The 71,727-nt window shown below is 40.1% G+C and overlaps 5 protein-coding genes across 5 annotated transcripts in view; 2 read left to right on the top strand and 3 right to left on the bottom strand.

Annotated features, from left to right (window-relative positions):
- The first annotated feature begins 7,868 nt into the window (after window positions 1–7,868).
- LOC144026521 (homeobox protein Dlx4b-like) lies at window positions 7,869–16,311 on the top strand. Its single transcript, XM_077533223.1, has 3 exons — window positions 7,869–8,247; window positions 9,073–9,269; window positions 14,860–16,311. The coding sequence occupies exons 1-3, from the start codon at window positions 7,929–7,931 to the stop codon at window positions 15,100–15,102; spliced, it is 759 nt and encodes a 252-aa protein (XP_077389349.1). The 5' UTR covers window positions 7,869–7,928; the 3' UTR covers window positions 15,103–16,311.
- Window positions 16,312–26,281: 9,970 nt separating this feature from the next.
- On the bottom strand, window positions 26,282–40,683 carry LOC144026576 (homeobox protein Dlx3b-like). Its single transcript, XM_077533354.1, has 3 exons — window positions 40,028–40,683; window positions 31,158–31,342; window positions 26,282–29,165 (listed from the first exon to the last, which is right to left on the bottom strand). Exons 1-3 carry the CDS (start codon window positions 40,353–40,355, stop codon window positions 28,737–28,739), a joined length of 942 nt encoding a protein of 313 aa, XP_077389480.1. The 5' UTR covers window positions 40,356–40,683; the 3' UTR covers window positions 26,282–28,736.
- A 2,621-nt stretch (window positions 40,684–43,304) lies between these two features.
- Window positions 43,305–55,972, bottom strand: LOC144027484 (26S proteasome non-ATPase regulatory subunit 11-like). Its single transcript, XM_077535044.1, has 13 exons — window positions 55,776–55,972; window positions 55,137–55,238; window positions 54,809–55,005; window positions 53,487–53,544; window positions 51,271–51,465; window positions 50,905–51,049; window positions 49,425–49,485; window positions 47,927–47,989; window positions 47,700–47,825; window positions 47,481–47,516; window positions 47,318–47,369; window positions 46,714–46,857; window positions 43,305–44,260 (listed from the first exon to the last, which is right to left on the bottom strand). The coding sequence occupies exons 1-12, from the start codon at window positions 55,864–55,866 to the stop codon at window positions 46,715–46,717; spliced, it is 1,269 nt and encodes a 422-aa protein (XP_077391170.1). The 5' UTR covers window positions 55,867–55,972; the 3' UTR covers window positions 43,305–44,260; window position 46,714.
- Window positions 55,973–57,059: 1,087 nt separating this feature from the next.
- On the bottom strand, window positions 57,060–63,787 carry rpain (RPA interacting protein). Its single transcript, XM_077535060.1, has 7 exons — window positions 63,611–63,787; window positions 63,325–63,516; window positions 63,155–63,227; window positions 60,751–60,862; window positions 60,600–60,663; window positions 58,360–58,500; window positions 57,060–57,322 (listed from the first exon to the last, which is right to left on the bottom strand). The coding sequence occupies exons 1-7, from the start codon at window positions 63,713–63,715 to the stop codon at window positions 57,293–57,295; spliced, it is 717 nt and encodes a 238-aa protein (XP_077391186.1). The 5' UTR covers window positions 63,716–63,787; the 3' UTR covers window positions 57,060–57,292.
- A 3,779-nt stretch (window positions 63,788–67,566) lies between these two features.
- LOC144027493 (cyclin-dependent kinase 5 activator 1-like) overlaps window positions 67,567–71,727 on the top strand; it is a 13,378-nt gene continuing 9,217 nt past the window's right edge. The window contains exon 1 of the mRNA XM_077535074.1: window positions 67,567–68,039. The gene's annotated coding sequence lies outside the window, so the exon portion shown is untranslated. The remainder of the gene's footprint in view (window positions 68,040–71,727) is intronic.

The following is a 71,727-nucleotide window of genomic DNA, read 5'->3' on the forward strand; positions in this document are numbered from 1 at the left end:
ACCACAAAACACTTTGTCAAGTCTGGACAGTAACTCATCCTGCATAACGGAAGACAAATTGCAGCTTGACAAATTAATGGGATTTGTCTATGAGCTACTTTTACTCTGCTGTCAGAATATTGTCTCGAATATTCCATGACTATTTAGAAAAAATGTTGCCCCTGATATGACACCTTGAGAATTAAACCCAATGGCAGTTGAAACTTTAATTAGGTGACGGATGACATTTGCAAATGTGTTGCATCACTCCACAGTCCTGCCAGCAGCATTTTTCACCTTTGCCCACTGAAAAAAGTGAGAAAAGAAAAGGCATGACTTTGCACCTCAATCCCAGCACTGACACAAGCAAGGAGGGCGTGTCCCAGCGTCAGTCAAAGGAATGTTGGAAGCAGATGAAAGCAAGAGCGCTGTCTTGGATGTGCAATCATTCGATGCATCAGAAGCAAAAGGCTGGAACAGCAAACGAGGAAGAAACTCTCCAAAACGTTTCGTTATTTCTGCTTTAAATGTGTCAAATCTATAGGCTATCGTTTTATTTTTATTGACAGTTCAAGAGTTGTGGGGCACCGTAGGTGCATGTTCATCAATTATACTAATTTAGCACCGCGAATTGGAAAGTATAGTGCATGTTTTCTTTTATATATTTGTGTTTTGTTTTCGTTTGCAGACAAACATACACATATTCGTTTAGGAGTTAGATAAGATGTTTGAAAAAAAACAAAACAAAACGATTTACGTAAAAAAAAAAAAAAAAAAGTGTTTCCAATAATTGATAGAATTAGTATTGAGCTAATGGGGGGTGCGCTTTTACATTTTTTTTTTTTTTTTTTTTTTTTACAGTCGTTTACACACTAAAATTAAAAAAATTCACACAATTGCTGATGTTTACACACAAGGAGCAAAACACTTGTCCAGAGTTGCACAACAATAGGCAAAGAGTCAGCTTCTCACTTCCAGCAGAAATAATGCAACAGGTTCCACGTAGAATGGTCAGAGAAGATAAACGCTTTTTTTTTTTCTTTTATTTATTTTTTTCTCCCAAACACAGTGCGGGTAAATGGAACATTAAGCAATAAAATGTCATTTGAACGCAAACTTTTAGAACAGTATTTTTATTTGTCTATTTTCTGGGTTTGTGATTGTCTGTCTTGATTGATTTTGGCTATATGAACTCAACTCAATTCGACTCAACTTTATTTATAAAGCACTTTAAAAATCAAGCATTGCTGTATACAAAGTGCTGTACATGGAACAGAAATCTGTCATGCAGGAAAGAATAAGATAAGTAAAACAAGAACAAAACGAACATTTTAGGTGAGAAAACTACCCCTAGCAAAAGGTATGGAATCACCTGTCTTTGACGAGCACTCACTCAGATGTTTTATTTTGAAGATCAAACTCAGATAAAAAGCATGAAACAGTCATAAGGTCATTCCAAAGTGCAACATCTTGGCTTTCAGAAAAAAGAAAGGAAGAAAAAACATTGTGCTGGTCAGTAAATGTTACTTTTATAGAGCAAGTGCAGGGAAATAAATATGGAATCACTCCATTCTGAGGAGAAAAAAAATATGTAATCACTCCATTTTGAGCAGAAAATAAAGGCACACCCAATCAATTTCCTTTCCTTAATTGGGCACCTGCCTCAAATGACATCTGCTCGTTAGTCAGTGTTAAAACAGTGCAGTCATCACACCTTGGATGGCTTCTGGACCAAGTGGATTGGCAAGAATCATGGCTCCAACAAGGGAAATGTCTCTTGAGACCAAAGACAGGATTATCAAACTTCTTATAGAAGGTAGCACTACATGTATGGTTGCCAAAAATGTGGGCTGTCCACAGTCAGCTGTATCGAAGATCTGGACCAAGTACAAACAGCACGGGAAGTTTGTTCAAGTCAAGCGTGCTGGTAGACCAAGGAAGACGTCTAACCGTCAAGACAAACAACTAAAGGCCATATGTCTTGAAAACAGAAAATGCACAACAAGACAAATGAAGAAGAAATGGGAGGAAGCAGTGATGAGTCACAAATCTGCATTAGACAAGGTGATGACGCTGGAACTTTTGTTTGGTGCCGATTTACAAAGAGGAGTGCCTAAAGAAAACATCCAAATTCCCACAGTCCTTGATGATATGGGGCTGCATGTCAGGCAAAGGCACTGGGGAGATGGCTGTGGTTAAATCTTCAATAAATGCACAAGTTTACATTGACATTTTGGACAACTTTCTTATCCCTTCAGTTGAAAAAAATGTTTGGGGATGATGAAATCATTTTCCAAGATGACAATGCATCATGCCACAGAGCAAAAACTGTGAAAGCATTCCTTGGAGAAAGACGCATGCAGTCAATGTCATGGCCTGCAAATAGCACAGATCTCAAACCAATTGAAAACCTGTGGTGGAAATTGAAAAAAATGGACCACAGCAAGGCTCCAACCTGCAAAGATAATCTAGCAACTGCAATCAAAGATAATTGGCACCAGATTGATGAAGATTACTGTTCATCACTCATTAAGTTCATACCTCAGAGACTGCAAGCTGTCATAAAAACCAGAGGTGGTGCAATTAAATACTAGTCATGTGTTTTGATTGTTTTTTTCTCTGTCTGTTTTTCATGATTCCATATTTATTTCCTCAGAATGGAGCGATTCCATATTTATTTCCCTGTACTTGCTCTATAAAAGTAACATTGACTGACCAGCACAATGTTTTTTCTTCATTTCTTTTAGTGTTTCTGAAAGCCAAGATGTTGCACTTTGGAATGACCTCACGACTGTTTCATGCTTTTTATCTGGGTTTGATCAACACAATAAAACGTCTGAGTGAGTGCGCTTCAAAGACTGGTGATTCCATGCTTGTTGCTAGGGGTTGTACAAGTAATATGAAGACAAATTAATCCTTTTTTCAATAGTGTGTAGCACTGATCTTGTGTTTGACTAAATTACCATTTTATGTATTTGTACTTTCCTTGTGTACTTCGCTTACTGTGACTGCTAAAATTTGATTAAGTAAAACATTGCAGTGTGTAACTGGTTCAAACACAGTTCAACCTTATGACACGTGTGTAGGTCATATGGGAACATACGATGGTTTATATATGTGTTTAGAGTTTTGACAAGAGTGATTCCTTTTGCACAGGATGTGAGATGTTTTGCATCTCGTGTGCATTGTTGTGCTAATTGCATGTAGGGTTTTGAAAATCCGAGCCCCGTTTTGTATTTCGTGCTTAAGCAATCCTAAAAAAAAACTGTTAAAAAAAACAACAAACAAAAACAACAAAAAACAGGTGCTTTGACAAGTCATTTTTTAACCTTACAAGAAAAACAAAATTTATTTCTGAAGAAAAAAAAAGTAGGGTTTTTTTTCTCATCTAAATTACCCCTTTCATAAAAATAAATGTCAAAAAGTGTAGCACATGCACTCACAGAAATATTTAACCCTAACATTTAAGATTTATGTAATTTTATTACATGACAAATTCCCATTTACTTTTTTTTACCTAATTTTAACACAAACCTATCAAATAAAACTTACGTGATACATATTCATTATTGTAATAAAGTCTATTTATTTGAAATGCATAATCCTCAGATTTATGTATTTGGTAATAATAAAGTATAATTACTTTAATTAAGTAATAATGAGAATATTTATTTAAAATACATAAAGTATATTGTTTGAATTGCATAATAATTAGGTTATCTATACAAGATGAATAACATATACTTGTTTGAATTACATTACATTTATCTTATGTAATACACCTAATTATATAAAAAAAAATACATGACATTTAATTATTTCCCATTCAGTACAAATGAACAATTAAACCACCTTGTTGATTAAACAGATTTATTCACACTTTTCAGACAATATTCAGACTTGGGATAGCCACTGTTAACCTTTAAATGACAGTAAAATAGTTTCATTTTCAATTGTAAAAAAATTAAATTTCGTTACAAAACATGACATTAGGCAAAAAAGTCAGCAAAATTTCTGAACTATAGAGCAAAATACAAATCTCAGTGCGATAACAGTGCAATAACTTGAACAGTGCACACACGCACCCACGCAAGCACTCACACAGACATGCACACGCACTAAACCAAATGATTGGTCAACAAAAGAAAGAACCTTTACAGATCAGAACATTTAACATATTCTGCTAGCACCCTTAAAAATTAGGAAGGGCTGTAAGTGTAAGCACTATGTGCTTTATTGCCAAAGCAATTTTAATTTTAGAGCCTGTACCTTTGGTGATAGCTTGCTTGAGTCAAGGTCCATCAGATTTTTCTGGTACACCTCGAATGTAGCCTTGAGGCTTTTTGGATACTTTAGGTTCAGCGCATAAATCAGTCCAAAAAGCATCATGCATGCGTGGGTCATACTCTTTAAGTTGTGGAGAACTTCGACCCCTTCTAGCACAACACCGACATCGACACGGTGTCCATCATCTAGACCATGGCTCTCTACTTGTACGCCGGAGATGCTCATGGTCTTCTCGGCAATGTCTGGTTCTCTGGAGTCAACGTCCTGAAATATAAAAGAACAGAGCAATGGGTTGTGTGTCCCTAACCTTAACCACCAAAATCGAAACAGCTCATCCTTAGGTCAACTGAGTGTTAATGTGAAGATACTTAAGGCATTATATGTATGTGTTCATGAGATTGAGATGGACACAAGTTCAAGCGAACAGTGACCTTAAGACCCTTTGTCACGTCGTAAAAGCCTGGGGGAAAAAAAACGAGATTTTACACAGCATACTCTCAAATTTTGCATTTATCAAGGTGGCAACAATTAAAAAGCTGCCAATTATCTCTTAAAAGTAGTAGTCTTGTTCTCAAAGGTTTATGGGTTAAACCTGGGTTAAATTTAAAAAATACATTCAAAATGTCCGATCCTTTTCAAAGTGCATAATGCACAATACCTGAAAAACAGACACTTGTATTGCTGTATTGTGTACTATTTTAACATCACATGAACCGTACTTTATATGAATAGTTGATATGAACTATGTGTACTGTACATCTTTTAATGTATACTTACAAAATCCTCGTTACAATAAGGAGTGGGGAACACAGAACCTGCGGAGAACAAGAAAATACACCAAAAGTTAGGTATCAGCATCTAACATTCTGTTATACAGGACTGTCTCAGAAAATTAGAATATTGTGGTAAAGTTCATTATTTTCTGTAATGCAATTAAATAAGCAAAATGCCATACATTCTGGAATCATTACATATCAACTGAAATATTGCAAGCCTTTTATTGTTCTAATATTGCTGATTATGGCATTTTCAGCCAAATATCTTATCTCAAAATATTAGAATACTTCCTCAGACCAAGTTAAAAAAAAAGCCATAATCAGCAATATTAAAACAATAAAATGCTTGCAATATTTCAGTTGATTTGTAATGATTCCAGAATGTATGGCATTTTTGCTTATTTAATTACATTACAGAAAATAATGGACTTTACCACAATATTCTAATTTTCTTATACAGTCCTGTATTCTCCAAGACAGTATTTCAGTATAGTACTCTATAAAGCCCGTATCTCACTGAGCAACGCAGGCTTGAGAGGGTCCACGCATGTAGCGATTGAGAGCCTACTTATTTCGAAATAAATAGGCTAATGATTGCCGACAAGGGGAATGCAATAACGCCATCTTAACTACTGATGTTACTAGTCGTCCTTTTATGATGATAACGGACTCAAAAGGGTTTAAGTTAGTCCATTATCAAGCTGTATTACCAAGATAGCCAAAATGCTATAACCAAAATGCTAGCTTTTTAGCTATGAAACTAGCGAGTGCCGGTATTGCGAAGTAGCTAGCTTTTTTGCTGAGATACTAGCGGGCCTGGATATTGTGAAATAACTAGCCTGTTAACTATAACGCTCGCGGGTATTGTGAAAAATGTAACTTGTTATACCTAATAAGATCGCTCACACGACATTGTGAAATAGCCACTAGCCAGCTTGTTAGCTATGCTATCGAGCGCCGAACGTCCGCAACGTGACCAAGATAGAATTGCTTAAAATAATCTCGAGCTACTTCAATTTGATTATAAGTGAACTGATATTGATGTGATGTGTTATAAAGTGCACGTAGAGGACACATTTGGGAGTGATTATACATGGATTGTCTCGGATTACTTACCTACATGTGTATGACTGCGTCTACCCACGAACGCCTGGAATCTTCTTCTTCTTCTTTAATTTCCGGCAGACCGCGCCTACATCATTTCCGGTTTCCTCATTTCACTTCTCATAACTTCTATGAAAACCAATCACATAAATTTTAAGCAACACAATCATGTTTGCTTCACCACTTTGATTATTTAAACCATGTTATTAAATATTAACTAATTACATTTAATAAATGTTAGAATTGAATAAATTACATAGATTGTATTTATTCTAAATGGCATTATTTTAAAAACTATGAGTTTTTAAATAAAATCAAATAGATTTAAATGCATAAAACTTAACTCTGTCATGAATCATTTTTGTGAGTAGTTCCTAAAATAGTTTTTTTGGTTGTTTTTTTTATACAAATGTGTATTATATTGATCACAGTAGTGTGTAACTGACTGCAATTACATCTCATCATTTCAGACTGTGTTTGTGAGATGACAAAAAAAACATTTTTGTATTTTTTTTTTTTTTTGAAATATGTGCATGCTTTTTTATATAATGTGACTGAAGTGTGGCATTTTGCAAACAGTGTATAGGAGTTATACAAATTTAGTGTGGTGTTTGGATAATTGTGCCAGTATTTTTGAAATAAAAAAAAAGAGCCCCGTTTTCAAAATTGTGAGTAAACAGTTGAAAAAAAAAAATTGTAACTTTGCTCCTTTTCCATGCACAAGGCGTTTGTTTTGATTCTCAAATGCTTGAAAAGTGCAATTTAAATAAATCTGATTATTCATTCATAAATTGCTTTATTATAATACAAATATGAGCGTGTACATTAGTGTCCATTGCGTGCGTGTGTGGTGTGAGTGTGTGTTAATTGGCCCAACAAAGTGGCACAGTAAAAATGTTTTCATACATTTTGGAAAGAAATGTGGAAATGTTTTATCACTTTAACAACAATGGTGGGCCCTAAATAATTTATTAATAAAGCAATGTTTTTAAATGTACAGGATAAACTAATTAACTGCCAAAAAAAAAAAAACCTCACGCACACGCACGCCCGCACACGCGAAAGAAAGAAAGGAAAAAAAAGAAAAATCTTACGGGGACTGTTAATTACGTGTCCATTTTGTTTTGTTTTGTTTTTTCATTCGCATAAAAAATTATTGTGGAATTTTCGTCCTAAAAAAAAGCGGCTCACATTTATTAATTGCATGATAGGATCGTTTATTGCGTTTACTGTCGTTTTGGTTATTGGGATTTTTTCCAAAGGCTTGTCGCGACAATTTGATTTTAAGTGGCGATTATTAGAGACAATTTCTGTGCCATGCACGAGCAAGCGCACACTTGTGCACTTTTGTATAATTGATGTTCCTGCACCTTCCTTGAGAGCCAATGAGCTTGCAATGTGGGAAGCGCTAAGTTGAGGAGCGCACCGAAAGCGCTCTGCAGACACACACTGACTTGAGCTTGACACGCGCACACACATGCGCGTGCAGCGGACCGGTGAAGAAAATAAAACAACCCGTGCGTCATTTCGGACAAAGAAGTCGACCGTTTTTTTTTCTTCTAAAATAGCATTTTAAAACGTGTTTTATTTATTTGTTTATTTTAGACTTATATTCTCGGGCTCAGCGTCGTTTGGACCGGTGCATATGTGTTGTGGTTCGTTACTGGTGGCGGAGGATACGTGCATCCTTTAATGCAGCATTTATTTATCCGATTTATTGAAATTTATTCCCCCCCTCGGTTTAATTAATATGACAAACCAATCCTTCTTAGCCGCATCCCAATGCTGACTATGAGTTCTATGGCGGACACGCTGATCTCCCCCGATCCTTCCAAATCGGCCTTTCTGGAATGCGGCGGCCACAGCTTCCCCGGACACCAGCAGGCCTCCCCGGGATTACCGCACAATTACCAGTTCCACAGTCTGCACGCAGCCGCGCAGCACGACAGCCCGTTCCAGTCGTCGGCGCCCTCCTACGGCCGCCCTCTCGGGTACTCGTCCTACCACAGCCCGGTGAGCGCGCACCAACCCGGATCGTACCTCTCGTACCCGCACGCGGGCCACGGCGGCGGCCTGGGCCACACCAGGCTGGAGGACAAAGGTGGGTTTACGTTTCATTCCACTTCGATTGGATTTTTACGACGTCAAATATGTTGATATTAATGCGAAGGTGATCCCAAATGCTGGGCTCATTTTATCCATGCAGATCAAACTAAAATGAACACGTATGAACATTTGCAATTGGAGCCACAGTCTGTTTGCCGCAGCCTCATTTGGGGTTGCGGAGGAATTGAGGCCTAATTTCTAGTCGACTTTCCACGAGCGTCTCTTTAAAAGTTTCCTTTTGTATGTCCAGTTTCGCCATCATCGATTCTTTCTTGCACATTTTTAATGTCCATTTGATTTGATGTAAAGATGTGAGAAATACACCTCAGAACATTTTCCATTCAAAGAATCAGTTGCCTGAGAAATAAATGTTTTTTTTTGTTTTTTTTTTAAAGAAATAAAATTTTGTTTTATTTGCTCCCGATCAATATCATGTCCTCCTTTACAATCTAACTTCCCCCAAAATTCAACGTTTTTATCATTTTAGTATCAAAACATTATTTGTTCATGTGATTGCGCGTTCATTTGCTCGTGGTCATCTTCAGAACTTCTGCATGTGTTGCATGAGCTTCTTGTGGGGCCACAGCTGTTCTTTCATGCCACTCCAGTGTCATAACAAAGAGCAGCCAAGTGAACATTAATCCTAATAGATGGGGAAAAGAAGAAAGAATCTTTTGGCAAGAATAAACAATTTACAAAATGTACATTCACTGAAACGAAATGTAGCCTATGTGGGAAACAAAATCCAACTGTGAAACTAAAATCAATTGTGTTGAGAACCTTCTGAGGCATTCTCTGCTCTGTCCCCTTCCTGAACCAGAACACGAGAAGCCCACCACGATATTAGAAAATGGAGAGCTACGGCTCAACGGGAACGGAAAGAAGATCCGGAAGCCTCGGACCATTTACTCCAGTCTGCAGCTCCAAGCCCTCAACCAGCGCTTCCAGCAAACCCAGTACTTGGCTCTGCCTGAGAGGGCCGACCTGGCTGCAAAACTGGGCTTGACGCAGACACAGGTAATGCGTACATGAAAAGTGGGCCAGCAGTCGACTCCCACATTTCACCAAAATAGCTCTGACTTTCCAGTGAACATTATAGTCTTTGTATTAGATGAAAAAAATCAATATTGGACATCCCACCCTTTTTTTTTTTTTTTAAATAATAAAATGCAGGCAGAAAATATACATGAAAACAGCACGAGTTTAAGGTGGGCCAGGGGTGTGTCTAGCCCATTTTTTGGAGAGCTAAAGCACCCCTAAAGTAGATCCAAGCACGTTCAAAATTTGAGAGATCATGAGATTTTATTTATTTATTTATTTATGTTATTTTTTTAAACATTCTAGAGAAATGTTAAAACCACACAGCAGAAAGGTCACCTGTTTATGATTAGTGTGAGTGAGCTGACATTTATTCAAGCTAGGAAACATTACATGCGGTCAGACTGTGCGTGTGGGTGAGTGCACATTTTTTTTTTAGCGATAAAATATGAAACTCACAACACTTCCCTCACTAATCCCCCCATATTGGATGCGCTGTCAGCGCCCCTAATTTTCTCACCCTAGTATGAGTCCCCTGGAGTGGACAACGACAGGGTGGACATTTTCAGCTAACGTTAGCATTTATTGAGCACATGGTGGATCTTCACTTTGCAAATGGATTCTGATTTACTCTTAAGATTGACAATATCCAAATACACATATGATGAAAATGACAAAACAATGCAAAATTAATTATTTTTGCAACCAGCTCCTATTTCAGCCTCCACTGAGGAAAGACAAAATGCTGGTTGTGATGTCACTGAGAACGTCAGCGGGTTTCTTCAGGGGCAGTTTGCCAATAATGGCTGCGTGGGCAGCAATTTCAGGGACACATTCAAACTGTTCAATATCATTATGAAAGATTGGATAAATATTACATCAAATAATAAATCTATCTATCTATCTACGAAATTACATCTTCTATAGCTAGCTAGCTAACTAGCTACGATATCTAATCAATTTACATTCTCTGATCTATTTAGTCATATAGCTAGCTATCTTTTTAACCTTTTTAACCCAGATTTTACTGGGGGCTATTTATTTATGCATTTATTTATTTATTTATTTAACAAATGCAGTGTTGCAGTTTGGTCATTGTAGCCGGATGCCAGTCTGCAGTAAGGATGGGATTTAAAAGTTTATTCTCATATGCGGGATGTGTGTTTGTGTGTGCGTGTGTTGTCATATGCACTCAATGATAATCCCGAACTACACTCATGTTTGCACTGCAAGCTGGAGATGAGACTTTTGTTTGCATTCCTCTTTTGTCGAGGCAATGTAGATACATGTGGTTGGCTGCAAGCAAAGTCACATTGGCAAGATGATCAAAGTAGAATTTGGCAATCTTACGCAAACTTCTTGGTAAGCTGTTTTGGAACTGAAAGATAATGCTTCAATGGATTTTTGACTTGACAATTTAAGGATAGGCCTACAGGTCCACGTTTTCATTAGGTTAAGGAATGCCGAGTGGGCGTTTATTTCGGTTTCTCTTTTTACACAAAAGTGAGACGGGTATATTATTGTTCTACTTCACCGGGCAAATATAACAGGCACTTTTATTAACAATCTTTTAGTTACATTAGTGTTGAACCTTTGTTATTAGCAAACGTAAACATTAAAAAATCTATTAAAAAACAAAACAAAACTGTAAATTTGTGTTAGAATATAAACGTTTGCACAAGCATACAGCTCTGAACAGCATCGCACCCGAGCAAATGAGTCTTCTCTTATGCTCCCATGTGTGTGTTTGATTTGAAGATGACATCTTTCTCCATCATCTTCAAGCCAGAAGGCCGCCAGCCAAACATTGACCACATTTCCTCTGATTCTCCGTGCAGCTGTGAAATTTACGGAATATTTTGGTTTTCCTTGAATTGTACCCTTTCTCGAACATTGTCAGTCTGTCCGTCACGTGCATACATACACACACACACAGGCTGCCAGAAAAGTTCAACTATTCATTTATTTGTCACTTACACTTTTTATTGAAAAAGCGTAAACATCAGCTTTATAAGAACACTCAAACAGTATTAGACACACACTATAGCATCTGGCATGCCACCGTCCTTCCCTCATGTTGGGGTCATTAGGCACATGCACGGACGGAGAAGCTGTCAACTGTTGGAATACGAAACCAGTAATTACAACCGAAATCCTCGTACTGAGGCCGTATTAACATGTCGATTATCTAGGCCAGGGGTGTCCAAACTTTTTCATTTGAGGGCCACATGCAGAAAATCAGAAGGACGCAAGGGCCACATAATGTTATGAAGAGAAATTGTGTTTAGTCCTCAAAATTTCTACAGTATATCAACCAATTTATTTGTAATATGGCAGTTGGGTTATTATAGTTTGGGAATTTTTCATTTTAGTTAGTTTTTTTTAGTTTTCAAGGTCGTTCTGTTAATTTTTATTAGTTTAGTTCTTTAAAAAATGTTTAGTTTTAGTTTAGTTTGTTAGTTTCAGTATTAGTATTAGTTTTTAAAAAGAAATGTGTATTACTTGTGCGCAATATTTAAAAAAAACACCATGGGAGCGACGTCATCTGAAGGTGCTTTTCTATTGGTTGCTGCTAGATGACGTCACTTCTGTGTGACATACTTTCAAAACGTCATTATTCCGGTTGATATCAAAATAAATCTACTAAAAATCACATTTAAAATCATCCCCAAAGGCTCATCCATTAAATTAATTACCAAAGACTAAAAAAAAGGACATGTTTGCTATAATTCTGGTTAGTTTTAGTTAGTTTTGTAAACATAAAATGTAGTATCAGTTAGTTTTCTTTTTTTTTAAATGTTCGTTTTTATTTTATTTCAGTAACAATATTGTTTTTTAAATTTTAGTTTTAGTTTATTCATTAGTTTTAGTTAACTAAAATAACCTTTAATGGCAGCAGTTTTTTGATACCCTCCCTTCTTACATTGACCGTCTCCAAACATTTTTGTTTTGTTTATTTTATTTGAACTGAGTCAAATGCCATTTTTAGCATATGTCGCAGGCCACTGAAAAATGGACGGCGGGCCGCAAATGGCCCCCAGGCCGTAGTTTGGATCTATTGAGTTGCCGTAGCTCTGCTCGTTCACTTAAGAGTTTCAACTGGCACTGCAGCGTTGTAGTTCAAGTGACTGCTCATCTCTGTTGCTGTCAAATTCCTGAAGAAATAGTTTATAAAAAGGGCTGAGAGAGAGCGAGAGAAGTGGGAGAAAGAGAACGCAAGAGCACTGTGCAGTGTGCATGTAAATAACAGAGATGGATTCGTGATTTCGATTATAAAAGCAAAATCCATGAAGTGAGTCAGCAAAGTTCCAGGGCTGTTGTCACAAGACGTGTTTCAAATCCAAACTGCAAGTTTTCCCTTTCAAAGTAATGAAAATGTAAGAAGGCATTTAAATGACAGTGAACATGTTTTTCATTTGGAATAACGTCTTACCCACAACCATCAAATATCGTTAGTTGACTTTACTTGTCTTTATTTGCTTTGCTTTGAGACACGTGGTTTCCCTGGCATTTCCAATCACTGTCCCTTACTTTGAAGGCAGTTAAAACCTGTTTGTCACGACTGTGTTCACTGACTCTGTAATTATTGATGATTCATATGTTCTTACTAATCGGATAGCTTGCCTGAGTCTGACGGACGTCTGTGTCATTTGCTCAATTTGCAAGCAAGTTGAAATCGACTACAAACAAATTAAAATCATAAATCATTCTTCTAACCGCACATAAAATAAAATAAAATAAAAAAAGATTACATGAGATTCAGCTCAATTTCGGACGTCGAAATAGTCTGTTAACTGTAAGGTATTATTTTCACCCAGAGAGATAATCTTCACTCCTTTAAAAGAACAAATTGTCAACAATTTAACATATAAAAAGATGCTATGGTGTGTCGTCAGACTAGTTTTCCTGACCTAACAGAACAACAAGACTAAAAAACAGCTTCTACCCACAAGCCATCGGCCTCCTGATCAAATCACATCACAATCTGTCAAGCGCACTGCGCAATATTTTTCTTTTGGAATGCTGCGCACCAAAACGTTTACATCAGTTGACCTTGTTGGAGGTACTGAACCAATTTTCTATGCACACTCACCAAGCCCCTCTTTATTGAAAACATAAAATATTATTTATTTATTTATTTTTTATTTTTTTATTTTTTTATTCGGGCTGGGAATCTTTGACTGTCTCAAGATTCGATTCGATTACGATTTTTGGGTCTACGATTCGATTCAAACGATTTTCGATTCAAAAATGATTTGACTGGCAAATGATTTCTGCTTCAATTTACAGATATGCGCAACATTGTCATGATCTATTCCAGTCTGCTTTGCAAGACAAAATGACAAATTAAAGTGTCTTTTTTTGTTTTGTTTTTGTTCAAACATTTATTCATTTTCTATAGTGCCTTTTTCCACAAAAACAGCACGTGGGCTACAACTGCCTTTTCCCCTTCTTCTTCATTTCTAATTTAAATAAAATCGATTTTTGGATATTAATATGGATTCGATTCTATTAACTCATTCACTCCCAGCCATTTTCATGTTCTATTGCTATCAAAGCATGGAACCTACCAAAAGAAAAATGTGTCTCTTCTTTCATCAGGGGGAAAAAAAAAAAATACAGTATTTTTTTTTTAATGTTTTGTAGCAATTAGCATTAGAATTAGCTAAGTTTCATCATTTTTCACAAAACCAGTTGAAAATACTGGGAAAAAGAGCTTGTTGCAACATGGACCTGGTTGATCTCTTATACTTTGCTGCCACCTGCTGGCCGTTTTTTTTTGTTTTGTTTGATTTTTTATTGTAATAAGTACCATCGCTTTAAGCGACCGCTTCAGGTCAGAAACTGCATCAAAACCTTCATACAAAAACTCTAGCATACAAAAACCTAAAAAAAAAACGTACAAATACGTTTTTGGGAGTGAATGAGTTAATAAATGAGAATCTCGATTCTTTTATGAATCGATTTTTTGACACACCCCTAGTATTTATTGTCCACTGGTGAACAGAATGAATAGTGAGAGTAGCCTTTTTCATTGAATCTGCCTCACTTTACATTGAATTCAGAAAGTGTTGTGTTCTTGTATTCCTCATCTCCATACAGCTTAAGGAAGTCTTTCTTTAATTTTCCTAGACAGCTAGTTGTGCCAGACTAGAGTTGCTCAACTTGAAATTGCAAATCATCCAGTCGCTGACTCACATCACACAACTCAATTCTATATTGAGAATGAACATTAAAAGAACCACCGTTGTGTTCTTAAGATGGAACCCAGGTGCAGCAGATAAAATGAAAACAGCAGAGGCCCCAGATTTGAACCCTGTGGAACACCGCACGTTCCGTTATGTGAATTCATATTGCACATCTAACGTCACATTTGAGTCGGGTGTGTTTCTTCACCTTTGTCGAACCCTTGAGACTGACTCACTGAACCCCTGGGGTTCGATCGAACCCTTGTTTAAGAAGGTTTACAGTGTACAATATATAACTCTGAAACCTGCAATTCTTGCACATGAGCTGTTGTGTGGCTCTTTTTTTCATTTTTTTTCTCTATTCTTGTTTTGGCATCCAGGTTAAAATATGGTTCCAAAACAAACGATCCAAGTACAAGAAGATATTGAAGACCGGCCCAGGCGGATCGGATGGAGAGTCCAGGCCCACCCCGCTCCAATCTTCCACTTCTCCATGCACCGTATGGGACATGAGCATGGCTCCTAAAGGCCCACAAGTGCACTCTGGTGGATACATGAACAATTTTGGCCACTGGTACCCAGGTCACCCGCAGGATGCCATGTCCAGGACTCAACTGATGTGACACAACTAGGACTGACGTCCCCCGCTCCCCCTTGAAAAAAAAAACAGCCACATATCCAACATTGTTTACAATCCAACATTGTTTGCAGTATGAGACACTGGAGGAAAAATTAAGTAAAGCTAAGTAGAAAAAAAAAGGGCACATCTAGCAGCTATAACAAAATTAAAGCGCAGACAAGTATTGTACATGAATTCTTTGGTGAATGGTATTGCTTTGAATTTACCTGGTTTCTTGGTGTCAGAGTAAAAAGATACAAAAACGATGTGCCCATAAATCAGTCACATTGTTGCAATAATGCACCCAATATTATGATCGCTTAATTGTATGGTTATTGGGATCTTTTACTAGATTGTAAAGCCATAGTTGATAAAATGGCAAACACAGAACCTGTTAGCTATTATTAGCTACAGAAGAACAACCTGTTCTCCCAAGTATAATATTAGCACCAGATGACACAGATGAAAAAACACACCAATGTCAAGATTGGATAAACGTGGGAACACTACAGAAACAATATGCACTGAAGTTAACCTCTTTAACTATGTTGCGAAGTATGGCAAATGCAGCGATGGAGCACTGTGCAGTCTGTCGGTCGCAGCAAGACTCGACTCGCCAACGTTGCTGCAAGGGAGGTTTGTGCCTTACGTCTGCATGCAGCGTTCACAGGCACGCAATGAAGGCGTTTCTACTAAAAGTAGAGCAACAACTTAGTACATCGTGCTAACACCCTGCAGATGGTGTAGCATCCATGATTCTAAACAATTATTTTCTTGAGAAATTAATATATATTTTTAATGGGATTATGTGGCACAAGCACATATGGAAAAGGGCTTTCTGTGAAGGTTTTCTATAGTTTGAAAGTCGGGTTTTGGTGAAGTTTAAAAAAACTGATCATATAACAGGACCAAAAAAAGAAGAAATGATTCTTTTGAGTGTTTTAAATGTACTGAAAGGTGCCATTATAATTTAATTATTTTATGAAGCCGTCCAAGGGAAGTATTGTGCACTGAATGCAACAGCTTTTCGAGAATAAGAATACCTTGTCACTCTTGAAAGACAAAAAAAAAAAAAAAAGTGGGGGCTGTGCGCTTTTGTCAATATTCCGACATATTGGTGAAAACCAATGAGCAGATGGACACTGTAACATGTGGCAGACTGGGATTTAAATAAGCAATACTGTACTGGAATAAAGATCTTTTTGGCATCGGATCAGTTTTATTCATTTCCTTTTGCTTGTCTGAGCTGAATGGTCGACTGTGTCCTAATGTTTCCATATCTGTTTTTTTGTGTGTTTTTTTTGCATTAATGATCATTTTCATCTGCGTATTTTCCTCTTTATTAATATTTTTGGCCAAACATCTGGGGGGAAAAAAATAATGAATGAATAAAATCTAATGAAACTGTTGAAAAAGTTTAAGGAAATGTAATTCATGTAATTATTGTCTGTGAGTGGTTCTGACGGGGAATTCATATGAGTGTTGAAGTCACCGATAATTGATATAAATTATGATCTAGGTGAGTCACTAAGTCAGCCACAAATTCAGGAAATCATCTAAACAGTCAAAGCACTGCAGTAGATAACTGCAAGATAAAATGACAACCTCAAAATGACAAGGCGAGGTAAGGTAGGACTCAGACGCAGGAGTAAGGTAGGCCACCAAGGCAACAGGTTTATTTCCGGCCAACAGCTGTCTCCTCTCAAACTGAGAGCAGAACGGGGAGTCAAAAAAGTGGAGAACTAAAAGCGCTCCACTGGGGAGGAAAAAGCACAAAAACAAGGCGAAAAGACAAGGCAACGTGAACAAGGTCATGAGGACTGTGGGACGCTTCCATGCACTGAACTGTGACACTTCGGCACTGAGGGGAGAATGCAGCTGGCTTTTATTGTGAGTCTTGATTGGTGGCAGGTGTTAGTAATCATGGGCGGGGACCGGTAATTATGGAGCGGCAGGAAGGGAAAGTGACCTGGGGTGAGAGGAGAGTTAGGATTTTCAAAATAACACGGGAAACATGGACACAAAAATAAAAGCCTGGACCGTCACGCCGGTGGCGGCGTGACAGTACCCCCCCCCCCCCCCCTCCCCTCAACGGCCGGCTTTCGACAGCCCAGGAATGTCAGGGTGCTCTGTGTAAAAGTCGTCAATGAGGGAGGGATCAACGAAGAACCGGGAGGGGACCCATTGTCTTTCCACGGGCCGTACCCCTCCCAGTCGACCAAGTACTGTCTCTCGCGGCCCCGATTACGAACATCTAAAAGCTTTCTGACCTTGTAAACGGGGCCGCCTTCAATCATCTCCGGGGGGGGGTGGGTCAGGTTCGGCGGGCACCAGTGAGCTTTCACGGACAGGTTTGACTTGGCTGACATGGAACATGGGATGGATTCTGAGGGATCTTGGTAGGCGAAGACGAAGTGCAGCAGGACCTATGGACTTGGTTACTGGAAAAGGCCCCACAAATCGCGGGGCCAGCTTTGGACATGGTACCTTGAGTCTGAGGTGTTTGGCTGATAGCCACACCCGCTGGCCTGGACGGTACTCGGGTGCCGGTCTCCTTTTCCGGCCGACCAGACTTTGTGGCACCGACGGATCATGGCCTGGACCGAGGGGACCGTTGCCTCCTCTTCCATTTCGGCAAAGAAAGGAGGATCGTAGCCATGGACGCATTTAAATGGGGTGAGACCTGTGGCAGACGTGGGCAAAGAGTTGTGTGCGAGCTCGACCCATACCAAGTACTTGCTCCAGGTAGTCGGGTTCTGGGAGACAAGGCATCGGAGACCGCTCTCAAGCTGTTGGTTCAGCCGTTCTGCCTGCCCATTGGCCTCAGGGTGGTATCCAGACGTCAGGTTGGCTTTGGCACCTAGGGCTTTACAAAACTGTGCCCAGAATCGGGAGACGAACTGTGGTCCACGGTCTGAGACGATGTGTAATGGAAAGCCATAGAACCGGAAAATGTGGTGGATCATGATATCTGCTGTGGTCTTGGCGGATGGGAGCTTGGTTAGTGGGATGAAGCGAACCATTTTAGAGAATCTGTCAACAACTGTGAGGATCGTGGTTTTACCGTGAGATGGGGGCAGTCCGGTTACGAAGTCTACTGATATTTCCGCCCATGGTCTGGATGGGATTGGTAGTGGCTGGAGTAGACCCATCCAGGACTGATTGGACGTCTTGTTGCGGGCACAGGTAGGACAGGCAGCTACGTAGTCCTTGATTGTGGTTTCCATTGCCGGCCACCAGAATCCCCGGGCGACAGCATACATGGTCCTGCGGACTCCAGGATGGAAAATAATCGTGAAGTGTGGGCCCAGTGTATTACCTGGGCCCTCAGTTCCTCAGGCACAAAGAGTCGACGTGGTGGGCATGACGTGGTGGGCATGACGTGGGGGGAGTGACGTTTCGCAGTGCCTCTTTGACATCGTCCTCAATTGGCCATCTCATGGCCCCGACTATGCAGTCCCGGGGCAGAATGGTCTCAGGCTCGGCTTCCAATGGCTCGGACTCGTTGACTCTTGACAAAGCGTCAGCCTTGACGTTGTTACTGCCGGGTCTGTAAGTCAGAGAGAATACGAAGCGGTTAAAAAATAAAGACCATCTGGCCTGTCGAGGGTTGAGTCTTTTGGCCTGGCGTAAGTATTCCAGATTTCGGTGGTCGGTCCAGATCACGAAGGGGAGTGACGTTTCGCAGTGCCTCTTTGACATCGTCCTCAATTGGCCATCTCATGGCCCCGACTATGCAGTCCCGGGGCAGAATGGTCTCAGGCTCGGCTTCCAATGGCTCGGACTCGTTGACTCTTGACAAAGCGTCAGCCTTGACGTTGTTACTGCCGGGTCTGTAAGTCAGAGAGAATACGAAGCGGTTAAAAAATAAAGACCATCTGGCCTGTCGAGGGTTGAGTCTTTTGGCCTGGCGTAAGTATTCCAGATTTCGGTGGTCGGTCCAGATCACGAAGGGGAGTTTGGCGCCTTCCAACCAGTGTCGCCACTCTTCGAGAGCCACTTTTACAGCGAGAAGCTCCCGATCTCCGACCGAGTAGTTGTGTCCAGCTTTAGATAATTTACGTGAGAGGAAGGCGCAATGTGTCTTGCCGTCCTCTTGACAACGCTGAGACAGTACTGCCCCAATTCCAATACTCGAGGCGTCCACCTCCACCACGAACTGGCGTTTGGGGTCAGGGACTCTGAGGATTGGGCATTAGTGAAGCAAGCTTTTAAGTCCTTGAATGCCCTTTCGGCTTCCACATAAATCAAACCTGTGGGGAGGTCAAGGCGTGCAGGGGGGCGGCAATGGTGCTGAAGTTTCTGATAAATCACCGGTAGAAATTGGCGAATCCGAGGAATTGCTGGACTTTCTTTCGTGAGTCCGGTGTGAGCCAATCTCGCACGGCGCTGACCTTGTCTGCCTCCATCTCCACTTTTCCAGGTGACACGACGAATCCCAAGAAGGAGATGGTGTTGACGTGAAACAGGCTCTTTTCTGCTTTTACGTAAAGCTGGTGGTTCAGCAGGCGTCGCAAGACTAGGCTCACGTGGTCTTGATGGCTTTCTAGGTCGGGAGAGTAGATTAGGATATCGTCGAGGTATACATATACAAAGTGGTCAATGAAATCTTTGAGGACTTCATTTATCACGGCCTGGAAGACGGCTGGAGTGTTCGTGAGGCCGAAAGGCATGACCAGGTACTCGTAATGTCCCCGGGGAGTGTTGAAGCCAGTCTTCCATTCATCTCCCTCGCGGATCCGAATGAGTTGATAGGCGTTCCGGAGATCGAGCTTGGTGAAGATCTTGGCTTGTTGCAGCTGATCGAACACCGAGGACATCAAGGGCAATGGGTACCGGTTCTTAACAGTGATGTCGTTCAAGGGACTGTAATCAATACAGGGGCGTAGGGATCCATCCTTTTCACTCACGAAGAAAAAACCTGCGCCAGCAGGTGAGGAAGACGGTCGGATGAGGCCGGCTTTCAAGGAGTCGTCAATGTAATTGTTCATGGCCTGGCATTCGGGTCCTGAGACCGAGTACAGTCTTCCCTTGGGGATGGTTGAACCGGGAATCAAATCGATCGGGCAGTCATACGGTCGGTGTGGAGGAAGAGTCATGGCCTTGGTTTTACTGAAGACCTCCCGCAGGTGGTGGTAGCAGGAGGGAACAGTGTGCAGGTTCGGGTATTCTTTTTGAGCAGGTGGGACGAGTCACCTGGTGAACCTGGGCTGTGGTGTTTCGGGGTGCGGGTTGTTGCACCCGTGAGAGTTGCATTCCTTTCCCCACTCCAGAATGGTTCCCGAGTTCCAGTCAATTCTGGGGTTATGTAGACGCAACCAAGGGTGACCCAGAACCAAAGTGGGGGATGAAGCCTGGAAAACGTGGAAGCGAAGAGTCTCGAAGTGCTGTCCGATTCGGACTTCCAGAGGTTCAGTGATGTGGGTGATCCTGAAGAGTTCCTTGCCGTTCAGCGCTCGAGCCTGGATGGTTGAGAGAAGTGGTTCGGTGGGGACTCGTATTTGCCTTACGAGCTCCCAGTCCATGAGGCTCTCGTCGGAGCCGGAGTCGATGAGGGTTGACAGATCTGTAGTGACATTGTGGTGGGTTATCTGAATTTGTGTGAGCCTGTGGTTCTTGGCGGGTCGGGGTGACGAGGAACTCACCGGTGAGCCGCCCTTCGTGGTGCAGGTTCCCACCAGGTGGCCAAGACCACCACAATAGAAGCATCGGCATTCTCGGCGGCGGCGCTGTCGCTCCTCGGACGTAAGCCGAGCCCTTCCAAGTTGCATGGGTTCCTCTCTGGCGAGACCCACATCTCTTGGTTCCGGTCGGGGAGGAAGGATGGGTTGTGGCCTCCCTGCCTCCGGTGGCCGTGACCAGGGGGTGGATTCCTCTCTCCTTCGGAGTCCGCCGATCTTAGCCAGTTCCTGGCGACGATGATCGTTGCGAATTGCGAGGGAAACCAAAGCGTCCAAGTCCGTGGGGAGTTCTACGGGAATCAGGAGTTCTTGAATGGCAGGTGAGAGTCCTTTCAAGAAATGATCGTGTAGTGCTATGGCATTCCAGCCACTGTTCGTTGCCAACGTTCGAAAGCGGATTGCGTTATCGCTGACAGGTTCTTTGCCTTGTTGAAGCCCGCTCAACGCTCGTGCCTTCTCTCGGTCATTGTTCTCGGGGTCGAAGACTTGGCGCAAGGCGGCTTGAAAGTCCTGTACGCTTTGACAGACCGAGGAACCCATGGCCCATTCCGCGGTTGCCCAGGTTTTGGCCCGTCCAGTCAGGTGTGACACCATGAAGGCCACTCGGGACCGGGCTGTGGGAAATGCCTGTGGTAGGTGTTCAAAATGTATATCACATTCCGTGAGGAAAGTCTGACAGCGCCCGGGTTCACCGTAGTATCGTTCTGGGGAGGCCAGTCTTAATCCTACCCCGGTGAATGGCGTGGTCGGGACGGAGAATTCAGGTTGAGGAAGTTGTCCGGTGGGGGCTGGCGCTCGACGCCGCGAGAGGCTCACCAGCTCGTGGACCTGGCTGGACAATTCCCCCAGCTGTGACATCATGGCTTGTTGGATCCGGTCCTGGTTGTCAAGTCGGGCCTCCTGGCTCTGCAGTGCAGCCTCGACCTTGCCTGCTGGGTCCATGCTGGCCGAAGTGTACTGACAAGGCGAGGTAAGGTAGGACTCAGACGCAGGAGTAAGGTAGGCCACCAAGGCAACAGGTTTATTTCCGGTCAGCAGCTGTCTCCTCTCAAACTGAGAGGAGAACGGGGAGTCAAAAAAGTGGAGAACTAAAAGCGTTCCACTCGGGAGGAAAAAACAGGCAAAAGGTACTGGGGCCAACGAAAAGCGCTCCGCTAGGGAGGAAAAAGGGCACAAGGCAAAAGGGGTAACTGAAGGCGCTCCACTGTGAAGGAAAAAGCACAAAAACAAGGCGAAAAGACAAGGCACCGTGAACAAGGTCATGAGGACTGTGGGACGCTTCCATGCACTGAACTGTGACACTTCGGCACTGAGGGGAGAATGCAGCTGGCTTTTATTGCGAGTCTTGATTGGTGGCAGGTGTTAGTAATCATGGGCGGGGACCGGTAATTATGGAGCGGCAGGAAGGGAAAGTGACCTGGGGTGAGAGGAGAGTTAGGATTTTCAAAATAACACGGGAAACATGGACACAAAAATAAAAGCCTGGACCGTCACGCCGGTGGCGGCGTGACACAAAAGTGCACTTTTATTTTTGGAAAATGCTATTTTTTTTTTTTTTTCCTAAATCATCTCCTTAGGTTGCAAAAGGTTATTTTTTTGTGTTTCCTGAACAATCTGACAGTAAAAAAAAAAAAAAGAGGTGATTATTTTTAGATGTCGTAATAAAAAATATATAAATAAATATAGTCCAAGTAGCACGCTGTATTGCCCATGCTGTTATTGTGCAAAATTTGAATATTTTGGAGTAAAGCCCAGCCAGAGCCCACTTATTGCCCATACTTAATTTCGCCCATCTACTGCCCAACATCAACAACGCCCGCTCCAAGCCCATGCCCAGCCAAATCCCAACTAGACCAAGTGGTGCTCATATGGGCCTGGCCCCAACTGTACGTGTTCTCTGGGTAGAACGCTAGACAGCCACCAATTAAGTGAGACGAATCTTCTAAACCTCTCATCATTGACTCTTGCAGACAACAGGCCACAAATAATTAATCAATGCCAACTCATCTTTCTGGCGAGATTACAAGTCCTTGCAGCGTTCCTCTCTGTAATCACTGACTGCCTCGTCCTCGCATTGTCAGGTTTTGTGGAGTGAGTGGTTGAGGGGAGATGGACCCAAAGGCGGAGAAACAAGGCAGGGAGACAGGAAGGGCAATGTAAGGAACTTTATTGACAACAAAGAGGGTGACGGACAGGACGGGACGGAACGTGAGCAGACTGGTTGCCATGACTGGACTGAACGTGGACAGACTTGGCATGACAGACTTGGCAGAATGTGGACAGACTTGGCAGGATAGACTTGGCAGGACATGGACAGACTTGGAAGGACGTGGACAGACTTGGCAGGACGTGGGCAGACTTGGCAGGACGTGGGCAGACTTGGCAGAACGTGGACAGACTTGGCAGGACAGACTTGGCAGAAAGTGGACAGACTTGGCAGGACGTGGAGAGACGTGGACAGACTTAGCAGGACATGGACAGACGCATTTGGCTTGGAAGACTTAGGGGAGACTTGGCATGGCAACGTGGATGGAGACCTGGCTTGGAGGTGAGAAAGAGAGAGACACTTGACCAGACGTGGAGAAACTTGACTTGATGGAAACCAACACAGCACAGCACACCATAACAGGACAAGAAACCAAAACATCACAAGTATCATTGCAGCTAACATGCAAAATGTAATCACAAGATCTAAATATACTATTTATGTCTTTTGTTCAAGCATAAAAAAAGGATGAAGGCGAACCAGAGGAGGAAAGCATGCGTGAGGACGAAAAAGTAAAAGAGTAATGCTGAAGGTCTGATGTCTCGCTACTGGGCAAAAAGCAGCATGCGACCATCTTAGGAAGGGCAAACCAGCAAGAGAGGAGGAGACAACGTGATTTTACACAAGACCCAAACAGCGGGTGTCATGTTTTATTTGCTTGTTAATTCATACCCATATGGTGTACAAATACAAACATGCTTAATTTGGAGTGCAACTGAGGTTCGACAGAGATGCATTCGTTCAAACCAGCATCTTCTTCTCAGTAAATCACAGACAAGTATAAAGGCCACTGATTTTGAAAAGTCATAGTGTTTTGAGAATAAAGTCATATGTTTACCAAGTGAAGCTCAAAGTGTCACAAAAAACTAAATTTCTTTCGGGACGAACGTCTTGCCACATATACATACATAGACATTGGACAATATCATTGAATATGTCAGTCAGCTACTGACACTGGACTTTCCTCATATGAGAACTGTTGATGGATGATTCTGTTCTCCTCCCATTTCTACCGATCTTAAATCATATTTTTTGATAGGACAACAATGAAGAAATGACAAAATGAAAAGTAATCAATGACAAAATGAAAAGTAATCAATGAACATCTTATAACACTGTATGTCAATGTTCCCTCAAAATAACTCAAAATACAATATTAATCGCTAAACATCTGGCAACAAAAGCGAGTGAAAATGTCCTAATTGAGGACACTCATCACATGAGGTGCAGAATTGGATCATAAACACAGAGAGTCTTTACTATACTATACTATACTTTTTTTCCCTTTTTTTTTTTAAACACAACAAATGGCAAACTATGTTGAAAATGCGGAAGTTCAACTGTGAACTGTGACAAGGCTTGTCAAGTTAAACGTATGAATCGTGGAGTCAAGCCATTTGAATCGTCCCCCGTCTCTGATCAGCAATATGACTAATTCCAAAATTAAATGCTGAAAACAATATTACAAGCTGAACTGCATTATTTACACACACAAATTTGTCATTGCATGTTTAGATGTCATAAGTAAACAATTCAATGCAACGCTGAGAATGCGCCCAATTGGAATATTCTCTTATTGGGATTGACAGGTAAATGCCGTGTTACGTTATTATACATCATTCAATAACAATTGCAGTATCTACTTAAACCAATTAAATCTTAATGATCATTTGTGGTAATTCTCTGTGATTATCCTTCTCTACTTGTCAAACTATTAACCATTGTTTTCAAGTTACACTGTGGTCATCAATTACCCTGTAACTTGACTCTCACTTTAACATCAGTTAGACGATTATAGTGACACTGCGCCAACAAGTATGGAACACAAACTAATCACGCTAATTACCAGGAGCTCAAAAGCTTGTCGCCCATTATCGTTGACATCGGCGAATCCAGGAAATCCACTTTTGCATTTGCAAGTGTGTGTGTGTGTTTCCCCCCCCAGTGATCCTATAACAGTCATAAAACCCATTTCCATATTGCTTATGTTTTATCCTTAAATCTGTATAGTTTAGTAGTTTTCAATGCTACATTGAAAATTTGTTTCATTGTGGCGAGTGTGAGAATGATTTCTTTTATTACACCTTTAATGACATTATATACTATTAATATTAAGAATTTATTATACATGTATGAACTAGCCAAGTGAGAAACAAAGTAAGCTGACATAAAAGTTTCCAGTACATTCCAAAATATGTATTAGCCCATGTGCGCTTTGTAGGTCGTAGCTGGAGGCAGGGAAAACAAAGTCTTCGCAGCCACTCTTGTAAAGTTGTCTTCGCTGTTGGCTTTTCCTCTCAACCGCTGATGACATCATCTTGTCTCATTCCTTTCTTGCAACCCCCACAAGTGTAAAACTTTAAGCTACCATAAAGCCTTCAACTTAAAATTGTACCCTCCTCTGTGACGCTACCAATTCAAGAAAAAAATAAATAAAAATCTTGTTTATCACACACTGTAAATGGCATTTTCATCTTGGGGTGTTGATTTTCTCAGTTGAATCATGATCAGTCATGGCTTTGGTAAAAACCACCATGCTTCCTGGGGCGAAGCATCCGCAGGTCACTACAAGTCCCAGTTGGCTCTCTTTGAGACGTTCACACAACATTCTTCGTTGTCACCTGGAAGCTGTGGGCTCAACGCAGGAAGGTAAATAAACATGGAAAGTGTCATCTGGGATTCACGGCCACTTCCGTTTGTTTTCCTGGGTTGACATGATGAACGTGATGTCACTCCTTCTGTATACTGACTTCTATTATTTCCTATGTGGAAAATGATTTCCAACAAATAGTCATTTCTTAACTTCTACTGAATTTAATTGTGAATGTCAATTCATGACATTTTAATGCAGTTTTAAAGATTAACCAAGCAGGGTTTGGTTTGTTGCAATCAAGAAAAAAAAGAAAAAAAAAAGTTTGTTTGTCCTCGTACACACCCATAGGCGATCGCACACACACGCAAACACGCACACACCTCCTCCCCTTTCCAACTGTGTACCACATGAAAGGAAATGTGCGCCTCTCTCTGTTCCGCTGGTGTGTTATTAGATTTGAAAGACTCCAGAGTGTCTGCTGTACTGTCACCTCCCAAAACCTTCCGTGTGCGTGTGCATGCATACAAAATACAGTTGACCATTTTCTGAATGACTTCAAGCACACAAGCCAATTAGTCAAGTTAAATGTTTTATTTCAAATATACAGACTGTTGTACCAAATTTGATTCGAAAATATAAATAAAATAACATACCAATAAAATATACTTTTTATCATTCAAATGTTTTAGCACCATTTGTCGTTTCCATCCATTTGAGTTGTCCACAAGTGGATACTTACTGTATCGCAAGGTTACCTTAGCGATTGTGACTTGATTCTATTTGATAAGTAGGCCAAGCAAGGCTAAGAATTGACTGTAGCAGTCCGGAAGCGCTCATTAAGAACAACTAAAGCACACAGTGTGACGGTGTTGACTTGAAGCCTCTCCTACTTTTAAAAATGGATGCCAAAACAACGACGGATATTTTGATGTGCTGTCATGGCAACTTGACAAACAACAATGCTAAACAACTCCCTAGATGATCCAAGTTTTTTAAAAAAAAATATGATTATTTGTCTTGTTCCATTAAAAGTAAAGCAGAAGGCTCATGGTCAGCGGTTTGGTCTGTAATGGTCTGACCTAGGAGGAAGAGAGAAGTGAAGCAAAACCAATTACAGTAGCATGGAGAGGCTGCCGGCACCTGTTGCGCCACTGAAAAGTTAATTACAAACTTGATACATCCTCATACCTAAATGACAAAATAATTGCCCCGTGAATGACACCACCTACAGAAGTCTTAATTGTCAAAGCGAGGGCTGAAATACTTTTGTAGGGTTTGGTAGAAGTTTTGACTTGGTTTTTACGTCAACAATACGCCACGCCTGGCTTTTTGTTTCCAACATAACTCCAAAAAGTTCAAAGAGCCAACAAATGAGCCAACGTGAGGTTGATCGACGACATACCTGCCAGGCACACAACCTCCGCCCACCCTCCTCATGCTTTCTCACACTAATTAGTCTTCACCTGACGAGTGTCATGAGCATCACGGTCACATGTCGTGCTTGTACGACGACTTTTAAATGACTCAACCTTCATCGACAAACAACACTTAAGAAAGAGGTATAATCATGACGCCCTCCAATTTGTTGGATTTTAAGTATCTTGTAGGGCTACTTGCTTTATTTCAACATCATCCGTACAGGATTTGAATCCTAGGCGGATTGAGGACTTTTTTTTTTTTTTTTTTTTTTAATATCGTTGCATGCCATCTTCTAACACAGACAAATATGATGCACTTTTACTATTTTCTTACCGGACCATTTACATACTAAAAACGCATGCGCCACTGATGCTACATGTCAGTAACATGGCAGAACAATGAAATGCTCTTCCACTAGATGGAATAAGGTACAATTACACGTGTAATTGTTCAATTAAACAGGCCAGATTGTACGCTAAGTCAATTTGTGAGTGAATCGAGAGGAGATTATCATTACTCTTTTTGTTTGATGAGTTGGCAAAGACTGCAATAGGGATGCTGCCCTGTCACGAACAGCAAAAACCTGCAAGTATGTAACACCCCCATTTGATAATAAATGCCACATGACAACAAAAGCAGTTTTCTTTGAAACAAGGCTATATGCATGGCCGACTACATTAAACTCCTCCCCTCACCTCAACGTACACCATAATCAATATTTTGATACTCCATATGGCTTTGAGCACAAAAACATGAATGAAATGTTTTTGTTTTTTGAACTTTTGATCTAGTCCCTGTCCGTCAGGGTGAGCACAGCGAGTAAAATTCACATAATATGCTTGGCATAGTTTATACCGGATGCCCTCCCTGGCATCATGGATGGGAAATGGCAACAAGCGTAAAAGGTCTTGCCGAGGGACCCAACTGTACGTTACCGTTCAACTTTGCTTCCCACTGAGCTTCAAACTGCCACTAATGAAAACACCAAACTCTTAGAGCAGGCATTCACACAAAGCCAGAAAAGCTCCATTTAGTGGCTGCTTCAAAGAGTGATAAAGATTCACCTGCACCAACCTCAGCTTGTTCAAAGGCTTCAAGTGAAGATTATGATACTAAACAAGTATACGGGTGAAGCTTTATCCCCATCAGCTTCACAAACTGGCAGGTAACAATTTTGCAAATGGGCAAGAGAATGACATGATTACAGAAACTGCAAGGCAGAAGTTGTCAAATGATGAGGACCTTGCGTTTGCCTGAATGACACCAGAAGATAAATAGAAAAAAAAGGGTTTTGGGTCACCCTGTATGGTGTGCAGGCAAGCAACACCATCAACAGTGAACAGTACCAAATCCCTGTTGGCATCAGACGCCACAGTCATATGTGGAAACTAGACTCAATTTTACACAGGCTGAGAGATATGCATAAAAGCTGATTTCTGTTCACTTAAAAAAAAAAAAAAAAAAAAAAAAAAAAAAAAGCTTGATTGGGAAGAGAATCAGTAGTCATCAGACTATAAAAGGCATTAGTAAGCAAATCAATGCATTTGGGTACTTTGGTCATGTTTTAAAATGTTGAGTATCAAAAGTACATTTTCATCCTGCTTCAGGTATTTCTGGAAGATCCAAAAACTTGCCTCCTGTTTCAGTTGAATGTGTCCATTGAATGTCTGATTTCGGACTCAATAAACGGCTCCAATAGGAGCGGTTGGTGCCGATGACGATGGGTGGTGGACCGTGGCGGCCGCCTGCAAACCTAAATGTGCGTCCTGTTGCTGGTACCAATTCTGGTGCGTGTACTCCTCCATGTAGACAGAGGAGGAATCAGCCGAGGGCTGATAGGATTCCTGCCCCCTGCTGGTAGCGTCCAGCATTGTACTATTCTTCAGGCTGCTGCTACTGTTTGTGTCGTTGCTGCTTGTGTTGTTGGTGGCGGTGCTTCCGCCGCCGCTGTTGTTGTTTTCCCAAGCAGCCGGAGACGGAGGAGAGTTGCACGCCATTGAATCACTCGCTTCCGGGCTGTGCTCCAGCGCAATGTCCCCCAGTGGAAACTCTCCATTCTTGTAGAGCTTCTTGAATTTGGAACGACGGTTCTGGAACCATATTTTCACCTGAAATTAAAAGTATCACGTGATAAACGGCAGATCAATTGCAGCACATTTGCAATTGGTGTGCGTATAATTTATCGTTGACTTATGAATCTTATCTCAGCAAGATGCTCACAAGTCATGCTCACATTTAAAGCGGACACATTATGGGAAATTCAACCACCAACCACTGAATACACCGTCTGAAATATAGATGTTTGATATTGTGATAAAATACATAATATTTCTGTTTTAAAAGTTGTTTATTTCAGCATTTAAAAACAACAGTTAACACAAAAAAACAATTAACTACTACTTCAAGAATGTCTCATCTCTGTGACCAGGATAATTTAATGTAGTTGTTGTATAGTATTGTTTTTATCGTATTTGTATTCTATAGGTAAAAGGGTGTTTGTGACAGTATCTTATTTAATATGTTGTTGACAATTATTCTACTTACATTTCAACATTTTGAACCACTTTCTCACTTCACTGTACATTCATCCAAGTTTTGCTGTCTGGTTGCAAGTGAAATGTTGATATCAACTTAGTTTGAATTAAAGCTATGCGACAATTAAAAAAAAATTGTAACAACAATAAAATATACATTTTTTTAAAATATATTTGCATGTTTAGATAAATTGCATGCAATTTCACTCCATCATGCAGCACGATAATTCAGTAAATTGATATGAAAAGCATAAGCGCATGCCAGGAAATGTTTGTATTGAAGCTGAGGCACTGTCATTGCTCATTTCGCCACTAGATGGCGTGCAAATTACTCAGCTGACAATATCATGAACGGCCACAGAAATCTCATATTGAGATATCATCTTGTGGAATACTGTCAATTAATGAGGATAAGAGGTATGCAAAATTGACAGATGGATATGCCAATAAAACTAAAATTTTAATAAAAAATAAAAAGTAAAAAATCCCCCAAAACACATTTTCTTAACGATAATATTCCTTGAAGCATAATGTGATGTGAGCTGCGATGTTCGGGACATGTTGTGATCTTTAACAGAAATGGAACGTTTTATTTAAAATACACGACAATATTATTCATGGCAAGCAAGGAGACTAAAACTGAGTGAGGACTGTGTCACATTATCCATGACTGAAGCCAGCTACGAGGTCTGGGCCTCAGTATTTCCCTGAAAGTCTCAACAGACTGGTCTTTAGAGACCTCAGTCAAAGCTTCAGTTTGGTTATAGGAAAAACAGGGTTAAATTTAAAACAAGATTATAACATAATTGTTTATCTCTTTTGTAAATATGATTTTCCCTCAATATTAACTACATTTCTCAAGAAAACCTGCTCTGTATTATACTTAGTGTGTTGACTAAATTAGGTGTAAAATGCAAAGTGGCCCTTGCATCCTTCCATTTTTCTTTATGCACCAGTCAAAGGAAAATGTTTGGACAACCTTGCTACAGAGTTTTGATTGTAGATCCATCTGAGGCACATGTGACTGATCATTTAACCACTAGGTGACATCCAACTACTATTTCTTCTCATTACTTGCCAGAGTCAATATATTAGCCACAGTTGTCAGAATGAAGCTGTGCACTTCTACACCAACTCGCTAACAATACAGGAGGTGTCAAAAAAAAGTTCCAGGACTGGTGTCACTAAAGATGTACTGTATTTCAAATCCAAATTACACGTTTTAACCCTTCCAAGTAATTCATCAGGTGTCTAACGCACTTTCCCAGTCTGCTGTGGCACGCCTTCATGCACTGCTGGAAGGGCTCTTCTGAGACGCTTGCAGCTCAGTATCACGGCCATCTAGTTGCAAAATGCTCACCTCTCCTCGCACACTGAACAAAGCAAACGCCGCGGGATCTCTTTGTTGACATGCTAGCGGGTTGTCTGGTCCAATTTTTAGTGTGAGGGGTTGTTTGTAGGCTGGCTTTGAAATCTACCTTTTGTAAAACCAGTCCTGGAACTTTTCTGACATACCAAGGGTTGTTGGCGAAACGGTCCTAACGCTGTCCTGCACTGGAGCCTCACCTGTGTCTGCGTCAGGCCCAACTGTGCGGCCAGCTCGGCCCTCTCTGGTAGGGCCAGGTACTGGGCCGACTGGAATCTCCTCTGTAGGACTGCCAGCTGGTAGCTGGAGTAAATTGTCCGCGGCTTGCGAACTTTCTTGGGTTTCCCGTTTACCATCCGAACCTCCATCTCGGGTTCTTCTTTCACTGTAGGAGGAGATACCGTATGTTAGGTTTTTCAAGTCGATTGCCAGCACATAAACATTTTACTATGAGAACGTTGTATTTTCGAATTCTGCATGTGTCTTCTCCACACGCATCATGCAATAAAAGCAGCTTAAACTTGGTCTCCACAAGGCAGAGATATAGCACAGAAATAGCCACGGCCGCTACAGCTCCTACGTTTCAAAGAAATTCCACCAGCACTCAAAACTTATAATTTTGGTCTGAGTGTCCCCTAGAGCCCCGGGCGGGAGATGGAGATTTATTGGCGCTTTTCATGTTGTCTGGAAGACTGCTTCTACACATACAGTACATTGCCTCCATTGCTCTTGCATCACTTTTTTTTTTTTTTTGTCCTTTTACAGTATTGAAGCCAACTGATGTAGATGAATGAATGATCAATAACATTGGGTGCATCGTTGTTAGCAAATAATGCAACATAAAAAGTTCATACTTAACTTTACAGAAGAAAACAACTGAATTATGGCCGTTTTAATTTTTGAAACATCATTTTCCATTCATGTGAAGAGATGATCTTTTTTTTTTTTGAGGGGGAGTCAAGCTCTGTTTTGAGTATGTCAATGTATACATATTTTAAAACTCTGTCTCTTGTTATATGAATTCATGAACTAAACATGTTTGTATTAATTCTCTTGGGGCGTGGCCACGGGCCTTGCGTGATAAGGAGCCGGTGTTGTTGGATGATTCAAAGGCCAAGGCTGACTGACATGTCGTGACACCTGATGTGCTTTGTGGCTGTGGGCCAAAGTGCCCTGGAGCCATTTTTAGCTAACTCACAACTGGAATGTCAAAAAAGTGCACCAGTCTGTCAACTTTGTGTTTCTTCAAGTTGTTCACACAAGTTGTTGTTTTGCCAGGTCAAACCGAGACGACAGGACAAGCTCACTTCAAATGCACAAAAGCCTTTTATTATAACAACAACATTGGTCATTAAATTTATATTATAGTCTTACCTGTAGAAAAAAGCCAATTTTAACTAATCATCATAGATCCATTTTCTATATCACTTGTCTAGTCGTGGGTTGATATTAAATTCTGACGGTATTATAACCATTTGCAAAAAATATCACAGTAGGCCTATTACAATTACAGCCCTTTTTTAATATTTAGGTTAATAAAAACAGCATTTTTTTCTCCATTGAACACAATCTGTTTAATTTGACACAAAACAGACTATTTAGGTACACCGTGTTAAGTTTAAATAAATAAATAGTCAAACAATATATGTTAATCTTCTGTTTTAGCTCTTCTTAGCAATTCACAGTGTCACTACTGAACTATTTTTAGAACCGACCAGTGCTACTAATGTTGTCCTTGGGGCTAACTACGCTCTAAAAACAGAATTGCTGAACCAACGTAAATAATTGCCTCAATTGGTAACACCATTAAGTTAATCAAAAGTTTAATGAACGGATCATTTGGATTAATTTATTCAATTGTGTGGTAACAATCGAAGCAATTATTTATTCAGTTATTAATTCATCATGAGCTCATTAGTTTAATGAACTGATATGAATTAAACTTAAATATTCACTAATTCACATTCACTCACTCGCATTCATGAAATATTTTTTGTTTTTGTTCTGTGTTTTCGGACAAATGTCATCCATGTATGAAACTGTTCTCTACCGTCTACCCTCCCTCCAACCCTGTCCCCCTCCTTCTCGCCCCTTTCCTCTCTGCTGACCAAGAAGGAGAAATTAAAAAGTTAATTGGAGACAATTAACTTCAAAGAGTCAGCTCATTTACTCAACTCTTCATTTTGTGTGCTGCTTAGAAATCCCCCTCAAAAATTATAATAGAGGAGATCATTACTAGTGACAGCCAGTATGAGTGGTCATTGAAACCTTGACCTTTTACAGTCCCCTCCCCCCAATTGCTAAAACACAATTTTGCAAGCCAGGCTGGTTTTATCCAAATACTTAACACAATTCACAAAACCACACACCTGAACTGTAAAATCCCTCACATATCCTGCAAAATGAAGCACTGCAACCAAAACTACATAAGACATTTACCAATATCAAACTTTTGTACGTCATTCACATTAGAATCAACTCAACTCAACTCAACTTTATTTATAAAGCGCTTTAAGAACAGGCATTGCTGTATACAAAGTGCTGTACATAAACATAAATATCAGTTTTGCAAGAACAAAGCAAACATTTTGAAGTGCAATACAAGTTTTTTTTCCCCAAGTAAATACATTTTACATCAGTAAATAAACAAAAAGTAGGCAAGTAAATAAATAGATAAATAAATACATAAATAGGTAGACTCTAATAAGGTTAGGCCGTATAGAAACTGGATGGTTGAAGTACCTGAAATGTACAGTTCTTCAAACACTGTGGAACCGTGAAAACAGCTCAGCAAACTGCTGTTCTCGCTGTAACTTTGACTTCACCACAGATTATTTTCTTTTATGCCCACAGACTGCATCCTGTGCCACTTTCCTCCAATTTGGGTTGAAAATGAATCCTCAGTGACACTCCGACGTGGAATACATGATCCTGCTGAAACAGTTCCAATATTCCTCTCAAGGCTTGTGACATCACTGTGATGATTGCATAAGCTGGCCCACTGACAATAAATGGTGCCCTGATTTGGGCGTTCGAGTTCCACGGAAACGATACTAGGGTTCTTTCATTAGATTAATCTCACTGTCGCCAATGGACTTACAGTATGTTGTATGTCTCCCTTTTGGTCTTTTTTCCCCTTTACAGCCACATCACCTCAGTTTGTTTTCAGCAATAGGAAAGCGAGTCAAAACAGGGCTGAGTCACGTTCAACAATAAAATTTTGGCCTGTGGCTTACAGCTGGCTATGATCATATGATGGGTTGGGAATGGTGCATGAAGCAAGTAGAGCAGAGGAGAATGAAATGGTCGGATCGGGGGAGCGAGACAAACAATGCTGTCAAGGTGCTCTTACAATTATGATTTCTACAAAGGATAACTGCAATAATCACCGTGTCCTCTTATTGTGTCCCGAAAGTGACAAAAGTCGTACGATGTTTAATTACAGGGATGGCAACTACCGGGCCGTGGGCCAGCACACTCTGAGTGGCCTACTCAATAATTCTGTGCACGCGTGCGTGTGCGTGTGTGTGCAAATAATGTTGGTTTTCTGTTCAGCAGTTTTGTGTTATTTTCAAAAACAAAATGTATTATACTAAAGACAGTGTGTCGAAATGTTTGCCATCTAGTGCTCAACTAATAGAATGCAATGACCTACTATAAGTTTGAAGCACAAGCTTTTTGAAGCACGTGCACTACGGTGCCAGAGAAACCACACTTCGCAAGGCTACCACCAATTACTACATTCGCTAAGTTTGTCACCTTCTGCCATCCGTAGCAGAAAGATGGCAGCCAAAAATGTCAGTCAGGCCCGACTAGTGTGACAGTAATTAACAATAACAAACAATAACTAGACCGACGATTAACTATATAAAAAAATGAACATTTTTTATAGAATGTATGTATACATATTGATAGAGCATAGTTTTACGCATATTATTTAAATTACGTTTTTTCTTTACTTTTTTTAAATGAATGAGCATTGAAAAATCTAAAATTTCTCCAAACTGTCCCTTTAAGAGCACATGTTTTTGCACTTACACACATATTTTGCCTAAACTTAAAATGGCATAATTGTCCATACATTTGGTTAGGAAGTGTGCGTGGTCTTAAGTTGCACCGCATTAGCAATGATGAACAATTGTGGCTCCTTCCATAATTTAAATTGCCTGTGAGACTGCTCTATGAGGTGCCTTGTACAAGGTCTGTGTAAACTTGGACGCTGTTCATTCATGAAACAGCCAAGTAAAAAATTGCTTTATGAAATGAGACACTGTAGTCCAATAATCAATCGAATGCAATACATTAGTGTAGACTGTACCTTGAGTGACAGATAGTGACTGGTATTATCTCACTATTTGTAACAAAGTATGTTATTTCGTTGCTAAATTCATCTGAAATCTGTATCCCTAGGTTCCAAATGACTTGCGTGTTTGTCTTTTTTTTTTTTTTGTACTGGCGCAAACAATTCACTTGGACTCAACAAATTTTGCTTTGTGGGTTGTATAGAAACTCTGAGGAATAAAAATTGTCTCCTGCTGTATATGTTTCCTCTGTAAATCCATCTAATGACCACATTCTTCCTTTCATTCCATTTTTTGGTCCTCGAAAAGTACTTTAGAAATGTATCACTTTGGAGCCCAAGGACTTTACTGTATATACCACCATGAGGAGAAAGTAAGGAAAAGTCCAAGTTAGAGTATTGTTTGTACAATAGTCTAATAAATTGTACATTGAAGGACAGATATTGATCACATCTGTAACCTTATCTCAAATAGCAAAACGTAAACTCTTCATTAATACTCTTAACTCTTTCAGCTCCAAAATATTTCAACCTTTTGGCCAAGGAAAAGGTGAGCACAGTTCACAAGTACTGTAAAACATTTAACCACATGGGGAACAGTAACCCTCACAAATTCATCAGTCAACATCACTGAGTTGCATTAAACAGTATTTTTTGACCGAGAACATCTACTTAGCACCAGAAGTTACTTTCTATATATACTTTCACCGAACTGAGTACAAGATCTCCCTGCTCACCCACCATGTATCCATGGCAACGCCCCTTCTCGCCTTAAAGAACTTCTCTGCCTTCAACCCTCTTCCTGCAACCTCCGTTCCACAAACACCTGCCTTCTCAAGCCGGCAACAACTAAATTACGCACCATGGGAGACCAAGCTTTTTGCTCTGTCGCCCCAGAACTTTGGAATTCTCTACCACTTCACTCAAGATTATCACAATCCGTTGAAGCATTTAAGAAAGGACTCAAAACCCATCTTTTTAGTCAAGCTTTTCCATAATCACACTGACTCGCATGCCTTTATGTCTTATTTTACTGATTTTATTTTTATTTTTTATTTTTTAAACTACATGCCTCTTTTTTTTAACCTTGTAGCACTTTGAGATGCGGATACATGTAAAGTGCACTATAAATTAAATCCATTATTATTATTATTATTATTATTATTATTATTATATAAGACCACAAAAAGTCACCAAGATTTCTTTAGGGTGGTTCTCAAAAATTATGGTTAGGAGTGTGACATGAGAGCCAAGAATCAAACCAGGTAAAAATAATATATGCTTTAAATCAAAACTTCCTACAAAGTGCTATGAATACATAAATATCATTCACTCATCCCTTTGTTGGCAAGAGATTATTGGATTTCGTTGTCTATCCCATTCTTTCATATTAGAGTGCTTGGTGCCTGGGAGCCAAACACTCAAGTAAAAAATATATTTTGAAATTAATAACTTGAATAGCTTCATCGCTTTCATTTAAAGATATTCAGTTAAAAAGCTGGTACAAATGACCAATTGTACATAGAAAATGATTTCTGAATGGTGAAACAATGGCCGCCATGCGTGGCTGTTAACTGACAAGGATAACGTGGACGCCACAACTTATTAGCTATCTGCAATACAAAATATGCCTGCAGCTGAACTAAGTGCCTTTCAAATCCTGCCGACTCACGTGCAAGAATTCATGAAGGAAATAATACATGCAACTTGTGTGAAAAAAAAAAAAAAAAAAAAAAGTATGTAATGTAAACTCTGATGGAACAGTGAACTTACTCCTGTGGGTTGAAATCAACATTTAACACCAAAGTTTTAACACTCATATTTTTTTGCTATGAATGTTTAAAATGTCTTAGATTCTCAAAACACAAAATGTACAACGTATAATCTATAACTTTGGACAGAAAATGAGCATAGATATTAAATTATCTGTCAAGGTTTTTATCTTATAGTTTTGAGAACAAAATGCCCACTTGAACATGTAATAAGTCTCCAATACTGTAACGTAATAAGGTATGTATTAATATCAGTAAAAATAGTTTTACAATATCGGTCAGGATTTTTATTACATTATTGGGTTTTATACCATTTTTGATCTAGTTCAGAGCAAATTGTATTACATTTTCAGATTATTTTTTTTACATTATAGCACTGGCTCTCAACCTCGGTCCTCAAGTACCCCTATCCAGCCTGTTTCCCATGTCTCCCACAGCCAACACAAGTGTTTCAAACAATTAGCTAATCAGCAAGCTCTGCATGATGCCTGATAATGATCCTCAGGCGTGTTGACACTTGGAGACACGGAAAATAGGCTGGATAGCGGGTTCTTGAGGACCAGGGCTGAGAAACAGTAGGGTGTAAAATGGAGTGATTTGAACCAGAATGTGACAGGTGGACTTTAATTGTGCTAAAATTACTCAAATGTATGCGTCTATTGTACTGCACAAAAGAGAAGAACAATTGTGTTTGGTGGATTATGTCTTTGTTGTAACAATAAATCTTACACTGTTGGAAATGCCTCTTTCAAATAGTGCCACATTTGTAAGAAATCATTTTGTGGGATGAGCAGCAGAGTGGAGTATGTGGGTTGGGACCATGAAAAAATTGCCACATCTTCCAAATCTGCCAATGTCTAACAGCTTATTTGGCTGTTTCCATTGACTATTGTTTGTATTGTTTGCTGTTTTGATGAAGTTTGAGGAAAGTTTGAAGAAATAAGACATTTGAAATGTTACAATGTATTCATTTCACAATGAGGAGCCTCAGTGGCCTCATGCTGCTCACCAACCTAGTCACACACTGCTGTGGGATGAGATCCCATTCTGCAACCAGCAACGTGGTTGTGTTGGTCACACTGGCACGAACAGAACGCCCAAGATGATCCCACAAGTGTTCAATGGGCTTGTGGTCAGGACGGCTAGCAGGTCATTCCATCCTCTCCGCTCCCAAATGAAACCCACTCCGTGGGGGACTGTCACTGGTCAGATAATGTCACCTCGATATCGCTCTGCACGGAGATGCCGCCACACACTCTCACAGTCTCCACCAAAAGATGTTACTTTATCTGTGCAGCAATCAGGATAGCGTTCTCTGTACCTTCATCTTTTACCCTACGATTAATCTGCCGTCGGCAGAATCTGGACTCATCGCTGAACATAATGTTCCTCTCCATGTTCTGGTTCCAGTGCACATGTTGCCCACACAAACAGACGGGGAAGGGCATCGTTGCAGGCCCCCTGGCAGCCTTTGGAGACTGGGAATTGGGTGCATGAAGTCTGCTCTAGATTGACCAGACAAGAGAGCCTTCGGCCACATCATCATGTTAGTGAACTCGGCCTTCAATTTGGAGATGGTGCTATAGGGCTCATTTCAAACAATGCTGCAACTCTGTTTTGTCAAACACCAACTTGAAGTTGAACCACAGACCCTATCCAGATCACTCCAATGTGGTGTGCTATTAGTAATTCTTGGAGGAGACACCCACTAAAAGTGCCATGCTCACAGGTGGTACCTGGAGGTACCAAAAGCACAAAACAAGGGTCAGTGGCAACAGCAAAATAAGATGTTGGCAGGGAAGGTTTGGCCACTTTTTCATGGGCACAACCCATATACTCTGCTCTGCTGCTTGTCCCACAAATGCACATTCCTTACAAATGTGTCAAAAATTTGACAGGGACATATAAAACATCTTCCTATAAGTAATAAAGAAATAAACTAAAAAACACAAATATCCTTTGTGTTAGTACTGTTATTTTAGCAAGAGGGTTTCACAGACATTTTATTAAAACCCGGCAGGGAACTGTTCTAAATTCTGTGTGTGTGTGGGTGTGCGGGTGTGAGTGTGTGCGGGTGTGTGTGTGTGTGTGTGTGTGTGTGTGTGTGTTGGGGACTGGGGGGGAAACAAACAAACACACAAACAAACAAACAAACAAAAAAAAACATTTATCTCACAAATGAGGATAGGTTCAAACTAATTAATTCAATAAATAAATAAATAAATAAATGAATACATAAATAAAGTGTTGTAAACCACCCAAACATTACTAAACATTTTCATAGGTATTATGTACTGTATGTACAATTTTTGGTCCAGGAAAAGTATCAAATATATCACTGGCATCGGGCTGAAAAATCATGTTCTCTTTAATGATGGAAAGTTAATGGTTGAACAAACATGTTTTTGGGGTCTCCTGAAAAGTCATGATTCTAAAGGTATATTTTGGCCCAACACCAGCAATATCGCTGATTTATTGGGATAGATTGTATGTAAGAAGAAAAAAAACTATACTGCACTGCATAGGTGTCAAACTTGAGACCCCGGGGGCCAGCCACCTCATTTCCTGCCTGCCACATCATTTTATGTGACCCGCTAAATCAAATCATTATCAACCCCTATTTAAAATAAAATAAACATTAGTTCAACAACATTTTTCTTTGACTTCATCAATTTGTTGTGTATATCAAGTATCCAACTGTGATATAATCGACATGAGGTACGTTTCTTCCAGTCATAACTACATTTGTATTTTATTTACATTTAAATGAGACAGTGTATTATTTTACACAAATACCAACTAACTACCTCACTGTATGTATTACACCTTACTATTTGTTTTATTTATGATGCACTCTTGAGAAAGTTTCTATTTGCACTGTATTTTTATTTTTTATTGCAAACTTGGACCACGGTATCCAATTTCGTTCGTAGCATTTAAGTGTTTTATTTGGGAGGACACTTCAATCCTATTGTATAGTAGGAGATGAGTTACTCACCACTGTCTGGTAGTGTTGACTGCGTCTCTCTGCTGAAGCCTCCGGGCTCTCTGTACGCCGAGTGCGGGTACGTGTAATCGGTTTTTCCACTTGGGAATGCACCACCGGGGACCACGCCGTTCAGGTTGTAGTGTGTGTACGCATATGGGCTCATGTGTTGAGTCGAGTACGACTGCTGCGCCGCCGCCGCGTAAAAATCCTGCGAGCCATGGAGAGCACCGTGGCCGCCGTAGAAGCTCATGTCGGCGGGTGAAGTCTCCGCCAGGCCCGGGGACGCGCGTAGGGTCGGTTTCTTGTCCTCGAACGCAGGTGATGGCTGCCCGTTCATTGTTGAGGATGTTGACGTTCCACCAAGTGTTCAGTAACACTAAAAGACAAAGAGACAAGAGTGTGGAGCTGGCGTTCCCAAGTTGTCCACGGTGGCGGCGCCCAGCCCACAGTGGAGCTCCTAATTACAGGGCGCGCCGAGCAAAGCCAAGCCGGGCAGGCGAGAAGGAGTGGATGTCTCCCTCTCATTGGCTCCCCCTCGCACTCCCAGCCTCTGCCCTGGGGCCAAGACGGCACTGCGTGTCGCCTGTCTGACTCCCTTCTTCTTCCCGCAGAAACCTCCAGAACCTCTCCCTTAAAAGCCTTAAGACACCAAGGCGCACTAGCAACCAAGCAATCCCAAAACAAACAGAAAACTCCACCACCTTTTAACCTCACCTGCCATATGCGACTAAGTACAACGTGGTACATCCCCGTAGTGGGCAGAGGTGGCTACTCCCACATTTATCCAAATGGAAGTACAGATACTTATTTAAAAAAATAAAATAAAATAAATAAAACAGGACTGGTAACAATAGCAGGCATATGCCTGCTACTGATGTGACCCCTTTTAACTGAACAATTCCAAACAATTCATTTACACAGTGAAAACAACTGCCCAATTAATCAATTAATCAACTTTTATTTGCATAGCACATTTAAAAATCCACAGGGGAACCAAAGTGCTGCACATAAAATAGGAAAATAAAACCAGATAAAAATATTAAAGAACATACTTAAAAATCACCTTTAGCCTGTGACTAGCATACAAACCAGGCATATTGTTGGTGTGAACCAACATTTCATCACATTTTGAAATCACTGCTCACTGTTTCACATTTCTGTGTCATTGTTGTCTTTGTTTATGCCTTATAAATCCCCAAAATGTCAGTTAAGATCTTCACCATGACTTTTTCACATCACCAGATCCACGGGGTTTGAAGAAAAGTAACATGCCTTTATTGTGTAAATTAAGCAGCAAAAATACAGATATCTTGTTATCAAGTGTTAAGGAAGTCAAATTGAGTATTACTCAAAAGTACCGATACCTGGAAAATCTACTGAATGGTGTAACAAGCATTTTTAACTTTGTTACTTCACCTCCTACTGACAGTGGGAATAAATATACACATTTAGCAAACCAGCTTGCATAATGGTGTTGTGATAAGGCATGTTTACGCATGAGCTTTTCTCCTATTCAAATGCAGATGTTGGCTGTAGACTTTACATTGAGAGTCATTGGCAGTCAATCAGGGTTTTGTTGCAATCACACTCTTCGCCTTTACTTGTGTTGACTTGAGCCTGTGCCTCCATCAGGCCCTTGGGGGGAGGTAGCCTTTACACAGTGGACCTACAATAAACTTAAACGCTTAGGTCACCAAAAAGTTTTATTGGGATACTAAAAGGACAACTAGGTTTCTCTAAAGTCCATCGGTTGGTTGAAAGAGCAAAGCTATCATCTAAATTAAATGTGTAACCATGCAGGACATAAAAGTTGGCCGCACGTGCTTTAAAGCTGATACCCAGTGTGACATGCTGGTAAAAAGTTGACAGTCATTGCACAGTGCTAAGTATGGAGTGGGGAATGGGAAATCACGCCCCTCCAGGTCCCACTGTCATTGCCCACGTGAGCGTTGAAGTCCCCCAGCAGGACGAGGGAGTCCCCAGGGGGAGCGCTCTCCAGCACACCCTCCAAGGATTCCAAAAAGGGTGGGTACTCTGAATTGCTGTTTGGTGCATATGCACAAACAACAGTCACAAGAATCACACATTTTCAATTGCATTAAAATCTGTGGATTGGGCTGGCCGCTCCATACTGCTAAACATATTGGTCTGGACCCAAGATGCCGATTGGTAACTGGTCTTTGGGCCCATTGTCTTTCAAAGTAATTTCTGACAATATGACCATGTGTTCAATGTGATCCCTGGTATGCAATAAAAAGGCAAAAATAAACACCGGTCTTTACATATGATGCACAGGCTAATACTTTTGCAGTATTTTTCTGCCCCATCCAGAGATGTTCAACCGGGTTCAAGTCTGGACTATAGTTGGGTGACTTGAGAACACTGAAAGATTTTCCCTGCAGCCATGCCCTTGACATCTTTTACGTGTGCTTAGGGACGGGTCATTGTCCAGCTGAAATATGAACGGCCGCATCAATCTGAGGTTTTTTAACTTCGTCTCCGATGGTCAGTGTCCTTCATGCGCCTTTGGGCAAACACTAGGTGGGCTGCCATGTGCCTTGGAGTGGCTTCAGTCTGGCTACGCTATCTTACACTGTCTAAGGAAGAGTGGCCTGTATGCAATGCCGTCTCAGGCCTGTGATTGGTATAGATTGCTGCACACATGGTTGTCCTTCAGGAAGGTTCTTCTCTTTCACAAACACCTGGAACTCATCACCTTCATAATAAAGAAGGCCAGTCAGCCAGGTAGGATGAATCATGTTGGCTCTGCCAATCGTGGATGATGGAGGCTCACTGGTCCCTTGAAAAGCAACAGAAATGCTTCTGTACCTTTCCCCAGATCGATGCCACCAGACAATTCCTTTGACGCCATGCAGGGTTTGTACTCTGAACACATTCTCAAATGTAGGATCTGACAAAGGTGCGTGTGTCACTCAACATCATAAATGTGGATAAAATGAAGTGCTGTGCTGTTATAACTTTCACTGTATTTATTATTATTATTATTTTTTACTCAAGCACAAGTTAGGCCTGTCTAAAGACAGAGAAAACTGAGGGGAAAACACCACGTCATTTTAAAGTCACACGCTTGAAATGATGTATCTTAGCCAATGTATCAAAGTAAGTGCTTCCAATAAAATGAATTAGTTGCACTTCAATTCGTTTGATATAGAATGTTAGTTGTTATCACACACTAACCACAAAGCATAATGGGGCGACGGGGAAAAGGGCCAAATACCGGTACCTTATCAAACTTTACAAATAAAAAAAGAAAAAAGAAAACAAATCCATTTACAAGGTTATGTTTTTATTTAGAACTTATTTTACATATGATAAACCCTCGGTCCTTGCAAAATTACATTTTCATGAATGTACAATATGATTTTCTCTGTAACCGTCTGTCTTTTTTTCCACAACCACCCTCAATAGCTCTGAATGTAAAGTTCCTCCTTTGCTCATACGCTGGAACGTTGAAAGCACTTTGTGCAACTGGCCATGCTCTCACTGGTGAGATTTACATGTTTCTTGCATCTTATAAAAATGCGACCTTATAATTACATGGGGAACTGGATGAACACCAGAGCTTGGCAATGTTCTGTACAAAGAGGAGGTTAGATGTGGGTGAGTGGCACAACAGTAACATGATGGTCTTCGTTTTGCGGCATGGTCTTAAAGGAACAGAGTATTATAATTCCAGAATACCTTGTGTGACTGATACTGCTAGGAGGGGGACAGGCTGAATTTTTTTTTTCCAAATACAAATAGGAAATGAGCAAACTTTAGGTCCGCAGTCTTAACCTTGATTTTATATTATGTGCAGTGTATGGATTTTATCTTACAAGATTCCCTGATGACCAGCGCAGACGGTAAGAGAAAACAGAAGGGAAAGAAGAAACCCATCTTATTTTACATACAGTACAAACAAACCATTAGTAGGAGATGTGGAAGCGCAGTGGCTCAAATTTTCCAGCGAGAGGAGCACTTCTGTGTCACATCAACCCTACCAGATTGGGATGAAGAGACAGACTCAGGAAGAAAGAACAGCAGAGTGTTGTGGGAGGAATATAAAAGGGCAGAGTTGATCCATCCCATCCATCTCTGCTGGAGTGTCTCCACAAGTTCATCAAGTGTTTTCAAAGTCTCCTTGGCCCCTTCAATCCTGGGTTTGAAGTGAAAGAGATTGATGGAGGTCGGACTGGCCCGCGACACTCCGCACTGGAGAACTGCTGGTTTTTACTCACTCTGTGGAGGGAAAGAAGCAGACAGAGAGTGAATACAGATACAGTATTCCAAGTCAGAATTTACCACATCCGCTTAATTACTGTCATTTTGGGGTTTCTTTCACAATTTGGCCTGTAACATATTGTTGAAAAAAAGAAGAAAAAAAAAGAAGAAGCCAGAAACAAGTCAGCTATGTGCTTCTGTAGATATGTGGTCATCAATCTTTGTCTATGTTGACAATCACTAATTGGTAATTCCGAGTATGGCTGTAAATCATTATTTAGAGGCTTGTGATTGTCGTGGATATTCATGAGAAAGTTGAAGTACACTGTAAATATGAAAATGCTTTAAAATGTAGCGGACGGTCAGTCAGGATGTGTGCAGTGTTCTGGCTAACACACTAAGGGCACCTGGACTCGGTGTAAAAATGGGTGCATATTAATTTTTGTGCTGGGGTTCAGAATGGTCATGAAAAGGATAGTTGAGGAAATTAAAATAGTTTTTGTAAGAACTTTTTTTTTTTTTTTTTAAACATGAAATGATGTTTGAAAAAAAAGTCTACATCAGTCCAACAACTGCTGTTTGTTTCTGTGTGGGACTGCAAAGGAAATAAAACAATGATTTTCATGCATTGGTGATGATGCAAGAATGGAGCATGAGCCAAACATTGTGGGCCATTTCTGGATCACTGGACATTTCCGACAACAATACATGTTTTTGATATGTTATAATGCTAGAAATACATCCAGATGTACACGGTGGGTTCTGTGGCTCTTGGCAGGTCTTGAGACTGCCTTCTAATTGCTGTTGTGTCTTGTCTCTGTTTAGAAGCTTGAGTGTGACCCAAGACTGCACAGCTTGGCAGAAGAATCCTCTTTGAAGTGGATTTCTTTTGTCTATTGGTCTTTGAATTGCAGACATTCACGGTTATAGTTTCACTTCGTAGACTAGCATACCTGATCTACCATTTACTGATCTTGCGTTGCATTAAGAACAAGTCAGAAATTGATAAGATCAGTTAAGTTGTGATTGTGAAAGATATTAAATTCATTGGAAAATTAAGTTTATTACTCAGCTGACTTATAGTAATCGAGAACTGTCAGTTCTGGTAAAATTCTTCCTAATACTTTTTGGGGGAACTGAAAACAGAAAGTGCTAACGTCACTTCTGATTAAGTATACACTTCAAATGTACGAATTACAGTGCAGTACAGACTAACAGCGTTTCACTTTTCCCACATTTTCACCCATGCTCCATCCAGTTGGCTGAGGAGCGTCGATGCACAACCATTTTTAGAGCTCTCCAGAGACTCTGTCAGATTCAAGTCTGGGTTCCGGCTGAGCCACCCAAAAGTATTCATGGTGACGGCGTTGTCAGGAAGCAATTCCCTATTGTTTTGGCTGTGTGCTGGGGGTTGTTGTCCTGTTGGAAGATAAACCTGCACCCTAGTCTAACGTCCTGACCACTTCCATCCAGAATGTCTCTGTACATTGCTGCATTCATCTTTCCCTCAAACCTGACTTGTCTCCCAGTTCCTCCTGCTGGAAAAACATCCCCACAGCTGATACTGTCACCAACATGCTTCACTATAGGGTTGGTATTGGTCAGTGCCTGGTTTCCTGCCATTTACGCCAAAGAGTTCAGTCTTTGTCTACTTTTATCAAACCAGAGAATTTACTTTCTCATTGTCTGAGAGTCCTTCAGGTGCTTTTTGGCAAGCTCTAGGCGAGCTGCTATGTGCCTTTTACTAAGGAATGGCTTCCGTCGAGCCATTCTACCTTACAGGCCTGATTGGTTTGGTGGAATGCTGCAGAGATCGTTGTCCTTCTGGAAAGTACATTTCTCAATGTACTAAATACTTTAACTTAGTTTAAAAATCAAATGGATTGTGTTAAATGGAAAAAATGCATTTATTTACCCAAATATTTCACAAATGGTAATTTTAGAGCTGTAATTTTTAAACCATGATACTGCAATATTGTTGCGCATGGTTATCATCCCATTATGATCTAATATAAAAGTCTAAGTCATGCCTACTTCAAAGTTGCAAATGTTTTTCTGTACCCCAGATTTCTGCCTTGAAACAATCTTGTCTTGGAGGTCTACAGACAATCCTCCTTTGAACTCACGCGTGGTTTGTGCTCTAACATGCACTGTCACCTGTGGTACCTGATATAGAGAGGTGTGTGTGTTTTCAAATCGTGTCTAATCAACTAAATATACCACAGGTGGACTCCAATTAAGCTGTCAAAACAAGAGTGGAAAAATTGAAGCGCTGTGAATATTTTCCAGAAGACTTAGTACTGTATCTTAAACATATTCCACCCATGCACCATTCATCCATTTTCCAAACCACTTATCCTTGACTAGGGTGAGGTGACGGTAAACGTGTTTCAATAGGACAAATACAGAAGAACGACTTTTGAATACACTGAAAGTGACGACACAACTGGAATTGCTTCGACTGGACTGACCTTATGTTAGCTTCTTGGCTTTGTTGTAAAGTGAGTCCACCACCTTGCTCATGTTCTGAATGGTCTCCAGGGCTGCCTCGTACGTCTTGTTGACCACAGGTTCATCAAAGACAATGAGCACACCTTCACCTTGGTCTAAAATACCTGTCAGCATCAATGGCAGGCCAGAAGACAGAAGCAAGGAGAGTAAAAAGAAAAACCCACTGGAGAGTGGAGATGGCCAAAGTTGGTTTGTGTACATGTCTGCATTTTGCATATTCATATCATGAACATTTCACGGCATCAATAGCTTTAGCGCAAGATAGTTATCATGTTTGATAAATTTGTGGATTTATTGTTGGGGTAATAGAAAACTGCAATATAGTAGATGCATCAAGTGATTGTACTAAAAGCAGACAATACAAAAAATATCTAAAAACATAAAACAACCATGAAGACATATACAAGCATCTCACTGGTCAGTTAAAAAAAAAAAAAAGTGCCAGACAAATAAGTATAACGTATTGGAAATGTTATTAAACTATGTAAGAAAAAGTATAAGAATGCCCCAAAGTACTGTAGTTGAGAATCTGCCATTTTATTAAAGGCAGCCTCAGTTACATACCGTGAAACTTTTTGTCCAGAATCATCTGCGATAATTTCCTCTCGACATCATCCTGAAAGACAAGACACATTAGGATTCTGCACATTTCACTGTACACACACAGAAAATTGGGGATTCTACATAAAATCAACTTGTGAGCACACAATTCAACAGCAACACTTACCTTAGACAGTTTAATGATGGCGGAAATGTGTGCCATCTAGTTGAGAAAAGACCAATAGTACATGAGTACATGCTAATTTTTGCTCATTCTATTGACAAAATGCTAAATGACACAACCAATTCTACAAATGCATAAAGTCTATCATTTAAAGAAATAGGTACTAGTATATTGTGTACATGAAGTAGAAAGAGGTGGCATCAGAATTACTGCAGCACTTACTTGGACCCTGGAGAAAGGCTCAATAACCCTGATGAGGTTCTGCTCGAGCAGGTTGTCGTAGAGCTTGCTCAGATGTGTTCGGATGATGGGATCGTCCCTCAGTTCTGCTTTATACTCTGTCAGTGCCTTTGGAAGGAAGACGATTGCATATTACACACATATTATTCCCTATCCTGCTTGAGCAAGACACCAGTTTGTGCACTTGAGGCTACTATATATACACAAACCTTTTCAAAATCAGCAAGTGATCGATTCTTGCTGGCCTGTGCAACACATTTCAGAGAATCCGTCTGAAGAAAAAGAGACAGTGGATGAAAATACTATTTATTTAGGGTCGGCCAGGCTAGAATGACCTTAAAATATTATGTATGGCCTTAAAATGAAATCTCAGATTTTTTATTTTAAACCCCACCGCCGTTTATCGAAAAAGCAAATGACAATTCTGTTACTCAAGACAATTTTGACTCTCAATTGTTTCCCGTCTGGTTAGTGCAAGTAGCACACGTCAACAAGCCTTCAAACTACAGAAGCCCCAAAAAGAAAAATATTTGAACAAATTAACCCGCCCTGACAAATACTCAATTGTTACAATTGTAGCACTTATGAAACAAGAGCCTATATGTTTGGTCACAGACAGTCACAAAATATTAGCGGCTGCCGGTCACAAGTCAAAACAGATCATTTCCTATTCTTAAGAAGACATGGTCATTCACATTTTTATATATATATATATATATATATATATATATATATATATATATATATATATATATATATATATATATATATATATATATATATATATATATATATATATATATATATATATATATATATATATATATGCAGGAATGTATTTTGTGAAGTGTCAAAGTCGGATTTACCGGTATACAAATGAATTAAACAACAAAAAAATCAAAACACTCAACATATATAAAAAGAAAGGCCACATTTCTGGAGCAGCATTACCTACTCTGTAACAGCTTTTTTTTTTTTTTTTTTTAGGTATCGAGGTAATATTATTACCTATTGTATTGGTATTATTGTTGTAGCAGTAATGTTGAAGAATCATAATAAGCTGATTTTCCACCAACAAGCCCAGGATCTTTGAGTTCTGGGTAAAGGGAGTTGTTGGTTATAAAAGTTCAGCAGGAAATGTATCAATATTGTGTTTCCACAGAATCTTTGAGTTCTCGGTAATTGATTCAAAGGAGTTTGATGACCTCTGAGTTTGATGAGCCCAGCTGTAAAAACACACCTCCAAATTTGTCCAACCAATCAGCCTTGGTCATTGCAGCCTGCCCACTCAAAGATCCTGCCTGGCTCAGAAAGACCCTGCTGCTGAGATAGTACTTGGATGGCCCGGAAATTGTTGTTGGTGGAAAAACGCACAAACTGAATTTACCCAAGGTAAACTGAAAAGTTCTCCAAAAGTTCCTGCGGTGGACAAGCACCTATGTTATACGAGAGGTTAAGTACAACCACAATGTTGTTAAATGCTTCTATAACAGAAAGCATCAAAACTAACCATTTTAAAGGCATCATGATCTGATACAATTGTAGTACAAAATCAGATCTAAAAAGATGACTAAAACTACCAAATGCAATGATGGTTGAACAGAAATGCCTATACAGTACAATTTAACCATCTAGCTAATCATCAAACTTAAAAATTCAAATAAAAAGTCTGAATTCTTCTGACTAATAAAGAAAGTGATACAGTACCTGTCTTCCTGTGTACCGAAGAACCAGCTTGCCACTGATGAGGGCCTGGACATCTTCAGGTCTAAAACAAAAACAATTATCCATGTGTATTATTATTATTAGATGATGAATATTACTATTAGATTATTTTCAAAGTTGGGATCTTCATGGTGGTGATGGGTTGCAAAAGCAAGGGGGTTGTTTCTTCAAGACCTACATTATTGGAGATGCAATTAGTCATGAAAATTAATCATACTAGTCATACTCACATTTAAGCAATTTTTAGTATGCCACAAAGAGTTAGTGTTTGCTGTGATGGGTCAAATGCAGAGGTCAAATTCCATGTACACGTATAATCAAGTAAAAGAAAAAAGTAGTCATCAAAAAAAGATATCACTCAAGTACAAGTAAAAAAGTATTTGCTGAAAAAAATAAGCAAGATAAAATAAGAGGATTCTTCTTCCTATTCTTAAATTTAGTTTCTTTAAACCTACAAATTCAGTTTTAATGCGCAACAAAAAAAAAAAAGAAACCATGCAAATAAATTCCCACCTTTCCAGTGTTTTCACGCATTTTAAGACCAGGGATTTTGAGACTTTTTGAAAGTCTGTTTAGAGCCACCCTCGTTCAAAATGTTCTCAAGGAACAGGTGATTGAGATCCAATCTTGTAACACTATAGTTGAAGATGTGCTACAATAAACTCTTTCTAATACACTTTGTAAACAAACAAACAAACAACTTAATGAATAAACAAATAAGTAATACAGTTCTTTCCGGTTTTCCAAAGAAAACATTTTAAAAAGGGACATATCATGGGAGAATTGACTCTTTTAATTGCTTGGGTCTCTGGAGTGCCTGAACACCCATAAATTGTAAAATTAAACACTAAACTCATAAGCCTATTCCTGAAAATGGCGAGCCGTTTCTCCAGGTATAACATAGCAACACAGTTCATTTAAATAATGCATCCTGAACACAGATTTGCTCCACTTATGACTTGGCAGATAGTCTGAGCAAAGATATGCCATTGTTAAGGATCAGCCAGACTACAGGAAAGCATTATCATGTCAAAGCCAAAAGGCTATCAGAACGGCAATGATAGCGAGATTAGCATTACTAAACAGCGTTATTACAATTAAATGCTGATAACTGGCAAATCATTTGAGGTTCAGCAAGGCAAGGGGGGTTTTATGTTTTGCCGTGAGTCCGCTGCATGTGCCACATGCACAGATCCGTACATTAATTAACGCTCGCATGAAGTAACGTAGTAGATGAAGTGCTGCATCCACAAGTGAATTGGTTCATTGTAATTATGGGTGCACACTTTTGTCCCCACACACTCGCCCTCGATGCCCCATGTTGGTTGTTATGGTAACCAAAGTCATATTCAGCAGATACAAGCATACAGTTCCATAAGACACTTAATCGCATGAGCCAATATCACAATATCGATGTTTTTTTTCATATATTGTGCAGCTCTGTTAGTATTACAACACTTACGCATTGAGCATGATTTTGCACAGCAGCATATATTTGAGTCCTGTGATGGCCCGAGGACTGTCAATTGAGTCGTAACCCTCAAAGGCCTCGAAGAAGTAGGAGTAAGCCGTCTTCCAGTCTTTCTCTCCCGCTGCATGAATAATCCCTGAAAACACACATACGGTAGTAAGTTCAGGTCCAAGTATGTTGGACAATTAATACAATGTTGTCATGGTTCATTTGATATATTGTTATATTTCTCCATTATTTATTGGATTCAGCACTTTCTTCATGAGCCCAGACTTGCCTTTTAAACAAATAAAACACACCTTGAATGATGTGTTTGGTATTACTCATAATGATTTTTTTTTTTTTTTTGCGCCTTACCTGATTGCATGTCTAAAGCTGCTTGTAATTTTGGTGGGCAGTAGATGGCATTGGCGGTTGTCCTGGCTGAAGTGAGGGCGGCGCGAGCCTTGGGCAGGTTACTGAGGGCGTGATACGTTTTACTCTCGAGTAGCTGCACCTCCACCAGCAGGGCTTTGTCATCCATCTTCTTCAGCTCCTGCAGTAACTGCGAGCCTGGAGGTGGAAAGAAACGTAGTTGCTACAAAAGATATTCAACTTAAACATGACATACAGTCTCCTCTAGAAGTAGTGGAACGGCAATGTCAATTCCTTTGTTTTTGTAGTATGCTCACGGAAGACATCTGGGTTTCCGATTAAAAGAGGAATATGAGACAAAAGCTCACAATTGTAGCTTTTATTTCACGGTACTTTCCTCTAGATGTGTTAAACAACTCAGGAGTCCTGACTCAGGACTGAGCACTTTTTTTTGTTTGAAGCCACCCACTATTCAAGTGAGCAAAACTATTGGAACAGACAATATTAACTTAAAGTTGGAGTTTAAAATGCTAAGTGATGAAGATTTTTCTAAATCATGCATGCTCCTCCAATGCCCAAATAAGTACAAATATCCTGACTTTTTAATTGTGGTTATCAGCTTGTCTTTTCTCTTCAGTGTGGAGCGTTCTCCCTGGGAGGGGTGGAGTGGTGGAGGGTGACGCTCATCCCGCAGATGTGCTCATCCCGCAGATGTTTAATTAGCATACGACAAATGGGAAGGAAAATGAAAAAAGAAGAAAAAAAAAAAGAAAGTTCTTATTTGTTTCATGTAGGTTCTCCCTTCAGTCTCCTCTTCGGGAGGTAAAATGCATGCTCTATTGAATTAAGGTCCAGTGACTGAGATTGCCTGTCTCAGACTTTCCACTTTCCCCACCCTGATGAAGTCCTTTGCTGTGTTGGCAATGGCAGCGTGTTTTGGGTCAATGTCCTGTTGCATAATGACGCTTGTCCCGTTAAGTTTGAATGCATTTTTCTCTCACTTGCCATTAAAATGGTGTTGTAGACTTCAGAATTCATTCTGCTGCTCTCATCATGAATGACATCATCAATAAAGACTAGTGCACCTGCTCCAGAAGCAGCCATGCAATCCCAAGCCATGACGTTACCTCCACCATACTTCACAGACGAGCTTGTATGGGTTCGATCATGAGCAGATCCTTTCTTTCTCCATTCTTTGTTCTTTCCGCCTTTCCTGAGACCAGGATTAACCTCTACCAAATGGTTTCTTTTCTTTCATATTCATCTTTTGATCGGAAACTCAAATGACTTCAGTATACACCAAAAACAAAGGAATTGCCTTGTTTTACTGTTTTACTGAATGAAATTGTGCAACATGAAACAGGGAAATAATACGCTTTTTTTTTCCAATAAAGTAAGAAAGAATCAACAAAAACGTGAGTTAATATAGTAAACATAACACCCACTCTCCCCAACCCACCCCCTCAATAGAACCAGCTATTGAACATTTTGTCAGTCGTTTTGTAGATGATGGAGGGGCGACCAAATTTTGTTAAACTGTGGCTCACAGTTTCTCAGTACTGTAAATCTTATCTTTTCAAAATGGAGAGTGCTAAACATTTCACTGAGCCATCGTTTAAAGCTAGGGACCTCCTTCCAGAATAACAAAATAAGTTTCTTGTCTGTTACCATGCCATAGGAGATAAGTTGTCTACGTGCAGACGTTAAAATGTATATAGAGTCTGAATAGTTGAATATTATCGAGATATGGTCAGGTTCCAGCTGAATGTCAAGAACATCGGAAAAAAAAAAAGTCTGGAAGATGCGCCTCCAGAATGACTATCTTGGAACAGAGAGCGAAGCTATGGAGGAGACTTGCCTCTGTGCCTGGTTACACTTATCACATTGTTCTGATAGATCTGGAAATATCTTATGGAGTTTCTATTTTGAATAATGGAGCCTGTGAACAACACGATATTGAATGAGGCAATGCCTCAAATTAATAGAGCAGGCATTAATTTCCTTCAGGCTCTTGTGTCAAATCATATCTGAAATGTGCACATCCACTTCAGATTTCCACACAGATTTAATGACCATCATTGAAAGAGAATTAATAGCCAACAGGAAGTCATAATGTGACAGCTTTCTAGTATGATACTACTTTTGATAATAAACATACAAACAGGTAGAGACAGTAGATTGCAGTGCACCGCAAAAAGACACAGCAATTGGATACTCACCAAGTTTTAGTGCTTCCGGATAACACTTGGTGTCGAAATAGAGGGAGATCAGCCGAGCCTAAGTACAAAAAAGAATAATGGTCTCAAAGCTGAAATGTAGTGCTCATGATGAAAATACAGACTACATTCCATGCACAGCCACATTCTACACACATCATCAGTGTCTGACTGTCTGTACCTAACAGACGCACATAATCAAATCATCCACAAAAAAACGGTCAACAGGCTACTACAAGCTGTGCTGATTTATACACTTTTTGTATTATAGAATATTAAATTGGAAAGTGTGGAGATAGAGTGTCATCCAATGCATGCATGCAGTCAATGAATGGCCCAAGGGCCTCTCAAATATCCTTACTCCTTTAGATCTTGACTGACCTCTCTCCTTGTTATAATATAGCTAGAGCATTGGGCAATCCGTTTTTTTTCTTGATAATCAAGCGATGTTTGTGATTCAATTAAAAAAAAAAAAAAAAAAGGAAAAAAAAGAAGAAAATACTGGTACGATACATGGTGCTACAGAACGTTGCTTAACGATTATTTAGTACTTTCATTGCAGAGTTACAGTATGTGTGGGAATGTCAATCGCCTGGCGTGCCCATGTTGAGTTGCAGGCTGAACTCTTTTTCAGGACTGTCTAGTTCAGCCACCTCTGTCTTCATTTTAAATCCATCTGGTTTTTGCTGCATTTTTAAAAAATATTACAGTAAATATGTTAAACTGACAGAACTGTCCTTTTCCTGATCAAGTAATGTAAGGTTTTAGTTAGAAAATATTTGTTTTGTTTTTTTCTGTCTCAGCATAATAGTGACAGGGAGAATTGATATGTGACACAATTTAACCTCAAAGCACAAGTGTTAATTAGAGCAGTGCACAGCCTATTATTATTATTATTAGCCATCCATCCATCCATTTTCTTGACCACTTATTCCTCACAAGGGTCGCGGGGGGTGCTGGCGCCTATCTCAGCTGGCTCTGGGCAGTAGGCGGGGGACACCCTGGACTGGTTGCCAACCAATCGCAGGGCACACATAGACGAACAACCATCCACACTCACACGCACACCTAGGGACAATTCGGAGCGCCCAATTAACCTGCCATGCATGTCTTTGGAATGTGGGAGGAGACCGGAGTACCCGGAGAAGACCCACGCGGGCACGGGGAGAACATGCAAACTCCACCCAGGAAGGTCCGAGCCTGGACTCGAACCGGAGACCTCAGAACTGGGAAGCGGACGTGCTAACCACTCGACTACCGTGCCGCCCTATTATTATTATTATTATTATTATTATTATTATTATTATTATTATGTTATTTCTCACCTCTAGAGCCTGTCTGAGGAAGGTCCTCTTCTCAGCTTTGGCCCATTCTATGCACTCCAGGCAGAGCTCTACTTCCTGACCAGTGGCGGCCTCCATGTCCAGAAACAGATCCAGCAGGGAGCGGACCAGTCGGGCTGCTTTGGCCTTTGAGATGGAGTTGAGGAACGGCCGCACATATGTCAAAAGACCACCAAGTTCTAAAGGCAGAGAGAAAACTATCAGTACAGGTGAAATAATGTGGTGTACAAACAAACAATAAAAACTGTCGTATTTTGAAGTAAGAATTTAAAGCAGGTCTTGGTCTATTAAGAAGCATTTTTGTGTTTACCTTCAGCCTGTCCCGTCTTGGCCAGCAGTCCGCCCAGCTCCAGGATGCTCTGCTCTTTAACGCGCACAGCCTCCTCATCACTCTCCCGAATGTCTCGCTTTACTGCAAAACACACACACAAATACGGTCAGGTCTCTGACCCCATCTAGACTTACCTCATTCAAATTGATATGAATGCGTTGGATTTGAACATTGGTATCTACTTTTAAGATATACAAACTGCACGATTATGACGAAGCCTAATAAAGAGCAGCATAGAGTGGAACAAAACGGGGCGCTGTAAGCGGCACTTTAACACTGCTTTCAGAATTCCGGATTCCGGAGACCGTCCACTGACTTCATGCTAACGCAAACTCCTCAACTGTCACACAAGTTCACGCACGCCGGTCGGCAAAGCTAACAGTAGCGCAAGTCATCATCTACCGGTGTGGTGCTAGCCCGCTAGCACACCGCTGCTGACTCACCGTAGGAGCACTGGCAGAGGAGATTGTCAGCTAACATAGCGTAACATTACGTGCGAACTAGCAAACAACAAAGATAATTGAAAAGCTCTCTTAGTGGTTTGCGATTGTGCAGCTATGAAGACAAACTAAAAACAGGCTTTAGCTTCCAGTGTCACGCATATTCGGGTATAGTTACCTATTGAATGTAAGATGTCGATTGAGGCGTTCCGATCTGTTCCAACAAGAGACTGTGCTCTCTGAAACTCAGCCACTGCCGCGGCTGCCATCTTTCCGTACCTGCCACACTCCCCCGCTCTGATTCCGAAGCTGCTAGTTTTCCGCTCAGGTCCTTCCTCACGCTCGATACAGGAACAATGCTGCCCCCAGCAGACCGTGCCTGGTTCTTCGTTTCGCTAAAACAATTCATGACCTCCATTGAACCCGATGTTTGGGGTTGGGGCAGGGTTAGGTCATTTTTGATTTTTCATTATAAGTTGTTTTGATTTCGTTTTAACCGTTTTTTTTTTAATTCTTTTTTTTTTTAAACGGCTAGTTCTAATTAATTTGTTTTAGCCCATGTGTTTTGTTTTTATTTCTTTTGTTCCCCCCCCCCCTCCTTTTTTTTTTTTTTTTAATGATTATTACCTGTGGATAATTCTTATTCATCTAGGTCATTTCATTCTCAGCACATTGTATTGATCCGATTTGTCCAGCGGCGATCAAATCAACACTGTGAATACTGATTATTTATTGCTCAATTTTCGTAGAGGGATTGTCAGGAACAGAATATATATTTAATATTTAGCCATCTATTCTCTATGCCACTACTGTAATGCTGTTCAGGGTGGGGTGAGAGACAGAGTACACCCTGGATTAGTCACCAGAAAGAGGTGCAACAATTAATTGACAACTAATGGATCATTAACTTGAACAGCTATTTTGATAATTGATTAATCGTTTTGAGTCATTAACTTAATTTATTGTAATGACGAAATGTAAAAAACTCTCTGCTGACCATGGCTTGTGCACCAAGATTTCCATTAGCATATCTGAACTTTAATTAGGGTTAATCAGAAACACTGTACATTAATGGCCGGTGTGTGTTGACTCCCATTTAACACGAGCATGCATGTGATTGAGTAATTCTGAATATAGTTAATTTCCTACAGTTAATTTCCACAATGTTGCATCCAGAAAAAAAACAAAAATAAGTAGAGGGTGTACCTATTTCTGCAGCCACATCATATCAATTGTTTATTTTTATTAAACTGGCATTTAAACAGGGCCATGTAAAATTTAATATCCATACATCCAGCTAGTGTTTGGAGTAGGTGGGTAGGAATTTATGGCTTTTAAGTTTAATAGCAAACCCATCAAAATAAATAAATAAATACAAAAATAAGTAACAATTTTGCTGCACAATTATATTTATTTAAAATAATCACAGTTGAAGACAGTTTTAGAAATAATGTACTACAAATTATTTAATGCTCTGTTTATTGCCTTGAAAAACAAGTTAAAACAGTCACATACATTTATATCTTTCTACCTATAGCAGAATTCCCCAATTTAAACTTCACATGAAGTGTTATAGAACATTCCATGAAACGTTTAAGAGTACAAAACTTCTGAATTAAGTATAAAAATAGCCTTTATTTTAAACAAAGATTTACATGAGTATAAACACAAATTCTTCAGTTATGATGTTCCAAGTCATAGGACGATGGAGAGGTAGTCACAAACCTGGAAGCAGAATAAACACAATGTGCTGGGAATGTGGCAGAGTATATTAGATATCTAAAAATCAAGAACAAAGTGCAGGGCAACACTTTGTCCGATGGTCTCGACCTACACTGTTTCTTGGTTACGAATGACACACAATGTAAAAAAGCTAATTGTGATGATTCCAGTGTGCATGTCAACCACAGGAGTAATGTAAAGGGTAAAGAATTGCTCCCTTGCGGATGCCGCATGCTAAAGAAGGTCGTGGTAATGCACCAGAATTATTTGCCAAGTCACCGCCAAAAGAAAGTAGAAGAGGATTCTACCTTTGGCCACAATGAACCACAAGTAAACAATTTTAAACTAAATAAACTAAAACAGTTTTTTTTCCCCCTGTAGTTAGAAGCCAAAGTTTCAAAACCAACCAGTACTTGTTTGATGCGGTCAATACTATCAGGAGTGCGCTCAGAAATACACTTTGAGTGTGCCCTGCTTCCACTCAGACAGTTTGGAAACTCAAAGAACTGTTCAAATGTGCAGTCCCGTTATCCAGGCTGCTACAAGAAAGGAGTGCTGGAATGTGTTCTAGGTGCTCCAACTGGAGATACTCCAAATATTGGTTAACGGCAGAGATGGGAAACTCCAGAAAGTCAAAACCCTGCCACAGTTTGGCTGTAGCCACAGCCCACAGGTGCTTCCACTCACCTGAGCTTGTTTACCTGCCAGTTGAGTAGAAGCACCTGTGGCTAAAACCAAACTGTGGCAGGGTTTTTACTTTCTGGACCTAAATTTCCCATCTCTGGTTACTGACCACATTGACCACTAGTCATCAGTACAGGCCCTGTTATTAAAAAAAAAACAAAAAAAAAACATATTGGTCTATCTGTAATACGTTTGACAAAGAATGTTTTGTCATACCAATATGAATTGGAATTATGACTTAACTAGATTAGTGAGGTTAGTTATAGACACTACGGTGTTCAGACCTGCCTACAAAATAGGGTTACGTTAGTAAATGGCCATCTGTACCTCAAGACATTTGGAAGTGAGTGTTGTACCTTGCAGCTTATCAGCAGGTTGGGAGAAGAGTCTGCATTTGATGTTAATGAAAAGACAGGGTTGTCAGAGCACTCTTCCATGTGCTCTGTAACTCGAGATTCCAGAAGATTCCGTAGGACATCTGGGGTGATGTTCTTCATCTAAAGCCAGTGTACAACAGAAAACAATTTCAGCAAAAGTATACCATATTTCCCTTAAAGGGACACTTTACTTATTGATCCATTTTTAGCAGCAAAAAGTTGCTACTTTTTCAATAATTAATTTGGTGACGTGATTATTTTTTTATGTACATTTAATAACTTTTAAACCATTGTTAAAATGAATCGAACGCCGGCATGTTTGTTACACGTGACTAAATAACCCGGATGTTTACGTCACTAGTGTGTAAACGCTACACTATGGAAGCACTATGCAACGCAGCCGTGCATCTAGCGTCAAACCCGGAAGGATTAAACCTTATCGCTTCGAGCCAACACGACAAAATAACACTACCGAAGGAAAGTCTGCCTTGGATGTGAAAGTTGTGGCGCCAGATGGTCTTTTCGGGCACAAAATAAACTTTGACGAACGAGTGAATCAGGCGGGGGGTGAGTGGTGCTCGTGCGGGAGCTGCAGGAATGGACAATCCGCTAATGAATGTGTGCTGTCTGGAAATGAAAGAACTCGAGGATCGGTTCCTTGCGGACAATCTCAACTGCATCCTGGAACATCAGACATTCAACATGGCAATACTAAATAGACATTCTCAGGATAGCTTTGGTTGCGATGAAAGATGTGAAGAAGAAAAGTCTTGGAGGAGCAAATATCCAACAGGTAAAGTGACACACAGTACGAGCAATGCAAAACGTGTGGAACTGACGAAATATTTCAGGAAAAAGAAAAAATAGTAAAATTAAATGTATCGTCGTTACAGCACCCAACCTCCCCTAGCTGTTTTTTTTTTCTTTTTTGCGTAGCGTCCCACTGCGGTCAGGCCAGCCGCCACTCGAAAAGACGAAGTCAAGCCAGCCGCCCCAACGATTGTTAATACTGTGCATTACGGTAACGTGCCCCTGCGTTGGCCACCTTCAAATGAATTATGAAATAAAACAGTCCGTGCAGTATAATAACCAATGCCCCCCCACCCCCGAAACATGCCTACCTTTCGCTTTAAATTTGCTTCGCTTCTCCGAGATCTTTCAGTGGCCGTAGTAAGACCTCGATTTGTGTCGGCTGTTGTGAGAGTGAAGGCTCCGTGTTGCTAGCAGTTGCGGCTCCTCCATCGGCTTGATTATTTCCCACGTCTGGTTCTTTAAAGATACTCGGTACTGCGTTGGGCTTTAGTATTAGGCGTGTGGCGTACCCCATCTCAAATTGTAACATATATTCGAAGTCCTCATGCCTGAAATGTTCGCTGCGCGCACGCCTGCTTGTCCTTCGGGAGGTTGACAGCACTTAGCAAACAAACCATTGTCTACTCAAGTAGCTTTTTTTTTTTTTTTTTTTTTTTTTTTTTTTTTTGGGGGGGGGGGGGGGGGGGGGGGGTCTCGCGGGTTTTTCCTTGCCGACGCCTTGCAAAATTTTGCAATACAGTAAGGCATAACTGACGTTTGTGTCTTCCTCGTTGTTATGTCTGCGTGAACTACTGTTCCCCAAGCGAGTATACACACTAGTGACGTCACCATTTGGGGGCGTTGCAACACGGAAGTACTTCTATGTTGAAAAAAGTTAAATAAATCAATATAGGAGTGTATTCTTCAGCTCTTATGCATGTTTCGTAGCTATACTAACTATTTACTGCCAATCAAGCCATACATGTAAAATTAAAGGAGCCTTCCTTTAAATTTACAGTCTTCCAGACACGTGCAAATATTTCTTCATTAGTCTGTTTAAGATTGCCTCAATTGTAATGCTGTAGTAAAAATAATACATATTGTTGGCCGAGGTGGAATCCTTGTACCTCCAAAATCACTTTTCAGGAGACTCCAAAAACTATCAACTTTTAACATTGCATAAGAGGGCACACCATCCTCAACACTTTAATTTGGTCCTTAATTTGTAAAAATAAATAAATAAATAACCGGTGTTATTTTTATAGATATATTAAACAATACAGATTTATTTAAAAAAATATATATATGAAATTTACCAGATTGTGACATACAATATTTTGGGCCGATGCCAGCAACATAGTAATCATCTTTAAAACAATTTACCAAACATTAAGATTTTCTATTATTAATTTTTTAATTATACAAACCGCTGTATTCATGTACAATCCACATGAGCAGGAGATGAAATGGCTGTTGATGGTCAAGTAGCTCCTAGCAAATACAGGCTTAGGTTCAGTCGTCAACAACTCACAAAGTCCTTTACATTAAACAAGCACATTCATGTTGTACAGCACTTACATGTGACACATGGGACAAATAACATGAGCCTCTTCCATCCCTTCCAAAACAGATGATATGTATTGCTGCTCAAATTGTTGGTTTCTCTCATACTCTTCAATAATACACATTTCTGCAGCACAAAGGGGAAACATAGAGTACACAATATAAATAGAAACAAATAATTTGATGTTTCCTTTCACAATCAATATTTTTTTTCTATAGGTTACTCCACTTTCTCTAACAAATACATTGAATGTTTTGTTTTTTAACAACAATTATCTTGAGAGATTATTAGGGGTGTTAAAAAAAAAATCGATTCGGCGATATATCGCGATACTACATCGCACGATTCTCGAATCGATTCAATAAAAAAATCGTGTTTTTTTTTTTTTTTTTTTTTTTTTTTTTAAGAGCTCAGAATTGTTCATTCGGTAGTCTTACCGATTCAACGTCTTATCATCATTGCCTTTTTTTTTTTTTTTTTGTGTGTGTGAATAGATTTTTAAACTTCCATTTTTAATGGAAAAATATTCAACAAAACGTCTGACTTCGGGTTAGAATTCACACCTTGAGCATGGAAGAACGTTATATGAACGGAACATTAAGCCTTAATATTTTATTTTAATGCTGTTCAAACATGAAACAGATTACAACCTCTATAAGACTGAAATTTCAGATAAATAAATCATACATTTTCATATAAATCTTACACTCTACAAGCTTACTGATTAGTATTTTCTAAATTTAAATGAAAAAAAATCGCAACAATCAACTTATAAATTCGTATCGGGATTAATCGGTATCGAATCGAATCGTGACCTGTGAATCGTGATACGAATCGAATCGTCAGGTACTAGGCAATTCACACCCCTAGAGATTATACTGTGTGAAGAGTGACTTTTCCTCCCCTCTCTGTACAAAACAAGACTGGCAATCGACAGTGGTAAATATTACATGGTAAACTTGTTAAATTTACTAATGCAAATCCCTATGTGCATGGCCAACAGGACATTTCATATTAATATTTGTAAACAATAAGCACCAAAATACTCCTAGATGACTGAAAAGTAAGTGACAACTGCAGACATGAACTGATGCAATGATAAACTTGTTTGGGGTTATGCCACAAAATAGAGACCAAAAAGTTTACTTTTTTTTTTCTATTTTTACCCCCAACCCCCACCCCCTCAAATCCTAATAAATAGTTATGGTCCAAATCCTCAGAAGTTCAGACTGTCAACAGTAAATTCTCAGATTTGAAAGCGGACTGATTATCTTCGGGCAGTGGATATTCTGCCGTTTCCGGCTACTGTCATGCTAGTGTTACTATCATGAATGGCTTTGGCTGAACAGTCGTCAGACCAAATCATGCACTGGCCGTGGTTGCTGCCTCGATTCACCCAAGCGTACATTTTGTTTTGCCACTGAAAATAGGTTGTTATCTGAGTGCATTTAGCCTAACCATAATAACCCACAGAGACAGAGCAGGGTTATCGGGCAGTAGGACATATGTTGCATCTTTTCAAATGCAACAAACGTGTCTTCTACTTCTTTTGTGGAAAAGGCAATAACTTAAATTTTTCAACACACACGAAACAAAACAGTTTGTTTACAACTCCCGGCTGGCTGCGAGAAATAGTATAAAAAAAAAAAAAAAAAAAAAAAAAAAAAGTACAGAGCGGGATTTGAACCCGTGACCCAGCACTTTCAGTAGGGGTGTGCTCAAAAAATCGATATGGCAATATATCGTTGCGGGCCTCATTACAATACACGTATCGATACACAGGCGTCAGAATCGATATTGCTTGTTAACTTTAAATAGGCAGTTAATGTTTGCCATTGCAGCTTGCATTGGACCTAAAAAATAAAAAACCAGCAGCGTCTTTGAAGTTAATTGCCTTCAATTAATGCAAAAATAGCTCACCAGTGATTGGACATTGTGTCTTGCTAAGAAAAATTAAAGCAGAAGAAGAATATCAACATTTAACTACTTATAAACTTAACATGGCACGTGTCTCATGTGAGATACATATGTATCGCAATACGTATCGTATCGTCGCCCCTGTATCGTGATACGTATCGTATCGTGTGGTTGGCGGCAATCCCCAGCCCTAACTTTCAGGGCAACCACTATAACCACTACACCTTAAGATGGTACACATTCACTGGCACAGAATTTGTACTTGTAGTTGTCGCGCGATTCACGGCAAAATAGCACTACGTGCCGAGATGCTGGCCACTGCAAAATAACCTCTTTGTTACCTTAGTGTTGAATCAAAATAAAACATTTAAACATCTGCATTTACTTAGGAAAACAGTAATCAACATTTTTGCCTATTTTCTGATATATGGACTGAATCTTAATTAATCTGCACGTTTTCACACTGTCAATTTGAAATTATGCCCAACAACAACACATTACCATGAGACAGGAGCTCCTGCTGGATTTCCTCTAAGACTGCCAGTTCATCATAGTCTTCCATAACGTTGTTTATCTGTTTAGAAAGACGTCACGGTTTAATTATGTAGTGCAATTTTGGTGTTATGATCGTTATTTGCAAGTGGGACAAGAATCGAACAAGGACCGTGTACCTCTGCAATGCCCTCTGGACCCCATAAGGACGGCAATCTCCTGTCTTCTGACTGCAGCGCGGTCCACTCCGCCTCCATGACTTCCTGCACAATAAAGGAGGCGGTGGGTCCGCCACACTTGGGACTCTCACCCATCTTGCGATATCGGTCAAGTAACCTCGACCGGCTACCCTTGAGCCTCTCGACACATCTCTGTTGAAAATAGAGAGTGAACGTTGATGAACACAATTTGTTTGTAGTGTAACTTTTCGCATGCGAAGAATAATAGCGAGTTAATACACTACACCTTGCGATATGTTTCTTTCCATGGCGGAGTCGTTCCTTTATAAATCGAGCGATGTCGCTGCAAAGACTCCATTTCATAAGCACAACTGCAAGACAGCTTGACCATAAATAGCTCGCCACTAAAGCAAGACACCCGCAAAAACAAACCAGAACCGGATTTTATCCTGTAGCGTCAACCGGAAGTGAATGTGATCTGCCACGCATTGCATTGTGGGACATGACGTTTATTACCAGACAAGCAACGCAAGCGTTGTTTATAATCCCTGAAAAGAAAGTGAGGTGATCAAATTACGTGGATAAAAAAAAAAAAAAAAAAAAAAAAAATAAGTACCTTGAAAAGTAATTTTAATAGTTTGATCAGTTTGTTAAATTGTCTGAATAGTGTTACTGCTGTGAGAAAATACGTATTTTTGCAGATTAAATTCATAAGAGTAGAGGAAAAACATTTAACTATACGATACGGTCACGTTGAAGATCATTTCAAGCTATGACGTCAGGAAGACGTTATGTAATGTAATATAATGTAATGTAATCGCGTGTGAGTGGGTATAAAAAAAATAATTAAAAAAATAATGTAATGTAATGTTTTTTTGTTTGTTTGTTAGGTTGTTTTTTGTGTATTTTTTTATTTTTTATTTTTGGTGCTGGGCCATTTTGATTGATTGGTGCCTTGTAAGCCCATGCGGGCTGGGTATAATGTTATGCATGACACAATAATAAACATATCAAATGTCAAAATGTAATGTAATGTTGTGTTGTGTTTCGTACTGTGGCATCTTTACATTCACCAGTTCATATAACAAATATATTTCTGTTGTATTGTGATATTCCTCCTTATAATTTTACACTATAAAGTTTTACCCCGCTTAAACTAAAAAAAAAATAAAAAAAAATCATGATATCAAATCTAAAATATTTGACTTCACAGAAACTACATCAAGTGACTTCGTATGACTTGATTATTTCATGTTGATGTAAACGATAATTCTTCACTTGAACCAACCATAATTTTTTGCCTTGATCCAAAATATTTTCTTAACATTTTAGGTACTGAACCAAATTAATTCATTTTGTTTTAACATATTCAATTTGACATCCCGCATTTTATAAAGACCCACTGATTGTCAGTGAGCAGCAGCTGGTACTAAGGGAACATTTGGTGATCTAACCCTCTAATTCCAACTCGTAATGCTGAGTGTCAAGCAGGAAGGCAAATGGGTTCCGTTTTCAAAATCTTTCGGTATGACCGAGGCAGGGATTGAACCCACAATCTCCCATTGGACACTCTACCACTCGTCCAGTGAGTTTATTTGACAAATAAATAAATAAATAAATGATATTATGTTAACTTATTTTTAACACATATGGCTCAAGTAGCTTTGCAATGATGCATTTGATAGAAGTGGACTTGACCGATACATAAGGGAGCTGAAAAAATAATTCAGAATTATATTTTGGAATATGAAATGACTAGCTACACAGATTTCTTATGGGTCTATAGGCCCCTAGCTCTGATACCTCACCATCCTGTATGTCCTGAATGAATTGACCCACTTAACAATATGCAGGAGTTAAATCCGTACATCTACACTACAGTATACTTTTAGCAGTCTTTTTTTTTTTTTTTTTTTAAACAGGTGTCTGAACTTCTACTTAATTGCGGAGTGTGAATTTTGCCACCTATTCCTCCTACCAAAGATTAACAACAGAATCCTTCTTCTTTTACCACAGGACATCACCCAGCCAGCCGAGTTTGCGCTTCTCTCCTACGCTCTTACTGATAGAGAAGTGCACATGCTTTCGTTTTTGTTCCCACCGTCTCTGCAAAAAGCATTTTCCAGTGCCAACATCAGCAAGACAAAGTGCCTGCAGAGCCTGAAGGAAATGTACGAGTACTTGAACGACCATTACACCAACTGCCTCATTTCCGGTGAAGGAGAGACTCTCCAATTCTCCAGCACACTGTTGACATTTCAATAGCGATGCATCCAGTTGGTGTGGTTGTGGCTCAGTGGTAGTGTGGTTGTCTCCTGACCCTCAGATGGGGAGTTTGATCCCAAACCAGTCTGACTTCTCATGTGTGTTTTGCAGGCTGTGATCTCAGTGGTTGTTTTTGTTATTGTCGCTGCCTGACATCTGTGAGCAAACTATATAGAGCTTGTCATTGACTTCTGTGTTTTTGTATTGTTGGTGTGCTTGTGTATAATAAATATTGTAAACTCTGAATCGTGTGTCTGCGCTTCTGGGATCCACACCACACCTGACATGACTATGCCAAAGTATCCTTGAGCAAGACACTGCTCCTGATGCCATGTCATCAGTAGTCAAAATGTAAAGAGCTTTGAGGGCCTTGTAAAGGGGAATAACGCTCTCCAAATGACGTACCATTTACTACAGTCACGTTTAGCTGAAGTTGAACGTTTAACACCGACGGTAGTGTAATACACTCTAAATGTTTTAAACACAGGAGTTAAGTGTAGTTTGGCAGAATTAACTCTTTGACTGCCAAAAACGTTTAATAGCGATTGGTAAAATCACGATGTATGCCGCCATAAACGTAAAATGACGTCATCTACTTCTTTTTTTTTTTTTATATCAATGTTAAGTGCAACGTCTAAATACAGCGCTGCCTGGTCAATGGGTTATGGAATCAACACCAACTAACTATAGACAGTAGATGGCAGCATTGTGTCTCTTTTCAATGGGCTGCCGGTGTATGGAATTACAATGAAACATGACGGAATCTGATGAAATCTGATGAATGCTCGTAATCGGCAAAATCGGCTGGCACTGTGGGGGTTGTGTTGTTTTGATAATGTGTGGCAGTAAAAGAGTTAAATGTTAAACACTGATACTAGTGTAGAGTACTTTCAGTGATTACCAGTAACACTGGCTAAGTGTGGAAAAAGTAACACTGTGAAAAGTGTAAGATTTGCACTCATTGGTGTGGACACAAACACTTTTCTAGTGTTAGATGTAACAGTGTTCTCACTGGCGATTTTGCTGTGATATATTTAGTATTATTCTAATTAGAGGCAGGGTTGTGATCAAGGAGATCATCAATATCAATGCTATTGTTAGTTAGCTGTTAACTGGTCAAGCACAACCTCATATATAGGCCTACATAATAAAACCAAAATATTTGTTGTATTTTGGTGTTTGGGTCATGTTGGTTGGTGTGATACTCCAAAGTTTCTGAAAACTTTAAAATACATCAAAGAATTTAGCTTTATGATGCAGCTTCTACTGCGTAATCAAGCTCAATTTTTTTCAACCTTGAGATGGTGAAAAATAATTTTAGCAACAAGTTCTTAACACAACTTCATAATTAACTATTCATAAGATGTCTGTTCAACAATATAAAACACGTGTACATAAAGCTTATTTAAATCTTATTTTAGCTGTCCTATCTGGCCTATAGGAAATATTTTTACGTGTTACAACAGCTTCAATTATATTTTGTTGGTTTCTATATTCTGTGTATTGGAAATTTCCTCCAATTCTGTGCTGACCCATACACTAATCTTCTTCTTCTTCTGCCTGTCACCACCCACCGCAGCAGTTGCGACACATCTGCTCGGTTGGGTCAGCACCTCGGAGAGCGAATGGTTGGCGATAGGTCGGAGTCAGTGGACTGCCAATGACTTCATCCGCCAGGCTGCAACACAGACGGCGAGTCGGCGGCGGAAGCAGCAGCAGCAGCAGCATCAGCATTAGCGGCATCCTCACTGCAGCCAATCAGAAGGCGGCATTTGCCTCCTCACCCAACCCGAATAACTGTAGACTCCCGCATCCAAGCATCTCTCTCTCTCTCTCTCTCTCCTCTCTCTCTCCTCTCTCTCTCTCTCTCTCTCTCTCTCTCTCTCTCTCGCTCTCTCTCTCTCTCTCTCTCTCTCTCTCTCTCTCTCTCTCTCTCTCTCTCTCTCTCTCTCTCTCTCTCTCTCTCTCTCAGGTTTGCATTGCCAAGGGTAGACATTGATGTCTATTTTTGGAAACTGTAGAGGCCATTTTCTCCATCTTTCTTTGTGATTTAGGCATTTTTTTCCCCAATTTAAAATTTTCATTTTGATATTGCGCTGCCGACGCTGGATGGGAGCATCTGGGGCATTAATAACCGTGACGGTGTAGATTTTCGGGTCTCAATGGACGACATTTCGCAACACTTCCTAGCACATCTCGCTTTTCTGTTTCGAGCATTTGTATTCCCTTGAGCACAACGGGATTTGTTTTGTTTTGTTTTGTTTTAGAGATGCAATAAGGTGAAAACGGTAGACCACGGGGACGAGACAGAATTCGGGTTCTGTAACGTGGGGGCTTTTCACGGATTGGATCACGGCGAGTTGCGCTGAAACCGAACAGAAGGTCTGGGATTTCTGCAAGGTGGTCGTAAGGCTCCATGGATCGTGCAAGGAAAATCAATTAGTTATCAGGTAGGAAACAGCATGAGTTCTTGTCCATCATAAAGCATTAATTAAAAAACAAAACAAAAATAATGCACTCATAAGCATGCAGAGTGTTTTAGTATGGTGCAGGCTACATGTTTTTCTCTCGTAAAAATGCGCATGAAGGCAATTCAGCAAGCAAATATTGCGGAGCTATTCTTATTCATTATGTATGTATGACACAACGTGATGCTTCTGCACGCCTTGTGCGAAAAGAGGAGGCGGGGGTGTCTTGTTTTCAAGGCTTCCATTTTGAAGCTAAGATGGATGCTTGCGCACATTTTCTTCCTCATGCCTCAGTGGCCTACCTCGATTCTTATATAATAGGCTACCGATGAGCACTGCAGGCCCGTGCTACGGTGGACTGAGCCACAATAGATAGCATATCGGCTACTGAATCAAGGAGAGAAGCAAGTGGGTTAACATCAAAGGGAAATTTGTTTTTATGGATTGCACTCATAAAAATCCATGCATCCATTTTATACTGGGTAAAAGGCACATGACACCTGCACCTATAGACTTGTCACCAATCAAACACAGAAAGACACGCAGCAATTTCCTCTCACATTTCTATGCCACTGACTGGAATGAAAAGTTGAAACCACACCGTGATTATTATTATTATTATTATTATTATTATTATTATTATTATTATTATTATTATTATTATTATTATTATTATTATTATTATTATTGTTATTAGGCTACAATATTATTAATCAACCAAGAAGACTCCCAAGTGCATGGCAGCTGCAACACACACACTTCCTGTGAAGGAATGCCAGTTAGAACCACATAAATAAGTCTTATTTGCACAAAACAACTATTAAATAGCCATCAATAGTATCGTAGTTTACTGAGTGCATTTAGGCAAATTCTAATTATGACTGATGGCATTATGGCCAGATTTTATTTGTTTATTTATTTTTACCACTCCAGATATGAAAATGGCATTCACTCGAGTCGTCTTCAGTATTACCAAATGACACATGATAACCAAAACATTATTCGTGATAGGTTGATTTTAGATGTTAAATGTTCTTGTAGGTGCAGTACAGTGTGCTATAGTGATTTGCACATCTGCTTCACAGTCCTGGTTCTGAACTCTGAGGCTAGTTTTTACCCTCATTGGATGAAAGTCTTGACCCAACATGCTGAGCCAACTCCTCCACCCCGCCCTGGGTATTAATAGCCCATTATTGGCTTGGTCCCTTTTTTTGACCCGGCGCTGGATTAGATATTTCAACCAATTTGGGTACTTTTTATCCATAGGTTTTAACGCATATATAGGCAGTATCTTATTTTGAAATGACTTGGTCAGAACCATCAAAAAGCCCGAAACGAGTCACAATACTTCCCACGGGTTAAGAGGGTAGGTATGAATGTGAGTGTGAATGGTTGACTGTCTCAGATTCTGCCTCGTGATTGATTGACTGGTTCATCTCTAAAAACAGATGGGTCAAATCTACCCAAAAAAAAAAAAAAAGGCGTTAAATTTGACCAATCTAGCTGGTAGTTATGTGTCCAACAGATCCTTTGGTTAAAACAACCAAAGAATGGTAGGTGTTTTCAACCAATATATATTGTTGAATGGGAAAACCAATACAAATTGGTCATTCTGACCAAGAGATTGGTTAATCTGTGTTAAAGGATGAAAAAAAAAGTACCACGGATTGTCACACCCACCAAAGTGGGGCTGTCATGTTTTGGTTCTGTTTAGGGTGGGTTTTGCTTTGTTTTTGTTGGGTTTTTAGTTTGTCATGTTTATGTTCTGATTTTCTGGTCTTCCCTAGTCTCGTTAAGCCTTTCCATGTCCACCTGTGTTTGCCTGCCCTTCCTCATGTGCCAACCAATCAGCAACCCCTTCCACTTGTCTCTTGCCCAGCTGTGTCTCGTCGTGTGTAATTAGTGTGTGTACTTAGTTTTCGGTTTTCGCTTCAGTTCTTGTCGGTTCATTATTCTTGTTTACCCACGTTCATGTTGTCATAGTTTAGTCTGCTCCTGTATAGTTTTTTCTCGTCGGTATTTTGTAGTGATGGCAAAATGAAGCCCCGTAAAGCAGTGAAGCCCTGCAGTGAAATGCTTCACACACACGTAGGGGCTTCAAGATGATTCATTTCCTCGACTACGCCATCATGTGGACAGAAAAATGTATAACATGCTTGGTGCATGCAATAAAATGGTGGGGTGTAAATCATGCTCTAAATACAAAAGAATATATATTTGAAGAGTGTTTTAACATGAATTGTTCTGTGTTACTTTGTCTATGTTTGTGCTTATGCAACAAGTGAAAATGTGAAATAAGGAGGTAAAATAAAGTGCTTATTCATTTTTATTTAAAAACTATTTTTTTACGAAGTTTTTGGACTCAGGCGGTTTCTTTTTTTTGCAGAGAATTTCACCTGCTTTGGAAAAAAACTCTTTCACATGGTACTGATGAAGCAGGGGTGCATCGATATGAGATAGCAAGTTTGTATAGAATTGGACGCGTATATTTCTGTGATTCCCAGTACTGAAGGGGACTTTCAACTGTGAACAGAAAAATGTGAATTTTATGTGTTGTCACATTTTATTTGATTTTATTATTGGAATCTGTTAAAATAGTACCGTAATTACAGTGCATTACCTTCTGAGGTGAGATCTGCTCAAAGTGCTCCTAAACAAGGGAAAATCTCTTTCTTGCTGATTCCATCGCAAAAAGAAGCTCGTCAAATCGAATGCCAAAAGCAAAAAAAGTAACGCAATAAGGGACCCGAAAACACAAAAAGTGAAGGGGAATCCATAGCGTTTCTTTGCCGCTTTTATTTCGAACTACACTCAAACCTAGCGAATCATTTCCTGAATCAGTCACGTGGTACACCTGCTTCGTGGGGCTTCAAACGTCACCACGTACGTCATCAACACACGCATTGACACGCCGTTCATGAACCACTCATCTGCATTACTCGGCACACGCTTCAGGGATTCGACCCGAGAAGCACATCACTAGTATTTTGTTATTCCTTGTCACCAAGCCTGTTTGCCACTTTAGTTTTTTTGTTTAATTAAATTTACTCCTTTTGAGCACCTCTGCCTCCCTGACTCGTCCGCCTCCTGCATTTGGGTCCACCACCACACTTCCTAGTTCCTGACTCTGTCTGCTTGGTGACAAGGAATAACAAAATACTGACAAGAAAAAACTATACAGGAGCAGACTAAACTATGACAACATGAACGTGGGTAAACAAGAATAATGAACCGACAAGAACTGAAGTGAAAACCGAAAACTAAGTACACACACTAATTACACACGACGAGACACAGCTGGGCAAGACACAAGTGGAAGGGGTTGCTGATTGGTTGGCACATGAGGAAGGGCAGGCAAAGACAGGTGGACATGGATAGGCTTAACGAGACTAGGGAAGACCAGGAAATCAGAACATAAACATGACAAACTAGAAACCCAACAAAAACAAAGCAAAACCCACCCTAAACAGAACCAAAACATGACAGGGGCAAAATGTGTTTTCTGCATTTGACCCATCCCCTGAGGGAGTGGTGAGCAGCAGCAGGGGCTGCGTTCAGGAATCATAAGGTGACTTAAACCCCAATTCCAACCCATAAGTGTCAAGCAGGGAGGTAAATGGGTCTCACTTTTACAGTCTTTGGTATGAACTGGCCAAGGATTGAGTCCCAG

This window comes from Festucalex cinctus, chromosome 1 (assembly GCF_051991245.1).
Source record: "Festucalex cinctus isolate MCC-2025b chromosome 1, RoL_Fcin_1.0, whole genome shotgun sequence".
Lineage (NCBI taxonomy): Eukaryota > Metazoa > Chordata > Actinopteri > Syngnathiformes > Syngnathidae > Festucalex > Festucalex cinctus.

Excerpts from the sequence above, each read along its gene's own strand:
- LOC144026576 (XM_077533354.1), bottom strand. The coding sequence starts at position 40,355 with ATGAACGGGCAGCCATCACCTGCGTTCGAGGACAAGAAACCGACCCTA. Across the intron at positions 31,343-40,027 it reads GTCAACACTACCAGACAGTG|TGAAAGAAGAACCCGAGATG; the intron begins GTGAGTAACTCA and ends CTCCTCCTACAG. Across the intron at positions 29,166-31,157 it reads TGGGCCTGACGCAGACACAG|GTGAAAATATGGTTCCAGAA; the intron begins GTGAGGCTCCAG and ends TTTTAATTTCAG.
- rpain (XM_077535060.1), bottom strand. The coding sequence starts at position 63,715 with ATGGTCAAGCTGTCTTGCAGTTGTGCTTATGAAATGGAGTCTTTGCAG. Across the intron at positions 63,228-63,324 it reads GTCCAGAGGGCATTGCAGAG|ATAAACAACGTTATGGAAGA; the intron begins GTACACGGTCCT and ends CTTTCTAAACAG. Across the intron at positions 58,501-60,599 it reads GATTGTACATGAATACAGCG|ATGAAGAACATCACCCCAGA; the intron begins GTTTGTATAATT and ends CACTGGCTTTAG.
- LOC144026521 (XM_077533223.1), top strand. The coding sequence starts at position 7,929 with ATGCTGACTATGAGTTCTATGGCGGACACGCTGATCTCCCCCGATCCT. Across the intron at positions 8,248-9,072 it reads CACCAGGCTGGAGGACAAAG|AACACGAGAAGCCCACCACG; the intron begins GTGGGTTTACGT and ends TTCCTGAACCAG. Across the intron at positions 9,270-14,859 it reads TGGGCTTGACGCAGACACAG|GTTAAAATATGGTTCCAAAA; the intron begins GTAATGCGTACA and ends TTTGGCATCCAG.
- LOC144027484 (XM_077535044.1), bottom strand. The coding sequence starts at position 55,866 with ATGGCAGCCGCGGCAGTGGCTGAGTTTCAGAGAGCACAGTCTCTTGTT. Across the intron at positions 53,545-54,808 it reads TCCTCAGACAGGCTCTAGAG|GCTCGGCTGATCTCCCTCTA; the intron begins GTGAGAAATAAC and ends TTTTGTACTTAG. Across the intron at positions 47,826-47,926 it reads CACTTGCTGATTTTGAAAAG|GCACTGACAGAGTATAAAGC; the intron begins GTTTGTGTATAT and ends TTCCTTCCAAAG.